General features: G+C 37.8%; 2 protein-coding genes across 2 annotated transcripts; both read right to left on the minus strand.

Annotated features, from left to right (window-relative positions):
• Positions 1-321: 321 nt before the first annotated feature.
• On the minus strand, positions 322-15996 carry LOC122829807 (EMILIN-3). The gene is made up of 6 exons (XM_044114661.1): positions 15391-15996; positions 4193-4315; positions 3045-3295; positions 2642-2955; positions 2197-2547; positions 322-2102 (listed from the first exon to the last, which is right to left on the minus strand). Exons 1-6 carry the CDS (start codon positions 15573-15575, stop codon positions 963-965), a joined length of 2364 nt encoding a protein of 787 aa, XP_043970596.1. The 5' UTR covers positions 15576-15996; the 3' UTR covers positions 322-962.
• Positions 15997-16563: 567 nt separating this feature from the next.
• On the minus strand, positions 16564-20480 carry LOC122829813. The gene is made up of 5 exons (XM_044114673.1): positions 20113-20480; positions 18542-18670; positions 18230-18385; positions 17900-17992; positions 16564-17514 (listed from the first exon to the last, which is right to left on the minus strand). Exons 2-5 carry the CDS (start codon positions 18650-18652, stop codon positions 17209-17211), a joined length of 666 nt encoding a protein of 221 aa, XP_043970608.1. The 5' UTR covers positions 18653-18670; positions 20113-20480; the 3' UTR covers positions 16564-17208.
• Positions 20481-72089: the final 51609 nt, after the last annotated feature.

Consider the following 72089-nt stretch of genomic DNA (forward strand, 5'->3'; position numbering starts at 1 on the left):
CTTCTGTTCTTTGCAGGATGTTAAAGGAAATATTTAATGTAAAGTTTTTTGTTTATCCTTTTCCTTCTGTGTTGCTCAGTTTCACAGTGGAAGTAAAACCCTTTTTTCTGTTTTTTTTTTTTTTTTTTTATGCCAAGGGGAATTTTCCCCGCCAATAGTTTGCCTGAGTCAAAAGAATTTTAACATACACAATGATATGGATGTGTTTGCTTAGGCCAAACATTTGCACTGAGCTCAACGTAGTAGACTGTCTTGACATAATCTTTTGAATAAAAGGGACCCTAAAAGCACCAGAAAAAAGCACCAGTCTTGAAAATTCAGATTTTATTTCATTTTGATTCCAATATCACGTAATGTGCTCTCACTGTCCCCTTATGGTCAATCATGGAACATCTCTGTAATTTAGAGCAATGGGTCTGGAAATATGGGCAACTCTTTAAGCAGATATGTATGTAAGCAATTCTTAAACACATTTAAAACAAAGATGAAAAAAAATTACATAGCACCAAGTTGACATACAGTATTTGTGTTTTAAAAAGACAAGGCTAGTATCCACATGGATGTTGTCAGGTATGCTTGTCAGCAGAAACCTGTAGCAGCATTTTCTCTTTTGTTAGTATTTCTCCATAAAAACATTTTATGCAGTCACTTCATATAAGTTAAAATGATAGCACATACACAATCATAATACTCAAGAGAAATACAAACAAATACCCTACAAAAAACAGTTATGGAAATATTTTTGCCATGTAACAGAATCAGAAAGAAGGTTTTCTTGTTTAGCTGATTTGGAGCCACTGGAAAAAGAAGCTTTTGTGAAATAGCCTTTACCAGGTGCAGTAATTTGCATCTGTGCAAATGCTATTCGAACAAGAGAGGCAGAAACAAAAACATAAGGCACTTGGGCCTAGTCAGAAGCACACATACAGTGAGTCTTTCTTAGAAAAACTGTAGCCTAAATGCTACTGGTCATTGTTTTGTTTGGTGACATTCTTGGATGCAAAGTCTTGAACTTCACCTTTCAGATCATCCTCTGAATGAAAGGTCATTGTACCATTCACCTGGCTCAGAATGGCAACAGAGTGTTTCTCCAGCTCTGCCCTGATTCTTTCCAGGTTCTCTGCAAGTTCCCCAAGGCTGCTGCACTGGCTCTCCACCTGGCTTACTCTGCTGTCAACGACCTTTACCTCTTTCTGCACCTCCATTGCTGTGCTGCGGCAGCCTTGTAGCCCCCCTGACAACTGTCTCTTCAGAGCTCCTAGCTCACTCCGAAGCTCTGCCAATCGCCTCTCGCTTGCTCCAAGTAGGGAAGCCTGATGGCCCATGAGTTTGGTGATTCCTTGCACTTGGTTGACAATTTGATGTTCCCTCTGCTCCCACGAGGAGTTAGCATGGCCCACTTCAGTTGCAATGAAGCTAACAGAGTCCTTCAGTCCCTTCAGAGTGCGGTTCACAGAGTTTATGTTGACCTTTAGCAGGGTGATCTCTCCTTGAACGGAGCCCTCTGATTCCTCCTGAGCAATGCGGAGTAAGAGGTTATTCAAGGTGTTGTTTATGTGGTCCAGCTGGTTAGAATGGGAATCTAAACGGTCTATCATCTTCTTATCCATTCCTTTACATTCCTCATCTGTTAAGGTGTCTGTGATAGCTTCCTCTTGTGGGGTGGACTGGGCACAATTGGAAGTGCAAAGGAGCTCCAGATCTAATAGCTGTTTCTGAATTCCACTCAGGTCTCCTTCTACTCTCCTCCTGACTGAGTCAATTTCTGTCTCCAGTGCGGGAACCACCTGACCCTCCAGTAGAGCAGGAGTTGTAGCATTGCTTAGTTCTTCCACTGCCACAAACACCCTCTCCTCTAGAGTCTTCAACTTGTCTTCAAGCAAGGTTTTGAAGCCATCCAGACCACTGTGAAACCGTTCAACCCCACCAGGTTCACCATTGGTGGCATTCAGTCTTCCTTCCATGTCCACCAGACGCGTCTCGACCAGGGTCTCTATGTGAATGGTTTGGTCAGAAAGGACCGTCTGCAGCTGCCTCTGAGATTCGGTTATGTCTTTTACAGATTCTTCTAGTCGCAACATGCGCTCAGACAAGCTGTTCACCTGTAATTATCAACATATATTTTTACAATTATAATCAAGATTTTTATTATTAGAAAATTTGGGAAACTGTTGACCTTACTAAAGTCACCCATACCTGTCCACAACAGCTGTCAGTCAGAGTTAGACCCTGAATCTGAGCTTGCAAGGTGCCCAATTCCTCCCTAAGGCCAGTTTCTCTGCCGTCCAGAGATTGCTGCATCTGCTCCTGGCCATCCAAATGCTCCTTTTGGCACTGCCGCTGCACCTCCCCAATCTTCTCCTCACAGTGGTTCTCCATGCCAGTAAGACGGCGTTCAAAGCCGTCGAGGATCTCAGCTCTCACACCTGCTAACTTAACATCCAAGATCTCGTCCAGATAAGAGGTTGAGCCTGGACCAGGGATGGGTTTGCCGGTGGCTCCATCCAACAGTTTCTTCAGCTGGCCATCATGACCTATAACCATACCCTAAAGATATTGAAAAATGTATTAAAACATTTTTAATAAAAATCTTAGAAGAACTGTTATGATTGCAAACTTTATATCATATCAGAACAGGTACCTGGATTTCTTCCAAAATGTGAGATTTGGCTCGCAGCTCATCCCTCACTTCAGTCACTCTTCCTGCTAAGTCTCCAAATCCAGTTATGGTTCCTCCTCCTTCCAATCCATCTGGGATCACCCCAAATCCCACTGTTGAGTCCGGTGTTCTTGGAGGGTTGGTCAGCAGGGACACCAGTAATTTGTTGGTTTCTTCACGGAGGGATGTTCGAAGTCGCTCCTCGATGCCAGTCACCACACCATTGAGGGTTTCTAGACCCTGGGTGAGGCGACGTAGGTCCAGCTCCATGCGGTCCAAACGTTCACCTGTCACTCCTAAAAAGTCACATTGTTACTTGAAATTTCAAGAAAAAGATTGATACAAAAGATGTATCTGGACAAGACAATCGTGACTAATTTCTTACCATAGTTAGGTTTTCCTCCAGGGAAGAATTTGCCTGGATCCAGTGGAGTTCCTCCAGGCTTCTGGTCCACTGGAGGTCTTGGTCCATGAGGAAATCCTTTAATACCGGGGCGATGGGGACCTATGATGTCAGGTAGTGATGTGGGCCCATCATGGCAAGCTTCACCAGAGTAACCAGGGCAGCATTTCCATTCGAGTTCTGTCACAGTCTTATACCCCACTTTATATGTTGGCCTGTGAAATGTTCTGTACCTGAATGAATCAAGATAAAAATAGAATGCTTTCTGTCAGTGCAAATAGAGATGATTCAGCTATATAAATATGCTTTTGTTTGTGAAATAATTCAACTTGGAACACAGATTCCAGATGGATAGATGGTGCAGAGAAAAAAAAACTGCAGGAAGTTGTTTTCTATGGGATTAAACATGGATTAAAGGAAGATTAGGAGATTAAGATAAATTGTAGTGTAACTGGTGTGGCATCAGAGGACTGAGTTCAGGTCAATGCCCAACTTTAACATTATCTTGTTTAAAATCAAACTCACTCTCCTCCTTTAACGCACACACTCACAGATTGAACTTTCCTTTTTGAAGATGGAGTTCAGTTGAAATTTTCTGTCAGTGTGTGTTTTAAATACGTATTACATAATATCAGAGAGGATACAGTACCATTTGTTACTAACCCATTGGGTTAAACTCAATTATAACTGTTAACCGACACATGCTCCATAGTTTGGGAATCTCTAATCCACATCTAAACTGGAAAATAATTAAGGACTGATTTCCCTCATTTTCCCTGTAAGCTGTTAATAATAATAATAATAATAATAATAATAATAATAATAATAATAATAATAATAATAATAATAATAATAATAATAATAATAATAATAATAATAATAAAACCTCTGGCACAGATGCGTAAAACCTCCAGCCGTAAAACAATATGTGATTTGGTCACTAGAGGGCAGCACTTGCATGGGTTATGTCAGGGAGCTGCCAGTTGCCTAATGCAGTTTTTCTAAAAACATAAAGTCACAATTGCACACTTTAACCATTACATCCAAGGATTGTCTATTTAGATGGACATTCACTAGTTTAAGATTGTTTTGAAATGCTTGGATTTTGTTAATCAGGTTGGTTGACATACATGACTACAGGGCATTTCTGACCCCAGATGCACTTGGTGGTATATTCGGCCTTCACATAGGTTTCCACTCCATCCTGAAGGATGCAGGTGATGTTCTTCTGGACCATGTAAGCACAGTGGTTTCTGCAGGCATAAAAGAATTATGTCAGTGGGAAATCAGGCCTAGTGAAGAACAAAGACAGGTTAAACGTAAATCACTTTTATTTAAGATCCCAAGCTTTGTTCTCCAAATTGTAATTGTAGATAAGACTCAGGTGCATCGACAGCTGAAGTCACTTTAGCAAATCCACTAATTGAAAAAGCTTTCAAATTAGTGCTACACTACCAGTTCAGAAAATTGGACTGTTTTTGATGTTTCCCCTGTGGAATATTCAATATAATGATCTGAATTCACTTTAACCATTATCTATAGTGCTTGAGTCTTTGCCAGGCCTGTTCAAAGAAAAAAAACTGTGCTGGCATACTGAAAAGTCCTGAGGGACACCATTCAAAATGTTTTGTTTCTCAAAATTGCCAGCTTCACTTTAAACAAGCACATAAATGCTGGAAATCATGTTTACATTTTGCCACTGTGAAACTTCCCCCCTTAGCAGAGGGCTGGAAATGGTTGTACTAGGAAAAAAACATTTGATAAAGACAAAGCTGATTGTGTTCCTCTAGATCCAATTATCTGTTGGGGCTCTCCTTCATGTAAGTATTCCAACTGGGTAATTGTATCTCTCATCCATAACTAAAGCACTGGTTTAAAGACAACTCATTGTATGAGTTGGCAACACTGCACTAAACTACACATCAAAGAATGGTTGAGTCCTTCAGATGAACTCAGAATCCACATAACACATAATAACTTGACTGCAGCTACTTGTTGCATCATGCTGGACTTGGGCCTCCTCTGTCCCCTCGCTCTCTCTTTCTAGCCAGCGCAGCTATAGCAACTGTTAAATTTTTCACTTGGACTCGCTGCAACTTGAGAAGTGAGGATCCAAACTCTTCAGGCTCATATGTGAAGAATTGTTTTTTTGCATTCAGAGGGGAGTATTTAACAGCACATACAGTACTTAGCATCTCCTCCCAGCTGTTTTGGCATAAATAGTCATGTTGGATGCAGCAGGGAGGATCTGAGGAAGGTTGAGTTAACAGGTTCAGGGAGCACAACCAGTTTGGAATCTGTGAGGGAACAGCTCTGCTGCAAAATTTTGACTGCATGAACAGAATGTTTCGTAGTGCCACCACTCTGAAAGTGTTGACATATGTTAATGGGATCAGATGGGGAATGGCAGGCGCCGGAATGAGAGAGCTCCTTTCACACGACCCTGACAACCTGCGCTGATGTGGTACGATGGCAGAGTTCAGACTCACACATGCAGCTGCAGCTGGTTGCTGCAGACAAACAGAAAGCAAGCTGATTTATTTGGCTGAAATGATTCATTAGATGGGGTTTACTGTAAATATGTTGGGTGGAAATTGCACAACAAATGTGATAGCATGTTTGGTTTCTCGTCAGATCCTTCAAGAAACTACTTGACACATGTACATTGGATATGACTGCACTGCTAATAGATTGATTTCATGTTGTTTTCACCCAGGACCACACTTGGAGGCTCTTTTTTACGATCTCTGAGAAATTTTGAACTGATCACTCCCTCCGCTGTCATCTGTTGCTCTGTACGCCTCAGAGGAAACACACACACACACACAGAGCCATTTTTCTTTTTTTCCTTTATCTACTTCTTTTTTTTTTCTTCAGGGTGTTTTACAATGATGCAAAATTTTATATAATCTATATCAGATTTGATATCTGAGGTTTATCTAGAGCATTGAAAATAGTTGCAGTTTGTATTTGAGAGTGTGAATGTTGAGCAAAATTTGCATATGTACTTGTAACAGCTGACAGAAAGCAGCTAAGTGTAATGTAAATAAATCACAGGAGGTGTGTGACCCTGTTCTTACACACATGTATGGAGGGCTGCTGAGCGAAATGAAAAGTGAACATGATCGCCGAGTTGTTTGTCAGGTGCACATCTGGAGGGTAGAGCCCTTGAAACTGACACTCAATCAGCAAAGAAGACATAAGTCCAGAAGAAGAAAGGACAAAACTAGGTTCTCTCATTCCTCGTCACTGTTTCTGTTTTCACAGTTTGAGGTTGTCGGTGTCATTTGGAAGCTTTTCTGTGTAATATTTAATCCTCAATACTCCAAAGTGCTAGGAAACAGTTTGGCTGAGATTGCTGTGCATAGTGGGAATCCAGCTCTGCACTCTGTCGCCATGGTGACACTTGTTGGTGGCAGTTGATCTGGGGATGCTTTTCTTCAGCAGGAAGAGAGAAGCTGGTCAGAATTGATGAAAAGATAGCTGGAGTTAAGTACCAGGAACTCTTGGAATAAAATTTGTTATAGGTCTGAAACTAAAGCAGCGGCTTACTTTCCTTCAGGACAAGAATCATAAATGTATACCCAGAGCGACAATGAAACTGATTCCCGGATTACAATGGACCAATTAAAATCAACATTAATGTATAAAATTGAGAATCAATGGTGGGAGTTACAAATTGCTGACTTACTCCACTCAGTTTGTCCATACTTGAAATATTCCGGAAACAAAAACAAGTGAAACTCTAGCTCTACATTTGCAAGTCACCATTTTTTGTGGGGTAAGAATTATTTTAATAGGATGTAGAATTTTTCTTCTTTCTTTATAGAATTTTTGTAATTTTTATCCCATATTTTCAGAATGAAATACATTCAAGTTTGAGGTTATTATGTGACAAAATGTGAAAAAACAGGAAAAAGAAATAATAATCAGTTGCAATGAAAGTCCTGTTGTTCCACACTGCAGTGTTGGGCACATTAGATCAACTCCTCTGTTGTATCAAAAAATATTTGAGTTCTTACTTGAAGGACAATAATAATATGCCAAAACCTGCACAGTCAACACAAACCCGAATTCAAAAATATGATCCCTGGATATAAAAGCTGAGAGCTGTCTTTAGACTTTGTTATTTTTTCTGCCATGTCTGCTCCAGGGTGGGGAGAAATTTGTTTTGGCTCTTAGTGTGATCTATAGCTGGGAAATGTCCTAATCTGGGAACTTTGGAAAAATAATAAAAAAAAAAATTCAGATCCGTGTGATCTGAGATGGATGTGAAAATCAACAGTGAAAACCAAGATCAGAAAATCTATTCCTAGATTGTCCCGAAAGAACAATTTTGCAAAATAAAGCTCCCCTCTTCAAGCTAATATAAGAGATAGCAAATATAAGAGATACAAAAACAGTCCCAGAACTTCTCTCTTACCCTTAACCTTTTCATGTGTGTTTTAAGGGGATAAGAGACATGACTTCCCTTTCCTGTGAGCCTCCATGCTGAACTATGTCTCAGCAGTCACCCGGAACGAACAGACCAAGCACCAGTTGTGAACAAGCTTTTTAATGATTTTTCCATTTTGAGGAGTCTTCATATAGATCCAAGTGTTGGGAGAATTTAGGAACAAATTTCGAAAACTATATTGTTCACACAAGGTGAGCAGAGATAAAAAATAAATAAAGGTAAATATGTCTCAAAATTGTTATGACTTGATAAAGTGCAGTGCATTGTGAGTTTGTATGAATTACCTAGCAAAGGTGTTTAAAACCCCTCAAAGTTACATTTGACTCATTGCAATTCAATACATAGATGTCATTTTTTGGAATTGTATGTGACCAATGGAAAGAAGCAAAAAGTTGAAGTGGAATCTTAGACTCAGGTTTTTGTGAAATAAAATCTGATATTTTTGGAGGGGAATGTTTTTTTGTTTTTTTTGCACATAAACAGCTTTGCACATAAGATTTAAATCAAATCTCACTTGGAAAAAAGGGCATTCTTGAAGAGAATGTTGCAACCACCAGCTTGTTTGATGGGGGGAGTGATTATGTGAGGGTGATATTCAGTGTCAGTTTTCATGCAGATTTGGTCTCATTTTACCACAGCACTTGTTTTTATACTTTTTCTGTGCCCCTACATCTGCGTTTTTGCATATTCGTATTTGTAACATACTGTGTTATAATTAATTATAAACATTTCTAGAATCTATTTTTTGTTTAGTTTATTTGCTTTCTTTAGAGTTTAGTGACCATTTTTAACAGTTAGATTTATCCAATGTGCTACCAATAATCTTGGTATATGCCCTGTCAGAAAATTCCTCACATAAACATTAAATCTCTTCAGTACTGTCTCCTTGATCTGTCTGTTATGTTCATTGGTCTTCATGATGCTGTTTGTTCACTAATGTTTTCTAACAAAAAACATCAGGCCTTCACAGAACGACTCACATTGAAATGACATAACACGCAGGAGGAAACTGTTTACTAATTAGGTGATTACATCATGCATGCACAACAGGACCAAAGAGCAGAGAGTGAAAGAGGAAGTTCAAACCATGTCTTACATTGACCATAAACGGATCACAAACAGAAGAAAAACAAAATTACTCCAAAAACTGTGAGGAGACACCTGCTGTTTTCCAAAGTATCAATAATTTATCTCTTGTGGATAATAAGACACAAAAACTGCATCGAGATTCTGGTGAAAACTCGCATTACTCTTACTTTTATATGTTAAGGTTCGATTTTAGAAATCCTGACGTAATAAGCTGTTTAAACCCATTAATCCAACTGCATGTTGTTTGGGGTCTGTTTTGTTAAACATGGTCCAATATAGTTCATATTTGACCAAAGACTGGACTAACAAAAGAGTCCAGGTTGGTTGTTTCTTAACCCTGCAGTTTTTAGAGAATGTGTTATTAGAAGCTCCCTTGCTGTCTTCGTGAAATTTGCAAGAAAACACAACCAAACATGTAAGAAAAAACAGATGTCCAGTGTGGGTGTATACCCTTGACATATCACCCAGCTGTAACCTCTCCAACTGAGCCAAACTCTGTAACCTCTGCTGCATACCTTCTCACCTGACTTTAATCTTCAGAAATGTCCTCACTGTCACATCACACAACATTTTTGTTTCACTTTTGCTGACTGAATTTTTTAACCTCCTTTCTTCTCCCTTAGTCAAAAGTTCCAGCAAATAACAGTTTTACAGCATCGTAGGGAAAAAGCAGAATTACCGTCAAAGACTGTCAGAAGAAAATATTACATCTCTACGCTTCTTAGGCTCAACCTAACCCACCATTCGACCTTCCATTCCACATTTCTTTCTCTTTCCTTTTAAAATGTAAAAACTGTTCAATCATCACTGCATACCAATCGTTTGCTGGCCTATGTCACTAATATTGGGTTATTTATCTTTCTGATTGAGATTCAACTTGGCGTCCATGTGTTGCCTCATCATCATCAACCTCTGTTTATTTTGATACTGTGACACTCGGTGGCTCATCTTCCACGCTCTCACCTGCAGGGGTCCCTGACTGTTTGAACCCGGGCCACCGCTGTCGGCTCAGACAGATTTACGACTGGTCGGGGGCTGATAGGAACCCATGCAATCTTTTATAAGGCCTTCAGCAGCTGTGTCTATAGGCTAACGGATCTCCTCCAGGCCCCATCTCTTTTCATAAATGCTTTTAATGATGCCAGCTGGCATATCTTCAAGCTCTATGGTCTGGTTGACTGAGGCTTCTCCTGGCTAATGATGGAGGTCAAAGATACTCCCAGCTCTAAAACCTTGGGGGATCCATCTGACATTCGGAGGAAAATGTCAGCCAAGTCACCTTCCATTATTACACCTCAAAAATATGTGATTTTTATTTCAATTCCCAACTCTTGTAATTGCTAATAGAGGTATTACATGTTAACGATCAGCTCATGGATTTGTTGAACAGCATAATCCTTCTCTACTTCTTTTAGGCAGGTTTTTCTGTTGTTGTTGAGCAGGAAGAGGCAAAGATGCTTAAGTTAGAAAAAAAAAAGTCTGCTTCACTTATCCCTAGGCATTTCCCAGAGCACATAATCTGCTTTACTTTTTATGCCTGTGGAAGAAAAATGTGTTTAAACAGTGTTATTAGATTAGTTAGACTCACTGCAGCTACTGTGTGGGACATAAGCTTCTCAGTCACTGAATAAAAAAATGCTTGAAAACAGGAGCAGGGTACACACCATAGCTGTAGGACAGAACTGAGCCTTTCATTCAAAACAAAATATGAATCTCAATTAATTGATTTTTGCCTTTTCATTCATCAACTCTGCACAAAGTTTGACATTTTAAGAAACAGAGCTCAGTTTTCCTGTTGCTGTAATTAAAATAGATAAACAGAACTATAACGCAATCCCTTAAAGGGGAGAAACAAATCATTCAGTTTTACCATGCTTATAAAACAGATTTGTACTTGTTTTTTTTGTTGTTGTTGTTTTTGACAGTTGGCCTCTGGCTACTTACTTAATGTGGATACCATGTGTGCAGAAGTGATCACAGTAACCAAATATCTAAACCCAACGCCAAAAATAATTACATCTTAATTTCAAGGTTAATCAGCTAAATCTTCAGAAACAATATCCTCTGGCGTATTTGCAACTTATACATTGGCAAGAAGAACCAGCTGTTGTGAATGGGAAATGGATTGAGAAATTTAGAGAATAAAGTTGTTTCTATTCTGTAAGGATGTTACGTAAGTAAGATGTGAAGATTCATAGAATGATTAATTTGCCCACTTTTTTAGGAGAAAATGTACTAATTTTTGTTTGAACAAAAATTAGTACATTTTAAATTGAACACTTTTCTATCATACCTCACCTGCCTTCTTTGGACCTTTGTTAGGTTAAAATGCAGTTCTAATTTTATCCTTTTATAGTGCTATATAATTAAATCCAGTTGATCAAATAATGGCAATAGTGTACCGTCTGTCTAAGGAAGTCCAGCCAATTGCATTCACATTGCTGGAAAGTGAATGCAAGTCATTCATTCCCAAATGAATGACTCCTATTAACAGGTAGGAACTGGATCTGAAAGGCTCTCTGCTGCAGTTTTCTTCATCAAACAAAAGTGTCCTAAACAACTGGTCTCACTATGGCAATATGACTTGATACTTCAAAGAAAAGGTAATGGATGTTATCCGTGTTTTTTCTACCTTTCATCCGTTGTGCTGTAGTAATAGAAAATTAAAACCAACTCTTACACAAATCTTGCAATCCAGATGGGACCTCCTGAGAGTAAACCTGACTATGTAAATATCAGATGCAGCTGCTGAAACCACACAAAAGCCTCAACTAGAGTAAAAGGGGAAGTAGAGTTATTTCTTCTGTTATCAAATCAAAGCTATTCAGACCATTTGAATCATCTTACGTTCAATAAGAGGTAAAACACAGAATTAAACATTGCCTCTGTTTCTTTGGTACGCTGAAAGCCTTTAAGTTGCACCAGATAAAGCTTGAAGTTTGATTAATAACTCGGTAAAAGGGAGCTTGGGACTTTACTGCCCAGTCTTTGTAATTCTTAGCAGGAGCCTGGCTCAATTCCCGTCCTCCACTGGGCACTCAACCCAGGCTTACAAGAGCAACCCACAACCTCTAACCTCTATCAGCTTCCTGACCTTTGCCCCTTGATCTCTGTCATATACATCACCCAAAAACCCGCAAATATAACTCAAATCTGATCAGTGGTTACATGTGACACCCAACAACTGCCAGGTTCGAGATGATATAGGGAAGACCTTTTTTTTTTTTTTTCAAATGACTTGTTTGTTGCTTCTGTATTTAGTTATTCTTCCACTGTGTTACAGTAGAGAGGATGAGAATCTTCACATGCAATTGTTTTTGTGTCTCTGTTTTAATAAAACGAAACTTTAAAACTGAAGGAGAAGAATACCCTAACATTTGCTGTAAAGTCAGGGACAGATACAGCGTCTAAGCCGTCTAAGACGTCACTGTCAGAGGCTTTCAGGACCATAAATTGTCTCACAGCAGCAAGTGGTTGCATTGAATGAAAGAAATGACTGTGAAATCAAATCACTCGCTTTGCTGCCAAAACATAGATGATAATTGAAAGTGACGACAAACCAAGCTGAGGACTCCCAAATATTTCAGCAGCAGGAATGTGTGTCATAAAATGTGACTGTGTGCACAGCAAGAAACAGAAAAGGTTTGACCATCAATACAAATCCACAGACATTATTAAATATTTACGCACCTGGATATAACATTGTGTACAAGTTACAGAACAAGTGTTATTATTAAGCCTCTATTTCCACTGAGCAGTCAGGTCGACAACAACTGAACTCACCTAACACAAGTGTCGGCCGGACACTTACACGTCCTCAGGCGCTGTTGCTCCAACAAGGACATCAGCTCTCAGTAAGCATCATTGTTAAACTCACGGGCATAAATGTTAAGAAATAATACCTACTGGTACTCCAAAATATATAGAGAGTTATCTACAGAACAACAAGCATGTGGTATGTAGGTAGGTAATGTAATTTATGTAGCACATTTTCAGCAACAAGGCAATTCAAAGTGCTGGTAAATGAGTTTATATGCAGAATCAGGCATGAAATAGTTTCCAAGATAGAAATAGATTTGGCACCATTATGAGCTCCTTAATGGATGCTTCTGTCTTCTGACACTGGCATGCTGCAGATGTGTGGAGTGATGCTAAAAACACCCGAAGGACAGAGAGTCAAAACTGTACGGATTGTCAAATTAAAATTTTTGATTAATAAACGCTGACGTAAGGCTGATTAAAAATTAATGTTTTTTCATGTCAATTCAGCCTTTATTGAGCCAACGTCAAAACTAAGTGCTTGCTATTTACGTTGGAAACTCGTACTGAACGGCAGCTTCCTATGAGCTGATGAAAGGCGAGATGCAGAGCTCACAGGAAAGTCCTGAGAATGGTCAGAGTGAAGCAAGAATCTTGCTTTCTTTATATGTTTGTTAAACCCTACCCATTCGCTGTTTTGCAAGTTGTCACTGGAGCTTTGGTAGCTCTAATAATAACATGTTATATTCAGAGGTGTGTGAGCCCTGTCACTTTATTAAAACTTGCACTCAATGCAGAGAGGCTGAAGGTTGGACCCCACCAAAATAAAAAGCTGAATGCTTGCACGTGTTAGTAATTTGGAGTATGCTGGTGTGATGCTGCTCAAATGCTCCCTTGACAGAGCTTTTGTTTGGATAACTCCATCAGCAATGTGTTCGCTCACTTTTCCCAATTAATAATAATAATAATACGAACATGATGGCTATTTTTTTTCTTTTGAAACATGCATTATACTAATTTAAAGGGTTTTATGTACATTCAATTTCAAGTTAATGTGAGGAGCAAATCCAGTTTTGCTTTTACAAAAACAAAATAAATAGAACGACTAAGAAGGTTCTGTTTCAATGTTATAGCCATTCATAACTTACCTGCAGTTGATCATATTCTTTGGACATTCATTTAGTATAAATCTAGTTGATGCTGGCAGCTGAAGCTTATGGGTTGTGTGAGAAAGGTCAAAACCAAAGCAGAGTTGGTGTTTCCATGAACAGTTCATGGAAACACTATTTTGTGTACCTTAAAACCATCTTTATGTATGTTTGCTGTGATTATTCATATTATTTAGTTACTACTGTTTGAAAATGCTTTACATGTTCAGGTTGATAATTAATAGTGCACTACCTCATAACGCCATCCTTCCATCCGTCCGTTGTCTATACATGGTTAATCTAGCAGAGTTGGATAGAGGTTAAGGGGGAGGGGCAGTGACGGCTAGTGTCTCTGGCAGTCATTGGGCAAAAAGTGGGGTGCAGGTTGCCAGGTTCTAAATAATCACACAATACATGTATTTATATATTTTAAGGTTCATAAAATAGTACTTGCACAAACTACTGCAGCAATTCGTACGGTAAAAATTGTTTTGAGATTGTAGAAGTTTGCTTTGGTCTTGGCTTCTCTCACAGAACATGTTAGCTTTAGCCCCCAGCAACAACTAATAGAGATACTAATGGAAGGCACAAGGACAGTGATATAATGTGTTAAAAAGCAGAACATCCCTTTAAAAATCCTTAAATAACTTTTTAATGCAAGTTGAACTGTCCCTCTTTATTTTTTTTTATGCAACCTCAAAATTTGGCTTACTTCTCATTTCGCACATTTGTATAGTGCACATCCCAAAAGAAGAAAACAGAACAACCATCTTCACATCAACATTAATTTGGCTGCTTCTGAGGTTATTAGCCCAATAAAGTTCTGTACTGTGAGCCTTTAAACAGCATCTCACCAAACTGAAGTAGTTTTAAGATAGTTGTTTTAAGTTCTTCTCAGTTTTGATTCTTTTTCAGTCAAGCTGTTAACTTCAACCTTGGAGACCAATTAGTCTGGATATATACCAAATGAAGAACACAAGAGAGTTCTCTTCTGCAGGTATAATATTAACTGCTTTGACCTTTTTACAGAAGATTGCTTCCCAAATCCTGAGCTTTTCCTTTACTGGTACAGGATGAGGAGAGGAATATTTAATGTAGGAGAGCCAATAAAGTAAGGCTGGGTGATCAGCGGTCTCCTGGGGCATTTTGAGTGGAGCAGCAGGTAGGTGGGGAGCTGTCCAAAGATATAACAGTTCTGATGGGAAGCCAAGCACAAAAAGAGGAGAAAAAGAGGAGGGGGAGGAGAAAAAGGAAAAAAGAAAAAGAAAAAAAAACAAAACAATGTCTGCAAGTCAGGCAGTCACCGCTATCTACACAAACATATATGCAAACTTTAATTAACCTCACAGGTGATGTCTATTTAATATCATCCCATAGGTAGCTGTGTTTATTCAGCTTGTTTACTATTCATTAGAAATGACTGAGTAATAGCACCTCATATATTTGTGTGGCTAGGGAGATAATTCATCAGAGGAAACAAACAATAATCCCACATTGTTATTGTTTTAGTATTGACTGGAAATCCTTTGTGCCACTCCCTTCTGGCAGCAAGCACCCAGCTGCGCTGTCAGGCTCTTTCTCTTCACTGCCAGGGACCCCATCATTCATGCTGCTGCATCATAAACACCATAATGATGGCATTGTTTCTGAGCACGGCGAGCATGTTGTTGCTCTTTACCCTCTGCCACGGATTGTGTTTAGGTCTGAGCCACAGAAATGTCAATTAAACCCTAACTAGAGCCAGTGATTCTGCAACTCTCTGGTGACATGGCTCTGTCGGTGGATGTTCAGCATGGGCTGGCTCCAGCTTGTAGTTTAGGCTCATGTTTAAACATCTGGTAGGAGGAAAACATTATTAACTGTAATCGACACTTACTTGTGGCGGGTCATAGGCTTGTTTGGTGAATACTGAGGATTGAGTCCAGCTTTGTAGAGGTTGTATCGGTTTCCATAGAACGGGTTGATGTGGCCTCCATACAACGTCCCTTTGCTGTTCACCACTGACAGCATCACTCCCAAGAGAAAGATCTGTGCTGAAAGCTGGCACAGTTTGCTCCACATTGTTGTGATTAAAAAAAAAAAAAAAAAAAGAAGCCTGATCAGTCCCAGAGTCTCAAAAAAGCAAGTGCCTGGTGATGCAGACAGGTTAAAAAAGTGGCAGCTTTAGTTCCACATAACTGTATATAAAGTCATCTTTTGCTACAAGTGGAGTCTTGTTTTCTTTAGTGGACCCTGAAGGACTCATGGAGCCCAAACTGCTATAGCATCCTGTCCCGTGTGCACTTAAAATTTTTCAAGTAACGCCAAAAAGGTCTGAGCACACCGAACATGCAAGTCAGAAAGGCATAGAGGATGAAGAGGGGAGGGGAGGGGAAAAAGGCAAGGAAAACAACCCAAAGGTGATCGGGAGGAGGGGAGAGGAGGAAGAGAGCAGAAAACAGAAGAAGATAAGGGAAGAAAGCATCTAAGATTTAAACTCCATATACACTGAAAGAAAAAAGCTGTTCATTTTACTTAATTTTATTGTGTACATCGGTCCCACACAATGCAAATAAGTAGAACCGACATATTTTCCCTCTTTCCCTCAAATACTTAAAGCTCGTCAAATCAACATATTTTATTTACATGAGATTACTTGAAAATATTAAGTTGAAACTACAAACATTTTATCTCTTACCATAATGTAAATATATTATGTATAATCAATAACTTTTTTTATGTCTCAGCAACACTATTGTAATGAATAACACCAGCTTATTTTTCATTGCCAGTATTACTCAATGAAATTGTGTTGGGCGAACACAATTCTATCATGTTAATGGAACACGTTACAGCTTTAAATCCTACTTAATTTTTTCAAGTTCTCTATATGCTGTTCTACTGTAAAAAATTAAAGACTGATATTTGACAAGAAAGACAAAGAAAGCGAGTGCTACTGAACAAATTAGTTTTATTTGAAAGAAAATTTAAATCACACCATTTTGTACTTAACATTTTAAATTGAAGAGACATAATTTTTTTAAATTTAGTAAATATAATTTTTATGAACATGAAGGAAAACCTGAGACATATTTCTATAAAAGATGTACAAGATTATGAAAAGTATGTCAAATTTCTACAAACTGTTTTTGAACATGTATTCAAATGACATTAATTAATGCTGCAGTACATAGCTTTACAGACTTTTTAACCTTTTTGTTAAAATTATCACTATGTTATGTCAATATGAGACAAAGCTAAACTTTTTACACCAATTATCTGTCACATGTCTTACTGATTACTATTTAATACCATAGTGATAGTCTAAACAAATGTGTAAAAACAAGAACATTTTTTTTACAAGGGAAACACTACAGCTTAAAAGTTTATCTTTAAGATATTAATATGAAAGACAAAATGATTTAGAAAAGTATGTCAAATTTCTAAAACAATTCTGAACATGTAATTTGCATGACAATAAATCAGTGTAATGTAACTTTTATAGCAAATTTCTTTAACATATTTGTAACACTAAGTAGCAGTAGTGTTATAAGTAGCACTACAAACTGGAACGTAAAAGCTGCTGAAGCCCAGTCTTTCAGGTGAACGTTCCTCATTAAAAAAATACATTTGTGTCCTCCAATAAATAATACAACAAGAAATACAAAAACTGAACATGAGAACATTACCAAATTAAACATGAGAAAATCTCTATTCACTCATAGAGGTGGTTTTTAAGGGACAATACCTTGTTTGACAGTTTACCTCCATCCAGTTCCATTACTATTTTCTGTAATACCTTGAAAGTGTAGCGGAGGTCAGCAGGGTAGGCGAGCTTCATTGCATATATCAGTCCAAAAAGCATTGCAACAGCTGTTGGCACACTATCCAAATTGGACAACACTCTGATGCCTTCAAGAACGACCCCGATGTCTTCATCTGCTGAAGAACAGTCTTTAAGATGAAAAACACCGATGGTGGTGGCTCCAATACCCTCTTCAATATTAGCTTCATCCACACCCTATATGAAGAAATGACAAATTAATCTCTTTCTCTAGACCTAGCTGTATCTAGTTCTTGATATATAGATATAGTTAACATAACATAGAGAAAGAAATAGATATATAGATAGATTTATATAGATCAACAGTTTTAGAGATAGATTTAGAGAAATAGATAGTTTTAGATAGATAGATATCTAGTCCTTTCTCTACAGATATCTCTAAGTATACCTACATGTAGATATAGACAGATCTATGTGTCTATTCATGTAAAGATAGATCTATCTCTAGATATCTAGAGACATCTAAGTCTATATAGATACAACTATATGCAGATCTAAATCTATTTCTATATTTAGATTGATTTATCTATCACTAGGTGTAAATACACATTAAGATACATACCACATATTTATGGATGAGCTTGGCTGGATCTTCTCCCATATATATGCAGACTCCCTTAATGACACACTCCCATGCAACATCAACATCTTCACACTGAAGGAAATTCAGTATGAAAAAATTAGAATTTTTTTCAAGCCTTGTGCTTCACAATGAAGTTTAATAATGTACTTTACCCAAATGTTTTTTATGGTGAAGAGATAGAAACTAATAAAGTTAAAAGTAAAGTTTTAAATGAAAATAAGCAAGAGTAAAAGTCCAAGTTGACAACATTTAAAACAAGAAAAATGTAATTTTCTATATTATTAGTTGTGTTATGGCTACATCACTTACATCATCCATTTGTGCAACAATTTGTCTAAGCTTTTGTCCGAGCTGTCCTCCTCTTCTTTTGAAGAGCTTCCTCAGGTTGTCACAGTGGAGATCCAGTTGAGAGAAGAACTTTGAATGAAGCGGTATGGTCGTAATTCTCTTAAACTCAGCATTTATCTGAAAAAATGAGCACAAAGGAATGATTTTCAAATTATAAACATCTGGAAGAAGGCCACAATCACTTGTGTTGCCAAAGTGAACAGTGAAGTAAATGTGCCTAGACATCTTAGATCAACACAGTATCCAAAAAAACATGTATGAGACAGGTCATACCTCTCTGCATGGACAATGCAGGTATGTACATGGGAAGTGGCAATGATGTCCAAAATGTGGATGTTTTAATTTGTAGTGATGCAAAAGCTTGGACCCCTTACAACTCCACATTACCAGCACCACCTAAACCTGTAACACACAAAGATAACCTTGAGTGAGATAACTGAAAATCCAGCAGGTAACTTCACATATAAAAAAAGACAAAAAAAATCTAAGCTCTTCACCAGATTACCAAAACTCAATGTCCTGACAAATATCTGCCATCAGCATAAAATTCATGGGTGCTAAAGTTTGGAAGGCACATTTGAAACTTAAATTTGTTTTTTTATACTAAATCATCTTGGCTTACAAAAATGAATTAAAAAAGCAATTCCTATCTGGGAGCCATAATTAATTTACATCTGTTCTACAACCCAAATTTGTAAACACTTTACATTGAGTCTTCCCTTAAGCTATTGAAAAAAGGGTGAGCTCTCAGACGCCGCCGCCGCTGGAGGGGCTGACACTTGCGGAGCGGCCAGAGACAGCGAGCCAGAGACGACTGTTGGGGTCACAGTAACAACATCTACATGACAAACATTCTACCTGTCATTAATAAGCATGTCACATTCACAAAACAGTACTGATCCGATGCAAGTGGTTCATAAATCTGTCAAAAATGTTCCTAGCACACTATTTTTCGAATATTTCTATACTTTTTTTTTTTTAAGAAAAAAAAAAAGTGTTACCATATATTGCAGTTATCAGTAGATATTTACAAAGGACACTTTGCATAAGTCTTGAGAATTTGGAAAACATTCGGATTTTTACTCATACCGAATACTGTGCTCCAGCACTGCGCTGGACCATTGCGCCCCCAGCGAACTGTGCTGGATGGCCTTGGCATCCATACAGCGGCGCTGATGCAGTCGAACCATTACGTTAGCAAATTGAAATATGAAGATGGAGGGGATCATTAATGTTGCGCAGTGCACCACAGATAAGGGAAAATAACCCAGAAACCCGTCGAAGTACTCAAAATCCCTCATATTCTTATTTTGTCGTTCTGTCAGCGACGCTACATGCAGAATTGTTACCATAATAACGAATATCGGTTCTGTTAGTGTATCATGTTTCCACAAGGGTATAATCCCAGAAGAGGTGGCTCATTTGCTTAACAGTGCTAATATGAAAGAACAAAAAACATGCATTTTCTATACGAACAGAACATTGAGAAGCCAGTCGGTTCGAAATCGTCACAGTAGCCATGAGGGAAATAAAGTAACGGACACTTCTCCTGGTGGCATTTCACTGCTTGGAAACTATTGAAACCACCTCGTTGATCTATCCCAAGCACACAAATTAAAAATATGATCGGTAACAACCGTCTTCTGTGGACAACTTTGATGGACTACAGCATACTGTTCTGTACTGCTGTATTTAGCTACAGCTATTAGCTATACTAATAAGAATAGCTAGCAAAATGAAAACCAAAGAACATGCAGATAGTTTAACAATGAGCTATTATACAAGACAATAATCATGTGGAAACATTCTGAACTACAAAAAATATATATATTTAGATCACTTACCTAATCGATATTCCTCTAAAGATTTGTCTTAAACGTTCTTGTCGCTGAGGAGTCGGAAGAAACTGGGCGGCAATCGCGATATCTTTACAAATATCTTGTTTGGCTTCTGATTGGTTAACATTAAAAAGACCGCTCTTATTATTGTCCAATCATATTTGAGAGTGTCTTTTGATATATTGCATCATTTCCGGTGATGATAAAACATGATTACAATGGTTTTAGTAATGTAATATAATTACGTTAAACCAACGTAAAGAAAATGTGTAGTTTCATTATTGTTGATAATTAAGTAAATGATTCTTTATTCAATCGTGTAAATACAAGAGACATGATTGTCTTGTGTAGTATTAACTTATTTTGTTTGTGCAAAATGAAAGACCCCTCAATTCTCATTTTTTCAGTGTACACACGTGCAAGATTCTTCAAGACCTGCTGAAAACGCTCGACCCTCCCGGCAATCGGCTCTCTGCACGAGTGAGGGTGCGTGTGTGAGTACAAGAAGCAGCGTGGTGCTCTGCAGCCTCAAAAGGGGCAGGCAGACAGCCGATATTTGCATATCCCACCCTAACTCACTCTGTGTGCTGAGGGAACAGAGTGGCAGCGTCATTTGGTCATTGCTTTTATTGTTTGTTTTCTTACATCAATACAAATAAAATTCACATTAAAAGATGTATTTTTTTTGTTGCCCACTGCCCTGTTTTTCTGTCTTGTATATTTTCCCCTCCTTAATTTCTTAAAGATTTTGTGCCTTTGCCCATTTTGTCCCTCCTTCTCCATCTCTTACAGTAGCAGCTGTGCATGAAATATATCCCAATGTGCAACACCATGTGTGTTACTGAGACACTGCAGAGCTGGACACAATAGACCTCCTCTTTGCTTCACTGCAGTCATTAAATATCCTAAAAAAGATCTTCTGTCAACTTGCACACCCGGCCACCTGCATGTGCTAAACTGCCTTTCTGTTTGATTTTCAAATTCAGGCTTTACTGCCCTCTGTACCTCTCAGTTTTCAGGGGAAACCTATTAGATTTTAGGTGCTAATGTTTGCTCAAAGAGGCTTTGTGGCTCTAAAAATTTTAGAAAAATGACCCAGGATAAAATTTCTGCAATCCAAGCAATGCAGTAAAAAGATAAGGGTTCTTTACAACCCTCAACGAGGTGTTTTGGTGCAGAAATTGAAGCTGAAACTTTAACTTAAATCAACAGAGGATTGAAGACCGGATGCTTGGAGCTCAAGGAAAACTTTACACTGCCTTGAAAAAATATTAATACTCATTTAACTGTTTCACATTTTCTCATGAAACAGCTCTGGTCTTTTACAAGGTTTCGTAATTTGTTACAAAGGAAAATGTCAAAGTGTGGCCTCCATATTCACACAATCTTAGCTTGATGTCCATACATAAAATACAGTGTAAGTGATTTAGAATTAACCTAAAACGTACAGAAAGCTTTAAAAAGCTACTCCGCTTGTAAAAACCTTGAGACTGGGGCAGAGGTTCACCTTGCCTCCTTTTCCTTCTATTTCACAATTATTCTCTACTTTTTGCTGGTCTATCACTTACAATCCTAAACAATACTTTGGGATTTTTATTGTGATTTAAAGACATTCAAAGAAGCTAATACTCAGATCAGATTTGAAGCAACATTTCAAGCCTCACAACTGAATTATGAAAGGATGTTCAAATGAAAAATACTGTCAATGCCACATAGAGAGGACAGACATGGAACAAGTGACCTTCTAATCTTCTAGTTGAACGGATGCTTGGCGACATCCTTCTCACCTTTGTGCTGACTAGGCATCATTGAACTTCGTCTATTTACTCTTCATTTGCAGGTTGATGTGAAAGAGAAAACCGCAGTTGTAGTTTGCAAGAGACATCACACAAGTGGTCAACTTCCTGACCACTGAACAAAAGCCATTCAAACTCCACCAGGGATTGAGGATTCAGGCTTTATAATTGCTAAAAGGCTCAATAAAAATGAACTCAGAGCCTTGAACAGAAGGTTTGATTGATAGTCCCTTCAGATTCCTTCATGCTATTCCAAAGTATGCCTTGCAGTGTGAAATCATGTCCTGGTTTCTTTTATCAGCGCAAAAGAAAACTGTTCAAAACCTGGCCGTTCTGGCAAGCAGTGGTGTACCGAAATACTGCTTTTCAAAGAAAAGGAGGGAAGGATTTTACAGAGATCTGAGCAAACAGACAGTCCAGATGGGTGAGAGAAGGCCGTAATTTATCTATATGTGCAGTATCTGTTTATCAGATGTTACATTTAGTTTAAGTTTAAATCAATATGGGGAATTTTTAAGATGATTATTACTTTATTTGACAAAACTGAAAGTGGATGCAAATATCCTTTACTCTTATAATGCTGAACATATACAATTGTTAAGCTTAGAAATAAAACAGACTTGGTAACAATCCATCCATCCGTTTTCTAACACCCTTGTCCCCAGTGGGGTCGGGAGGTGCTGGTGCCCGTCTCCAGCTAAAGTTCCAGGCGAGAGGCAGGGTACACCTTGGACAGGTCACCAGTCTGTCGCAGTTGGTAACTATTCATCTGGATTTTCTTTTCACAATGGTTTTGTTTTTCTGTTTTGTTTTGTATCCCAGTACATAATGAGTATCCTGTGTGCTACATCTGTGAGTAGTTTTATTAAAATATCCTCATCTGCTCTACATAACCTGATTTTAAATATCGGAACAGACACATTAAACCTTTCTGGAGGCTTTGGTCATTTGTTATTGGAGGACATATTCAAGTGTCAGTTAAACAGTGACAACAGAAGTCCAGATTGTGTTTTATTTGTCATAAGTTGTGACATTTTATTCTCTTTGTCACACAGTGTTTCTCAATAAGGCAGGCATCCTGTTCTGCAGTCTTTGCACACAGTTCTGCAGGGATGAGAGACAAATTTAATGAGTCAAATTTGGCAAAACACGACACAACACAATTAGTTTCATTTGTCTGGCCTTTAAATGAACTGTTCCCAACATTTGCCAACAGTTTTTTTTATATTGTTTTTTTTTTTTTTTTTTACAGTGCAAACAATAGATTTGTACTAATAGATAACATCTGAGTGAAGGAGACGTACAGAACATAAAGAAAAAGCAGTTCATTTACTCAGCAATTGGTAGATTTTTAAACAATTTTCAGACTCGGAAAGCAACTTTGTTTCATAAGGAGTCCAACTCAATTCAGGTGAGCAGTCCAAATCATAACAAACGAAAGTGAGGTAAATACAAGTTGTTTTGCTATTTGGCCATATTTGTGAATTAAAGTCACTCTCAGTTCTTTTTCTAACAAAAAATGCTAAAGAAAATGTGACATTAAATCAGACTTTCATCTGTAACAGTTCAAAAGCCTTTGACATCATAGTTCCTTGATAAACAAATAGTGATTGTTCTTTATATATTTGCCAGAGTTTTTTTTTTTCTTGCTGTTGTTCTTTTAATACAAGTTGAGATGGCAAAATAATAGTTGAGCAGTGTGTGTTTTCAGACCTAAACCTGAAAGTTATTTTGTAACCAAGGAGATGTGGCCTAAAACTCAGCACTGTTCAAATCATGTGATCTGTTCAAGTGCATTCAATGCCCTGATTACAGTTCTGTAAAAAATGGGACACCCTAAAATGTCATATGTTGATATGACTATTTGCTGTCAGTTATTGCGACATTAATAAATTCTTGTGAAGCTTAAGACTTTGTTTAAAATGTTAAAAAAACATTTTCTTGTAAGAAGTCAATTACTATCCTCCACCACCACTACCATTCACTCCCAATTACAATGTGAGAACTTCACAGAACATGTTTTATATTTAAAGTGGCTGAAATGACGCATAGTTATATAATATCAGGTGAAAAAGGTTTATAACATTATTCAGCATTTAGGAGGAGGTTTGTCCTGTCTAAAGCTCAGACATTTACAGTGCTGTGCTTCTGACTGTTGAAGCGAGAGTGGATATAATATTGAGACTAAACAAGCTCAGGCATTTAGAGAGAAGATTCGAGCAGCTTAAGAGTCTGGAAAGGGGGTGAGCAGTTAAAAACCAGCCTCTTGTCCTACGCTTTTTGCTTTGTACAATCGTTTCTCTCAGCTATTGAGAAACAATTATTTTCTGGAGGTGTGGACTCTGTCTAAGTTTTAAATGTTACCCAATTGCAAAAGTTTGCCTTAATGCTCCTGTTTGACAATATGAAGCTTACCGGAAATTTCCATCTCCCACTGCAAAGAGAGAAGAGCCAGGCCGAAAGAGGCGGCTGTTCATGTCAATTCAATATTTGAAATTGTGGCCAACATGGACTCAGAGGCTTCGTTCACTTCCTCCACTGCCATTGCTACACCTATGAGCAGACTACAATTCAAGAACAAATTTCTTTGGGTAAATGAAAATAAGAGTGTATTATTTGCACATTAGAATCGAGGACATGTTTGGTATGAATCAAATAGAACAACCCAGAAACAGGACAACCAAAAGTGCCATGGTTTGAGGATTCTTTGCTGGACAGCTCAACATTATAAAATCCACTATGTATTTGATAATATATCTGAGGGAGCATGAAGGAAATATCCATCCATCCATCCATTTTCTATACACCCTTTGTCCCTAATGGGGTCGGGAGGGTTGCTGGTGCCTATCTCCAACTACGTTCCGGGCGAGAGGCGGGGTTCACCCTGGACAGGTCGCCAGTCTGTCGCAGGGCAACACAGAGACATACAGGACACACAACCATTCACACACACACTCTCACACACCTAGGGAGAATATAGAGAAACCAATTAACCTGACAGTCATGTTTTTTGGACTGTGGGAGGAAGCCGGAGAACCCGGAGAGAACCCACGCATGCACAGGGAGAACATGCAAACTCCATGCAGAAAGACCCCGGGCCGGGAATCGAACCCAGGACCTTCTTGCTGCAAGGCAACAGCTCTACCAACTGCGCCACTGTGCAGCCCTTGAAGGAAATATAAGATCTGTATATAAAAAAAGAAAAGATGGAAGCTGAAGTAGTACTAGAACCTGCAACATGACAAAAAACATATCTGCAGTGGTACAGTTGGTGGCTCGGTCACCTTGCAGCAAGAAGGTCCTGGATTTGAATCCTGACCTGGGGTTCTGCATGGAGTTTGCTTGTTTTCCTCTTACATGTGTGGCTTCTCTGTGGGTCCTCCAATCTCCTCCTATAGTCCAAAAACATGATCGATAAGTTATTCAGTCTCTCTAAATTCTCTCTAAGTGTGAGTGTGTGCATTATTCTGCATCCTGAAATGTGGAAACAGGAAGAAAAACAACAACCATAGTAGACGATCATGAGGAGTAAGTTGCTAATTCACTGGCTCCAGTTAGACAACAGCTTTAAAATCACAATATGTGCTCTACCATTATCATCCATGCTTATTTCCACCCAGCATGCTCGCTACATGTGATGTTACTTGTCCTCTACTGCACATTTTATGTTGTTTGCAGTTCAGACTGAAGACCACAAACAGCCTAGACAGCATAGCCTTAGTCAGTACCTTACAGTGTGACTTTCCAACAGTGACTGTCAAATACAGGGGGCATTTTCACTGTTTTCACAGGGGTCAACCAGGTCTTCCTGTGACGGAAACTATTTCTGTTTCCACAATAGGACCTTGAGGATATGAAGTCATAAAGAGGCAGGTGTGGGAATGGAGCGACATTTCACAAAGTTCACACAGACACACACTTATTCCCCCTCTGTGTTCTTGTTCTTCTTAGGTATGTACTGATATTCACTGCCAGGGAAGGTCTTCAAACAAGAAGAGGCCATCTGTTCCTGGAAAAGAGCAGCAACACCCCAGTTAGAAGTTAGTAAGAATCAGACGAACAATCTTGTCAGTGTGAAATGGAGTTGGATTGCAAACTTTGAAATGTACTCAACAAATGATGAATAAGCCGGTTGTTAGTGCATGTGCTCATCTTTTACTACCAGAAAGCTAAAGGTCAATTGTTCCCAAACCTAGTCCTCAAGTACCCTTGTTCTGCATGTTTTAAGTGCTTCCAACATCCTTACTCAACCTAATAGGTGATTAACATTTGATAACTGCAGAAGAAGTCATTTGAATCAGATGTGCTGGAACAGAGATACACCTACCATGCAGGGCACAGGTACTTAAGGGCCAGGTTTGGGAACAACTGCCACAGGTCCCACTGTAATGTCTCCCTACTTCAACAACCTATCGCATGCCACTCATTTATAAAACAATCCAGGGACATGTTGTGTCAAAGTTCTTTTTTTCAGATTTTTCCATTACATAACCTATTGCTGCAGCATGCTCGATATCAGAACAGTTTATTTGCTGTATGATGATGCTCATCCTCTCAAGAGATCAAACTTACATTTTGCATTGGTTAAAAATAGATTATTTGTAATAAAGGTCATTCACTGATAATTATAGAAAAAAAAGTAGAACGATTTGCAGTTTTCTGCCAAAAGTCCAGATCATTTTTCATTTTCATTGAATCTCTGGCAGCAGATGAAGCTTCTTTTTTTTCCTCCTGTAGCTTGTTTGACAAGTGCCTTTTGATATATTATAACATTTCTATGCTTGTTAGTTATGATGAGGTGAGATTTGAATACTAATATTTATGCTGGCTGGCAAAGTTGATCCTGTGTAAGCTTCATCATAATGATGTCGGGAGGTCCGCTGCTCTTGCTTCCAGTATAAACTAATGTTGTGCACCGGAAAATTACAATGTAAACATAACTATAACTCGTAGCAGCCCAATCGATATGGTTTTGTGTAATCAAGCTCTCAAATGCTTAATTTCAAATTAACATGCAAAGATCAAGGGATTATTTTTCTTCAAACACTGTACCTGTGGCCAAGTATTTTGTCTTGCAAGTAAAGCAAAGAGGCGCATAAGATAAATACAGAAAGTTCATCAGGCCTGCTGCATCAGGTTATAATTAACAGTTGGTTGATGATTTGTACGTATTGATTCTTCTTCACTGAAAGCTCAGAAGAGGAAAAAGCCATCTTAATGTCCAGTTTAATAAGAAAGATTTAATTTAGTTGGCGAGTTGCAGCTGAGAGCAACGAGCTCAGAGCACTGACTCAAAATATGAGCTGCAGATCCACTGAGCAGACTCTCGCAATGCCAATTTATTCGTTTCATCCTTGCCTGTTTTCATCAGATGGAAACATCTGACTGCTTGAATGACTCTTTTCTTTCTCTTCATCAGAGTTTCCTGCAGTTTCACTGGAAGAGGAAACGTCAGTTTGGGAGGGAATGGCATCTAGACTGCTGCAAACACAGCAAGCATTGTGCACAAAAACATTTGTACTGTAAAAATGTTCATCAGATGAATGCAGTGTGCTCAATGAAGCAGAAATACTTTATTAAATTAAGATCATTTTTGCGTCATGAAGGATTTTTACTTCATGACTTTAGGTCTTTTAGTGGTATTTGTCAGGTGGCCTTTTCTTGGAAAAAATACTGTCACAACCTGTTCCTTAAATTAATTATGTCATGTTATAACCATAAATGCCAATGTATTTGATACGTTTATTAGGTAATAGGCCAACACAAAGTTGAAAGTAAATTGTGTTTGTACCCAGTTTCCCTCAGTTCTTTTCTGAATCACCTTTAGCTGCATTTATTTGGGTTACATATTTTCAGTTATCTCTTTAGCAGCTTGGTACATCTAGAAAACAAAATATTTTTTCATTTGTCTCTGCAAAACAGCTCAAGTCAGTCCGTCTGATGTATAATATCTTCAAAGGTTGATTTCCAGGACTTCTAGAACCTCCTCATTGGATTTAAGCCTGGACTTAAATGGACCATAAAACAAAACTCTTTCATCTAAACCAGAATACTGATGCTCTGCCTGTTTGTTTAGGAATATTGTTCTGCCTGGAGTAAAACTTCTGCCCAGCAACGCTCAAGTCTTTTGCGGACTCCAACAGCTTTTCTTGCATTAATCTAATATTGAGCCCCTTCCATCTTCATCATTTTTGATGAGTTTTCTTGTCTTTGCAAAATAGCAAAGCATAGTTCTTCTACCAGCATATTTCACTGGTTAGGCTGAAGGAAGGGGGATGGATGAGGGCCATACATAACATTTTGTACTTTGCACATTGGCCAAAATGTTCAGTTTTAATCTTGTCTGACCACAGCACCTTTTGCCACGTTTGTTGCTGTATCTGCTGCATGGCTTGTGGCAAGCTATAAACAGAATTTCTAATGGCTTTCTTTCACAAATGTTTTCTTCTCCATGCAATGTTTGTGGTGTGAATTGTTAATGGCTGTCCTGTCTGCATTTCTTCCTACACGAGGTGTCAATCTCTGCAGGTTCCCCAGAGTTTCCATGGTCCCTGATGGCTGTTTCTGTTTATTCTGGTTTAGCTGGATGGTTGTGTCTTACAGCATAGTAATAAATCCAGCAGTGCTTTGTTCATTGTGTATTTTCTTCATAACCTCATCTTGCTTCAAACATCTTTACAACTTAATCTCTGATCTGTCTCATGTGTTCCTGGCTCTGCTTGCGGTTTGTTGTTCAATGCTCTCTAACAATACTGAGGTTTAATTTCTCAAATGTGGACGTGTTTAACCAATTAAGTGACTCCTGGTTGCTTGCATTTGTTATTATAATATCAAAGGGCAGAATATGAATGCGTGCAACATTGCAATCTTACAGGACGTTTTGGAAGCAGTATTTTGTGTGCTATTATATTTCAAGTGTGATACATTCAAATTCAATAGTAAATTTATGCTCTATTGGTGGCCGAGATACTAAAACTTATAAGAGTTAGTAAATTACTAAAGACTACATTTAAAAATATACTGTATACAAATAAAGGGACAACAGGACTATAAACAAATTGTGTGAAATATCTCATAAATGTAAGCACTGCAAATAAATTCTAAGACTAAAACCTGTCTCACAAACATTTGTTGCACCTGGCCCGTCCCTGAAACAACACCTGATAGTGCCAAATTTCTGCATTTAACAGGACCTGTTGTAAACACTGTCCCTCAGCTGGTTTGTGTGTTTTAAGCACCCTGAAACGTTTACCAGAGGGCAGCACACAATGTCCTACGTGGGTGCGTGTGCGTTTGTGTGTGTGTGTGTGTGCTGTCTCTCAGAAGGCTGTGCGCCCTCCTAAAACAGCAGGTGCTGTAGAGGTCCTTGAGGGAGGTTAGAGGGTGGCCAGTGATCTCCTGAGCAGCATTATGACCCCTCTGTTGTTCCTTTTTGTGTGCCATGGTGCATCTGGAAAACCACACAGAGATGCAATAAGTCAGAGAGGAAAAAGAAGCATCACATAAATATGAGTTAATCATGAAAGTTATCACAATTTGCAGAAAGAGTATGGCAATTACATGTTTTCTTTTAAAATGTCCAGCCCTATATATATATATATATATATATATATATATATATATATATATATATATATATATATATATATATATATATATATATATATATATATATATATATATATATATATATATATATATATATATATATATATATATATGGTTCTTTTACCCTCAGGCTGGTATGAAAGTCTGCATTTAGACCACATCTGGTTTACATCACAGCCAGACCACCAGAACCTGAATCTGTCATGCGACAATCACAATTTTTTCTATCGCTGTTTTCAAATGACATCATGCATCATGCAGAGCTTTCTTTCGGTAAAAATCACAGAAGCATAAATTTGCACATCACTAAACAAGCAAACCCAAATTCCCTGTAATCCCTGTTGTTTGAAAACAATAACACACAACTCTACTCTTCAGGAAAAAAAAATTAAAAATGCATATGGAGATGCAAGCAGGCGTTTCGGTGGTGTCTGCATGTGAGTGCGCATGCAAACATTTTAATTGCTGGCTTTGTGTTTTATTATAAATGCTTGTGGGGGTCAGTGGTCTGCAGAAAGTATGAGGTGTGTTGAGATGAACGCAAACTCACAATGAGCCCCTTGTTTCCACTGCAATGTGTTCTCAGTTGTAAAGCAATTAAAGACTAGTTTACTGGCAGGGGCTGCTCTTTGCTCCGTGCGCGTGACGCAATCCTCCTGGTTTGCCCAGCTGTACACTTACTGATGGCACACACACTAGCACATTCACTTGTGTGGAGTGAGCAATCATGCACACGTGAACATACGCACATCGGTAAGCTCTCAGCCAGAGTTGCCAGAAGGAAAACACTTCACATCAGCACCAACACAAGGGATACACTGTATGAGGTTCTCCCTTCAGCAACATTACAATAAATTCAGATGAGTGACAGAAACATCATGCAAACTTACAGTCATTAACATGCTGGCTTAGCAAATCACAGATGTTAAAGCATTTAAGCCTAATGAGCCTTAGGAGGTGATAGTATTAACTATTTTGTAAGCAAAAAATAATAATGAACTTTCATTTTGTAGTTTTCTACGACTTTTCCACAATATGTAAACATGTCATTTGCAAGTGAAAAACATTGAAAAAGTACTGAAATTATTATTATTTAAAAAAAAAATGCAGCCCATAAATTCTCATTTACAGTTTGAAGCCATTTAAGTTTAAGTCTGTAATAGCCTCACAATCTGTCGGAACGCCCAGACTTTTTCCTTTTGACAGCGTGAATCTAGTGTATTTCAAAACTTTATGAACTCCTTGACCTTTTTCTCATTTTGTTCAATTCTAACCATAAACTTTAATTTAACTTAATGCAATTTTATGTTACAATTTTATGTCTCTCTTGGCTATGCACATCTAGAGATACAAATGTTTTCCCTGTCTACTTTGCAAAATGCCCCAACGTGAGATAAATTTGATGGATGGAATCATGCATGAATACATTACGCTTCACTGCAGCTCTGGCGGTGATGGTTCTACTGGAAACCTGTAGAAACCTTTTGCAGGTTTTTGATCAAGAATTCTACTGTATCAAGAATTCTTCCAATTAACTCTGGAAAGTTTCCTTGTCCCTTAACAAAAGCATCCCCACAGTATGATGCTGCCACCTTCATGTTTCAATGCAACGACCAACTCCGCTTGAAAAATCTTGTTTACCCACTGCCAACGAGATTTCTTATGATTTTCTTTTTGCCTCTCTCCCACAAACAGCATACTTGTAGAGTGCAAAACTAACGGCTCTCTTTGTGACGTATTCTCACACCCGAGTTGTGGATCTCTGCAGCTCCTCCAGACATACCAAGGACCTCTTGGCTTCATATGTTCCTAATCCTCTCCTTCCTGATCCTGTTGCTTTAGGTGGTGGATTGTCATGTCTTATAAAGTTTGCGGTCGGTGGTCATTTACGAACCATGCAGATCCCTCGGGTCGTCTGGAAACACTCAGTGTTCCCGGGTTCAGAGCTGAACAAGCGGAGGCAGCTTTTAGTTTCTAAGTTCTTCAGCTCTGGAACTAACTCTCTGAAAACCTAAGACTCACAGATACCTCTGCAGAAACTGTTGCTAAGCATTATTGTTTGCTGCAAATCGACCTGAGCTTTAATATTTTTCTTTCTTTTATGTGACGTGTTGTTCGTGTATTGTGTATTTTGTGTGTGTGTTTTTTTTAATTTTTATTTATTTTTTGTTTATAATACAGAAACATTGCTTTGCCTTGTCGCTTGATTGTTTTATGAGCAAAAACATAGCATATTTAAATTTTGCAGCTATAGGCACCGCGTAGGCACACGTTTGTTTTTGTTTATTTGTCTTCTGGGCTTGGCTAATGCTTCCATTTGCAGTTATGCCATAATTTGTATTCAGATGATAGACTGAACAACGTTTTTTGAGGTTTTCATAGCATAACATAACATTTTATAACCTAACCCTGAGTGCATTGGTTCATTTGGGTTCTCTTGCTTCCTGCCTCTGTCCAGAAACATGCTTGTTAGATTAACTACCCTCAGTTCGTGGTTGTGTTGCCCTGTGATTGGTACAGAATGTACCCTGCCTCTCGGTTATTGACCACCGACCGTCAAGCAGTCCAGCATGAATTGGTCAAATGTAAAAAAAATGAAATAAAATGGATGGATGGATTCTGAATCATTTTTGACATTCCACAAAAAAAACCCATCAGTTCTTTGTTCTGGAAATGGAATCTATGATAAAAATGTATATCTTATTTTTCTGAGATTAAATATGACAAATTTGAATGTATTTATTATTCTCTGCCCCTAAAGAATTAACCAGTGAGGCAAATTGTTGAGTGTTAGCATATTGTGTGGTCAAACATTATTGCTTCTCAGTCAGGCGTTTTCTACGGCTCACACTGGTATGAGCTGTACAGATTGTGTGTTTTCACAGAGGGACCACAACACCCGTCTGATGTGTCTCATGTTAGCACTGCATAGCAATGGGAGCCGTCATAACTCTCTCCATGTGTGTCAGACACGATCTTTACCTTTTTTTTTTTTTTTTTATCCCCCTGGCTCCTTCTGAAATCTCTCCAACTGCAAAACAGAGATGATGAGGAAGGATTACTGTTATTCAAACAAGGTTCCCCTCACTCAGGGTCAGTGGGTTTGGGATTCTTACTGTGGTTTTGAGTGGGGTGTTGGAGTGGGAACAGTGTGGAATGAGGACTAGTGTTGGTCCATCACTTAAAATGGTCTCGCTAAAATAAATCAATCAAATAAATTGGCCCCACTTCCTGTTCCCCTTTCCTTTTCGGTGGTGGAAGCTGCTTTGCAATTTGTCGGTTCTCTTTCCTGTAGTTTGGGGTTAAAAACAACATAAATGGGCCACTCTGTCTTAAAACGTTGTGGAGATACTCCATGTGCTGTCCTTTTGTCAGCTGGCTTTTATATGTTCACCATATTCACACTGGGATGTTTGAATAGTGTCAACTCTTAATGAGGCCATAAACTCAGAATAATAAATCTCCTTTTCGCTTTCCAAATTTTTTGACTGTTATTTTCCCATCTGTAAACCAATGCTGGATCTAAATATTGAGTCCTGAACTGCTTTCTATCCCAGCACTGTTTTTACATATAGAGTTTCAGTTTGTTTGTTTCCACATATTCCAGCCGATTCCCCTCCCTTTCTTGCTTCAGCACCCCATCATAATGCAGGAATTTATTTCTTGCAGAAGAGCAAAGAAGCTATGGGGTTTCAGCTTAACTCACTTGGTGTAACATTAGCTGTTCAGATGGAATCACCCCCAAAACCACAACCAATAATCAGTCAGTAAAAGATGAAACACAACTTTTAACTTTTCAACAGATTGTCAGATGGCTTCATTATGATTGATTTGTAATCTTTTTGTGGAAAGAAATGTCAGGAAAATAAACCAATCTCCAAACATTCCAAAAAAATACTAAAGGCCTCAAAAGCATTAAAACAAGCCAAAAACAACACACAAAAAACTTTAATCAGATATTGCTCCATATGGAAAAGAATCTGCAAGTGGAGGCAAATTCAAAACAATCACCAACATTCCCAGGTCTGGTTGTTCAAGTTCACCATGAAAGCAGATGGCAAAAGTCTCCAAATGCCACAAAATATAATCATGGGACCTGCAGAGTCTGCATGAGTTTAACTTTTGACTGACCCACCGCAGGGTCTTGCTGCTGTCAGGCTTTAACTCTGTAACTAAATTTATTGTGAAGAAGATCAAGACTATAAAACTATTTCAAAATCCAGGCTGATTTTCTTGGTTATACAAAGAAATCAGCCGGTTTCACACAACACCACTCCTGAGAAGAGGGATGCTTTTGTTCATAAAATGCATCACTTTTAGACGGTGGGTGACCTGAAAACATTGCAATGTGATAATGTAAGCTCTTACTCGCCTCTGTTTTCCAACTCAAATTATTTTGTTGTGATTAGTCAGATATTTTTGAGAAAGCACGGTGACTTTACACCCTGTGTCTGTTTGTTTATGATTAGTTCTTCCGCTCTTCCAGAGCTGATCAGACCAGAGCTTTGCAATGGTTCACTGAGTGTATCGCAAGTTTTCTGGTTATTTTCTGTCTCTTAGATAATGCCTATACTTCGTATTCTGTTCCTGCAGCTCAGTGCAAGCAACCTCTGATGTATGGAGGAAATTTTATTTGAAGAAAAGAAATTTAATTCACTTTTTGTGGCTGAATGATAAAAGTGTGTGATCCTTGACTGTTTTATTGTTGCCTGTCATTGTTCTTCATGCTCATTATCCAAAGAATAATCAACAAATCCCTTCAAACATCTTAAATTCTTTCTAACAAGTCTGACCAACTCAAAAGGACAACTAAACACAAGTATGTTGGACTAAGTCATCCCCTCTACATGACCCTTTATTTCCCTTTTCCAGCTGACTTGCAACACTCCTGTATGTTTTACATCATTCCCAATTACGTGTTCCAAATGGATCCGTCCTAGTTTTTTTTTTTTTTTTTTTATACTTGTATGATAGCTCCAGCTATCCATCCCACTAATGAGAAAGTTTTATACATGTTACATTGGCTTACAATGCTCCAAAATTCAGATTTGAAGGTCAAACTGACTGAGGCCCAGCAGTTTGACTTGTAGTTTCTCTGTCAAAGGTCTCCTCTCGAATGGATGATGGGAACAGGATCTTAAAGAGTTTGGATTTGTTCCTGTCAGAGATGGTATTTCAGATGCTGTTATGTAGTAAAAAAGAAGCCTGTTGAGAGCTGTCATCTTGACCTTTTTAGTGTTTTGACAAAGCTCATGTGCAAGATTTGCATAATAGATTTGTAATGTGAATCATCTGTTTCTCTAGTATCATAAACAGTCCTAGATTCTGTGGGAGATTTTCCCGTCTTTCCAAAGTCAATACCAACTAAAGGGAAAGCAACTGCTACAAATTAAAATGATTTAATAACTCTCTAGGTCACTCATTTTCTATTTTCCTTTGACCACTTGAAGCTCATGTGACAATCTGAGACCATTCCAGTTATCTTTGACCAGAAGGAAGGCAACTGCTTGTCATGTCAACATCCATCACATGGCTTTATAGAAGTAACTTAGAGTGAAATTGGAGTCCAAGAGCATTAGCTCACATTTCGTGTCTTGTGACATAACCTTTCATTTTTATAACCTATAAACTTAGGTCACAGGCAAAGATAGTGCATGGATGTGAAATGAAAGGAAAATAAAAGATGGTTTAAATTATTAACAGTAACAGCCTCAATAATAATATAAGTGAAATGGAAGTGAAGTGGAAAAGGTTTGTATTTACACCCCCACCTGTCTGAAAAGAAAAATGAAATAAAATGCAACTATTTACCTTCAGAAGTCAAGTCACTTTACAAATGACATATAACGCATACGGTTTACTCAATTAATTATCCAAAATAAATTTAAAAGTTTCTGTTTAATTTTATTTAATTATATCGAGTCATTGACTTGCAGCAATAGTTCATCTGTAAAATACTGACTTGGAGAGGGTGAATATTTATGCAATCACTTACTTTATATGTTTTTATTAAGTTGTCCTTATTTTGTAGAAATCAGTTTTTGCTTTGTCATGAAATATCAACCAAATTTGTTGTTGGTCATGATTTATTTCTAAAACATTCATTTCAAAACATTCAGGCAGGTAGAGGGAGTACTTTTCAGGCATTGTAAACTCAGCTGTTCTGGTGTTTGCTGGAAAACATTACGAAACAAACAGCAACATGATGACCAAGAACCTCAGCATCATGTTTGATGCTGCGTCAGGTAATAAATGATATCCCAACCGATGAGCATCAAATAGAGCATTGTTCATCCATCATCAGAAAAAGGAAAAGCATAAGAAACACCTAGCAACCAACCAAGATACTACACCAGTATGGCTTTCTTTGGAGAAGTGGTAGCTCAGAAAATGGAAAATTATTAATTAAAAAAAAAAGCCAAAAAAGTCAGTTTTGCTACAGGCCATGTAGAGGACACAAGAAACATATTCAAAATATTTTGTGTGGCTGAAAACTACAATAGCGACAAATGGTGTTTCTATACAGCATTGACTCAGGAGCATTTTGAAGTTTTTGGCGAAACATTTTGTAAACCATCCATCAGGTTCCCCTGTTCCATAATTTGCACTTCTTTGTGTTGGTCTACCAACTGAATTTTTTAACTGGAACAGGATAAAATGTGAATGAATGAATGGATATGATTACTTCCGCAAGGAATTATTGGCTAACATTGCATCCTGCCTGTGGTCGCTGAAGCTCCTGTAATATTTCTTTGCAGGGGAAGAGAGGAGACTGGATAGAGGATATTTTTATGCTTCAGGATTCTCTGAACTGCTTAATGCAGGTTTGTGGTCTATGAAGACCTTAGATGGAAAGTTGCATCTTGGAAATAAAGTCTATAGCACTCTATTGACCTAAGGGTCCTAACCACAACCTCATTTTTCTGTGCTGGTTTTCTTCTTCTCCCTTCCACTATCATTAGATCTTTGTTGCTGTTAACCCTGATTAAAAAAACAGACCCTTGCGATGTTCTGTAACCTTTCAGTAAGTTTAGATTAATAAACCAAAAGCATTCAAACAACCGCTTGTATTAAACGATTAATACAAGCTGTTAACATGTATGCATGAAACGATTTACGAACTTAAGAAAGGTCTATTGTATCTACTCTGTAAATCACTGTTTTTCTGAACGCGTGTTGAGCTTGTGATTTATAAACATCGCTTTGGGGTGAAAATGACTGAGGAAAACAGGAGCTTTTGGCAGGAAATGCGTGCCAAGAAGGACCTTTTATTTTTGCAATAAGTACTGTGATGAAGGCTTTTATTAGTTTGGCTCAATTGACAAAATGTTCTGGGTTATTTTCCCCAGAAACACACACATGCAAGCATTTGTTAGATGATTCTTTCAATATTCATACATTTTATCAATCTCTTTTACATGCAGACAGTTTTGACTGCCAATATTTTTAATGTGTTTTTTTTTTTTTTGGGGTGTGTGTGTGTGTGTCAAATAAGGCATCAGCATGAATATCTCATCACATATCCGTCTCCAATGTTATTTAACCTGGAGTTGAGCTCAGTCAACAGAGCTTTTGAGTTTAAACTTGGGTTAATTTCCTGTGAGCTGAGCAGAGCGGACATAGTAATACAAGACTCATCTGGGCAGCAGTTGAATGCGATGGATGCCAATAGCCTCTGGCCTGAATACCTGAGTGAACAGAGAAAGGGCAAAAAAAAGGCAGAAAACAGCAGCATCAAACAGAATGCTACCATTTGACAGTATTATGATGAATTAAATAGAAACTAGATATTACAATCAATCCTGAGAAGCTAGTATGATTTACTAATGATTCTTTATCTAAAGTTTTAACTAAAATGCTTTTTTTTTTTTCATTTTAGGAAACTGTTTTGTGGAGTATTTTAAAAATAGTTAGTACTTTATCTGCATTAGTCAGAGTGTAGAGCAGCTTTAGTTTTTGGAATCCTGAATAAGATTTCATGGGAAGCTAAAAACAAATCTTACTCTGCTCTACATCTTTACATATTATAACTTTTGCATGACACTGTTTTTTTTTTTTTTTTTTTTTTTTTTAATCTTACCGTCAATATTCTGCTCTGATACATAAAACTGTACTTGTCATAATCCTTTTTTGATTTTGTTTGTTCATTACTTAATATTTATTTATTTATTTATTTAATAAAAGCTAAAGTTTATACTTGGATTCTAGTCATTTACATCTGTTTCTCTTATATCAGTGTTACTCATTTCCTTTTTGTTCTTTGTGTCTCATTCAGTGTCCTTAATAAGACCTGAACCCCTTCATAAACAGAAAAACATTTGAAGGCGGCTACTGTTGTTTCTGATGATCAGAAACATTTAAATGAGACAAGAAAGTGAAAACATGATAAATCTGGACGTTGTGGAGAATTATTCTTCTCCATGCTACGTTCTTGATGTATGAGACTGAAGAAGAGTCAGCGAGTTGAATTCATGAATTCCATTTATTGATACCAAAATACAGTTGGACCAATTCTCAAGCTACCTTTACGAGCTGCCAGAACAGAATGGCATCAAACAGCAGTTTGTTATTCCCTCTGTAGCCTCTGTCTAAGCTACTCCTTAGTTGGCGTTCTTTAATGTGTCATTTCCTTCAGCCTCAGCTTTGCCCGTGTGTGCTATGTGAGTGCATGTGTATATATGAGCATGCAAGTGGCTAAAAGAGGTAGAGGAAAACACAGAATTATTTATTCTCAATATTGTGAAAATACTTTTATTTGTTGCTGTATGAGCCATCCTCGGCACACAAAAGGATATTTGACAAACTGAGTGACAGCATGGATATTGTGTCTGATTTAAAGGTGGCAGAGTGTGTGCTCAAATTATGTTTTTGATTTCAATTCTTCTAGATGGTGTAAATTCACTCTCGATTGCATCCTATTCTGAGAGGCTTTTAGTTAGTTAAGTTTTTAGTTAACAAGCAAAAAAAAAGACATTTATCATGCAAAAGTAATATTTTCAAAAATGTTTATTTCTCTTTCACTTTCAGAACTGGGGCTGCTCTAGCTGATACATTTTTATACGTAAGATAGAGACTGATCTAAAAAAAAATGTTTAGAATAACATAGACTAATAGTATTGCTGTTGGCGATCCATGCAGGCAAGGGTGGGACTTTATTTTAATGTGCAGATCAAAATAAAGTCTGCGGTACGCCCCAGTAATACGGAGTGACATAAACATAGGAAGCCGGATTTAAATGTTATCATATTTTGAGTTTTAAAAGTCTAAATAAATTGTTAAACAGTAAACCTTTTTTAAGATTAACACGAAACTGTATATTATTGTTAAATCAAGGTAGAATTAAAGTCTCTAATTGAGACTTTCTTTTTTTTTTCCAGCAGGGGGTCTTTTTGTGGGCTCTAGTGTCCCTTATATGACAGTAGGCTGACAGGAAGGGGGGAAGACATGTGGCAAATGCCTGCCAGCTGCAGGAATCGAACCCGCGACACCCTCGCCGAGGACTGAAGGCCTCCAAATGTGGGTTGCGCTATCCCCTACGCCACCACAGCACGCCCTCTAATTGAGACTTAATGCAAAATCATATGAGACCCATGAGGACCGGTTCTCCTAAGAGATCCAAGCCAAACGAGTTGAATCTTTGAATAGCGCCATCCTTCCCATCACTACCTAGTGTATTTAATGGATCACATGTGCCACAGTCTAATTTGCAACTTGCTCCAGTCACTCTTAACTCCCTGGGGCCAGGTCTAGTAAAAAGCCTTCTATAAATAAGGCAAACTGCAGGTCATAAATCTCAGAGCGCTGGATTTCTCTTCATTGTGGCATCTGGCATCATTCGTCACATATGCGGTGAGCAATTAGGTATAAAAGAAAATCAGGAAACCCAGTTGAGGCCACGCTGGCTGGTGCCTCCAACCATAACTATGTTAAACCTTCCCGCAAAGAGGCCTCGTTACAGATGGGTGGTGAGAGAAAGCATGAAAAGGCATGACGCAAAAAAAGACTCAAATGGGCTCTTTTTAAATGATGTCATTGTTCCTAGAGATAATGCGGTTCTAGCTAAAGAGATTCTGTTTACGTCGGACAAGAAGCATACAAGCGTTTCAGATTTAAATTCAGAGTGCAATCAGAAGTCCTGTATAGCTGCTGCAATCTGGGGATACTTTCTGTGGTTTTGGACCTCCAAACAAACAGCAGCATGCTGTAAGTCACAGATCAAACAGTATAAACCCTCACACAGAAGGAGGGCATTAACATGCTAGCATGAAGCTGAACAGTAGATTAAAGGGCTAATTTTTTGCATCGTTGTGGAACCTTTCCTGACTTGGCTTCTCAGAAGTTGTAGTTTTTCTCTGTGCTTGTTCAACCATGCTAATCTCATAATTATTACACTATTCAGAACAAAAAAGAAATTAATCATTTCCATCCACGTAAAACCGCATCTCTTCCTGAGGGCAGTCAGTATGCAAAAAGAAAGTAAAATAAAGTTTTTAAAGTCTTTTACTAGTTTATTTTCCTTTTTTTGTGAAGAATGAAGTCGTTGTAGAACAAAAAGGATACTTAATATTAAAATATATTTTACTGATATTTGAATATTTGTGGGCAGCCATTTTCTAGTCTTGCATGCTGGACTTAGATCTAGATTCGACTCAACCATTCCAACACATAGATGCAGTACTTTTCAGTTCTGACAAGAGAATTCTTGTTGCAAATTGCAAATGGGATTTCTTATAGCTTTCTTTCATCAAGCCCATTTTCTTGCTTCTCTTTCATGAAAAAATGTTTTCAAGTTCAGAACAAATTTCCTGGACCCTCTTAACCCAGTATTTAAGGTAAACAGTTATATCTTGGCAGGTTTGCAGTTGTGTGGGGATCTTATTTTTAGATAATGAATCATGCTCTCAGAACAAAGCTTGTGTATTTCTTTGTTAACCTCTCTTTGCTTGCACTTCCTCACATGACAGACCCTTTTCTGATGTGCTCTTTGGTCTCCATTGTGTGATTTGCAAACTAATATTTTCTAAAGAACCTCTGAGGCAATTACAGACCAGCTGTATTTACACATGTATTGTGGGGTATCAAAAAAAAATGGGGCTACATACGAATGCATATCAGAGTTTTGGGATTTTTATTTGCTAAAACCAGGTATCTGAAATTTGGAAACCAGGTAAAAAATTACATTTCTGAACCTGAGTGTAGGCCAGAGATGGCCAAGTCCAGTTCCCAACGGCGGGTGCCTGACAAGTACAGTATGTCTTCCAATACATCTGATTTAAAGGGTTGGGTCTTTTTTCTTCTCAGGCGTTTGCTAAACAATCCTCCCTTTAAATCTGATGTTTTCAAGTAGGAATACATATAAAACACGCATGGGTGCAGACCTTGAGAACCAGAAAGAGCCTTACGCAGCTCTAGCCTAAAGATCATCTTAACCCCAAAATGAACCCAACTGCAACATCGGTTATATTCCACAATTATCCCAACGTATTCGTTTCTACCACGCAAGGATAAAAAATTGCAGAGCTACGCACTTAACCATCAACACAGAAACAACCCTTTACATCTTATACAGAGAGAAAATGTTATTTTTCTAGGAAGTTCAAAGTCAAGGGAAACAGCAGCAGCATGTGCAACAATAAATGTTGAAGCATGTTAATCCTGCACAGATTTAACCACATACCATTAGAGTTTCACACTAATATAAAACATAACCAGGTAGACCTCATGGAGTTCTTGAACATTTTTATTTGGATTATTTTAGCTGATTATATGAGTATGACTTATCAGATCAAACATCTTAAAGTTACTAGACCTGATCTTCGCAGCTCAGACTTCAATGTTTAGGAAAAAGTGGATTTAGATCTGCTGGGAATAAAAGCATAAGGAAATTATTTCTCTTTTATGAACGCTTTTTTCTGTAATGTTCAGAAAATGACTAAACCGTTTCCCTGAATGGGATCTTGGATTCCAAGTGAAAATGTTTCTTTGAATGCAAATTAGAATGAAGGAGTGAGTTTGTATGGGTTGAGAGAAAGGTGAGGTTAGCGATGCACTTCAAGCTATCAGGACCCAAATTCTCATTCTGCTCCAAACAATCGTTCTCCACAGCCTTATGTTCCCTCCTGCCTCTATTTCAACCTTCTTTCACCTCTTTCAGTAAATATGCCATTCATGCCTTCTCTTTCTCCTACACTCTGGATTAAATGAAAATGAAACTAAGTGATTTATTACGCAACCTGTTGATTGATTCAGTACATCAAAAACATTTTAGAGAGCATTTTCCTTAAAATGGTGGTCAGTAAAACCTACATCAACTTTTTTGTCTGTATAATTTTGGTAATAATTTGTTGGTGAACATTTAGTGCAAACTGTCGCAGTTACAAATACAAAACTCTGGCCTTATGCAAACCCAAAATCTTACTCTTATCCCATAGTGATCCTAAGATGTTAATGCTATTGAGTCTGTGAAGTATCTTGCTGTTTTGACTGACTGTTGGAGAAACAACTCCTCACTTTTGCTCTCAGGACTTTGACAATCCATTGCACTCACAGCAAAAATAAATCTAAGCTTTCATTTTAGGTGCATAACTTAGTGTTTAACTGTCTCTATCTGTAAATTTATCAGCACATATTGCATGTCTTATTTATAAAAATGACAATAAATCCTTTTAAAACTATAGTCAAACTTGATGTATAGATCTGACTCTCGATTTTTCAAGGTCCGACCAATAAGTGTGGCGTCTGCAAGACAGATTTAAAGTTCAAATGTCATATCCTCTCTGGACTGCTCTGACCTTTGACTTGTATCTGTTAGACAGCTGTTGCTGGGCAGACATTATTTTGAGTGCTTTTTTTTCTTCCATGAGGAATAACTGGGAAAATTTGTATTTTCTCCCTTGCAAATTGTGTGTGTTCACAAAGCAAAGGAAGAATGTCATGAACACTAGCTCACATGGTGACCCAGTGCCCTGACATTTCACTCTGAGTGATGGTAACCATACACACATCTCTAAGAGCCAGAAGTCCTCCTGCCTTACAAAAAAAAAAAAGAATATAATGAACTTAATTTAGGCGAAGCACAATGCAGCTTCTGTTGTTACAGTGAAACTTACCCCTTTCTGTCCCCAGTACACTTTTGCAAAATCATTAACAGATGTCCAAAAAGAGTTCTTCAGCCAATTTATCACAGGCACACACTCTACCTCATAATGTGATGTAGTTTCCGTAGACCCCGTGCCCTGCCATTCCTCTCCGCTCATGTGCTGAAGACTGCAGGCCACAAACATGCACACACTCGGTGAAACACCCCCCCCAAAAAACATGAGCTTTAGAAGGAAACTTGCTCACTCATTTATTCTCACTGCTGTCATCTGTTTCTAGCTTCTGTTAGAGATTCATCCCTTTTCAAAACAATATTTACTAAAAGCACATACGGTGTCATTTTGTGTTTTGTAGAGCTGTAGGAATGTCACAAAACATTATTTTTTGTTTTACAAATAAAAATTTGGAGTGTTGTGTTTTTTTTTATTCCTTCCCTCAGGACAAGATATTGAAGAACCACAAATGACCACAAGCCTTTTGGGGGGTACATTTGAATATAGAAGTGCAAGTAGAAAGACATTTACACTTTTTTCTCACTTTCTGAAGTTAAATCAGACCAAACATCTCTTGTTTTACTTCAATCAGAATTACTAAGATTATTTGCTAAATGTTAGAAATTCTACTGAGATTTTTTTTTTTTTTAGAGAATTTGTTTGTAATTTTCTTTAAATTCAGAAGGTTACACACATTTTGCCAGTATCAAAATGTGTGTAAACATTTTGATACTGTCATTGGGTTTCAAACGTGGGTCAAACCATTCGTTCATTTTCTTTATCTATTCTGAGATCACCACAGAGTAACATCAACAGGTTGGACCAGGTTTTATTTTGGGTTGTCAGAGCAATGAAGACTACAAATACATATACATGCCACACTTTTAAGATGTTTATTTGTAAAAATTAAAAAGGTTTCTGTTTTGTTTCTAGATTATACACTACTTTGTGCGTCTCTGTCGCATGCAGTCTCAGTATTATGCAGTTTGTGTGTGTAACAGGACAAAATATGGAAAGGTTCAAGAAGCATGAGAAGCACTGTGTAACTTCACTCTTGTGTCTAGCCTTTTTAAAGCACTTCCTTAAGGGAAATATTTGATCTATTAATTGAAAATAACAGGGAATGAAAGCACAAGAAAAGAAAATGCATGAAGTCTACAGTAAGGTTTTTGTCTCTTCATTGCATCTGTGAAAACAAATTAAACTCGTTTGTGTCCATCGAGGCAGAAACCTTCAATGGTAATGGCACCACAACCTTCAGAGCCATCATCAGCTGCAGCAGATAATTATCGCCTTTTATTGTTGCTCAGAGGTTTGACGAGATTTCTACAAAGTGTTAAGGAAGTGAAAAGGCATGTGTTTGGCAGTCAGTTAAACAAAAGGAGGTCAAATTCTGAGGAATAAAAAAAAAACAAGACTGTAGACTACTGAGAGACACAATGCACTCAGGAATTTACAGTTGCTCTCATAAACCCAATGAAAAGCAGACCTCTGAAACAACAGGCATAGTCGCCCAAAAACAAATACTGCACAAAGAAACAAAAACAAAAACAAAAAAATCAGGGAAAACTTACATTCTGGACAAATATTGAGAGGGATTGTTTTTTTAGGGTGCATTGATTATGAAACACTGAATCGTAAACAAGTGCCGATTGGTCAATGGAATCTGACTGGCAGCGCTGTCGAAACCCCACCACTGCCTGGCTGCAAACAGAGCAGCCGGGTTTAATTAAGCAGCATGTGGGTCTCAGAATGAAGTGATAATATCTATTAGGGTTTACTGGATTAGTCTCGGTTACAAGCGAACTCTAGGAACGCGGAGAGAGTGTGGTTACTCTAGTCAATCAGTGCAAGTCCACAAGGCATTAATCTGCTATCAGATCCAGTGGTTGGTGAGTCACCGGTAGCGATCGGAGCAGAAAATGCAGTGGCTCTGTTTGGACCAGGGCTAATGGAGCGCTGCCATGCACTACCTCATAACCGGGCTTTGGCTTTGTTACGCTGGCACTTGGCTAATTCTGTGTTTGCATGCATGCATGAGAGAGGGAGAAAAAGAAAATGGATACAAGACCGAGCCAAAGCGGCTGTAATAGTGCTTTGGCTGCTTTAAATGATCCTCCGATTCATTTGGTTCTGACGCTATATATCGGAGAGCGTGCACAGAAAAAAAAAAAGAAAAAAAAGAAAATGCTTGGGCTCAAATGTGCATTCACAAATACAACAAATAAAAGTGGAAGCAATCTGCAACATGGACAAAAGAATTTTGTGGCTTTTGAGCCCTGTGACTGAATGACTACAACCAATCCTGAGTGAAGAGAGCAAAAGAGGCTCATTACAAAGACAGATGGATACTCTTTGCTTATTTTTCTTTTACTTGTTGGGGCATTTGGTTGGTGTTTACTATTAGCATAGAGGGTCAACATTCAGACCCTGACTGTGAGACTTTTCTCACAGCAGAATGCACAACAAAACCAGGAGTCTGCTAGTCTGCACATGGAGGTTGCAAAGCAATGCCAAACTGGGGCCCTGGGGTCAATTAATCTGTCCTCTGTCCATGTGTGACGAGCAGGACAAAAGTTGGCAAATGTCCACATTTAATAATCATCCTACATGTCGCATGGAAACAGAAATGTGGCGATGAATAAAGGGCAACTAAAATTCCAGATTTTTTACTATCATTTTTACAAATATTTTAAATCCAAAGGGTTTCTGGTACAGATTGCATTTTGATTTTAGTATGTTTTTTTTTGTTTTTTTTCATTTTCTAATATCTGTTAGAATTTGAACATTTCAAAAGATATCCTTGAACTTGTCACTGCTCCCACATTTGCATGTCTTTCCACATTGTTCGGTAATGAACAAAAATTTGTTGGCACCTCTGGTAATATTTATATGTTACTGCAGTATAATTTCACTTTTTTTCTCCTAGTCCAATTGAAGCACATCCTTTAATTTAAGAACATGAGCATAAAAATATCTCATGTTAAGAAACAATTGTATGCATGCAGACAGTTTCTTCTGCTTGTTATGGAGTCTTGATGATCCCAAGATGCTGCACTGCAGCTGAACTTTAATTTCTTCCTCTCTCCTACAACCTTCCACACTGTTCCTATTGGCAAGATAAATATGAGTGGTTCAAAAAATTACGTCTATGTCATTCCATTCCAAGGTTTTTTTGAGATCATCTTAGAAATGTTAACTGTATTACATTATTTTAAAGTTATTACTGAGGGCGCAAAGAACTGTACTCTCAGTGATTTCTTCACCTAAAGGTTTTTTTTTCATACAGGATTTTGTTTTAGTATCAACTTAAAAGCTTTATTGTATGTTAAAACTTTTTACAGATATTTATTAAGGGTGGAAAAAATGTAACGTTTGCATAGCATCACGAGTGGCTTAGATGGAAGTCTGAATCACATTGATACTCTCTTTGAGACAAATCTTCTCTGCTAAAAGTTCAAAATGTTCTTCATCTGTTGTAGTAACTCCTAATTTTATTTCAAATTGTGGACCAGACATGCTTGGTTCTTGGGGGCTCCAGATCAAATGTTGACACCGCTTTAAAAGAACACTTTTTTTTTTCCAGTTTCTTAATGGAAAGTTCCAATATTATTATTAAAAATAAAATAGATGTTTATACAATGATGCCTTATCAAAACTCAACAAAAGAGTCTGTTGATAAGAGCTTGGCTGCACTCATATTCAGCAGTAAATGAGGCAGAAAAGCAGTTGGACTAAATTATACCAACTAAACTCTCAGCCACTTATGTTTTTCATATCATGGCATGACACTCTGAACTTCTCATTCCTAAATGAAATACATTCCTTCCCCCAACTCCCTGGTTGGACTTCTTGGCTTCCATTCAAGTTTTCTTCTGCTTTCTCAGCTCCACTGTCTTGTCTCAGCAGCATTTGTAAAATAGCTGAAGACAGATAAATTATGGCCATTTAGAAAAGATGATAGTTTGAGTTGGAAAAGTTCTTCAAACGATGCACCTCATCAAAATAAAGATTGCTCATGTTACTGAGTGAAGATAGTTAGTTTACTTTTAATTTTTTCGCTAAAAAAAAAAAGAAAAATGCAACATCTGTTCTTCTTCCAATGATTATAATGACTAATCAGTTCAATTACTTATTATCCAAAAAGATAAATGTCACACATGTCCACCAGCAAAATGGATAAGGCAATTTTGTGAACCCAAGACTCTCAGACTGACATGGAGCTGTTGTGATCATACCGACAGTATATTTATACACATATGTTAGGAATGTTCCAGCCAAAGTATCAAAACTACCGAAACTCAAAACTTGAGAAAAATATAAAGCTGTTTTTTGATCAAGTTTTTAAGAAATGGTCAGCATTTCAACATCAAACTGGAGAGATTTTAACGTCTAATTCATTTCTGCTGCTGATGGTTAGGTGGTATCCAAGCGGTCAAGGATCCCAGCGGTTTGCTCTCTTTCAGCAATGCCAGCTGGATGCTGCTGAGCCCTTGGAGCCGATGGGACAAAAGACATCTGAGCCAAGCGATTGGAGAGCAGCGTTTCTGGCACAACTGGCCTAATATGTGACAAAAGCGTCATGTTTCAGAACATCTGCTGGATTAGGAACATCTTTGAAAGAAGTAGCCAAGGACAAAGCCCATTGTGACCAAAGACTTTGGCACTGTTTTCGTGCAGAAAAAGCAAAGGGAGGGGGGTGGAAATGTGTGAAATGAAGGAGAAAAGAAGATGAGGTGAATGCGTGACTCAAATGAAGTCACAGTGGATACAAAGTGAATGTACTCCATCGTGACAGGTCTTCTGATAAATCCCAAATCACTTTGAAGTCTAATCCGGGTCTTCAAGACTGGATCCAACACCGGCATCAGTTGCACCTCACTGTTCCTACTTGGAATGCAAAAGGCCCTCAAATCGTACATCTTTCTGTCTTTGAATAGAATAAAAACATGATTTATCTAAAATAGATCTAAGCCACAGAAGTCCAAATAAACTTTATATCAGCATTATTGTCAAAGCAATCAAAGCAAAGGTATTTCTATGGGATTTTGGGCAGACGGGGTGATTGGTGATTTATTAGAGTTTTAAGAGCATGTAGGTAGAATGTCTTACAATTAAATTAGTAATGCAAGAGCCTGAAATGTTCAATATTGTCACATAGAACACTTTTCATATAATATGGATGATTCTTAATGTACTTTTGTGGGTGCATCTGCAAAGTATGAAGTGAGGCGTGAAAATGATTTGGGTGCACCGTCGACTTCTGATGCACCAAGTTGCCAACAAGGGTCCAGAAAAGGCAACAAAGTCTCAGTAGATTTAAATTGTAATAAAATATAAAGCAGTTTTGTGTCCAATTTGAACGCAGTTGGCTTTGATATTGTTGTCAACACTCAAAAATAAGTGTTCACATCTGTAGACCAGAGACCAGCAAAAAAAAAATTTTTTAAATGACATCACAAAGAAAGGGAGGCAGACACGTTTACATTTCCTAACCCGGTGAAGATACTGAGGAAGAACTTAAAAGGAGAAACACTCACGTGTAAACTGTTGTCTTGTTCTATCTACTGGGATTTATTATCACACTCTGATAACTGAAATAAACATGGTAAAAACACCGATATCGAGTCAGCTGAAAAAAAATTCAGCAACAACCTCTACTTTCTGCTCACTCTTTTGTGTTTTTGCCTTTATTTTGTCAACTCTGTTTAGCTCTGTTACTAGCTCGGCATTAGTTTTTGGTTCAGGGATTTGTGTCTGAGAAATTCCCAGAAATTGTATAAAACTATCAATTTACTTGGTTGAAATTTTTTTTTTCCTTTTGTTAAACTCTCTGCTCTTGCGCTCTGTTAGCTTTATATAGTGATCAAATTCATGTGTAATTGAATATGATGTCTGTTTCTGTTAACAGGACAAACGTTTACTGCAACAGCAGAAAGACATCTGTCATTCCATGACTGAAAGACAAATGTAAGCCAAGTCCTGCTCTACTAGACCTTTTCCTCTATTAAACAAACATTTAGTGAACATTTCTCAAGTCAGTTGAGGAAAAGACAAACACAATTTCACCTTAACAAGGCTCAGATCAAGTGGAAAGTCCTAGAGTTTCACAGTTCTTGGAAGAGCAGAGTAATCATTCCTGGAGATCAGGAGCGGTACAAAAGAATCTGTATCCTCACAGATAAGCCTCAGGTCCACTCCCATCATATTCTGACCCTAACCCTTACAAAGTTTCACAAATGCCAGCAGCCTGTTTTCTGAAACATCTGAACTTTTGCATCAGAAAATGGTACATGCAAGTGGAAAAAATGTGCCCAAATGCAACACTTCGAAAATATTCTTTGATACGTTTCCTGTTAAACTCAACATTTCTGTAAAACTCTTTGTGATGGGACTCATCACATCCTCATAATAATGTTTTTACAGATTTATTGTGGTGCAATTAAACTATCACAAGTAAAACCCGATCTCTGTATGGCTCACCAGAATAAAGTCAACTACTCTAGTAACACTTGCTGGAAGGAATGTGTGGAAGCATCAGAATATAAAATGCTGATCCGAAATGGAGCAGAAATTACAACATGTCTCAGTGCTGCCAGATCTTTAGTGTTAAGTATCAGAGTTTTTGTCCCAAGTGGACATTCCCCACTGTGGGGAATAAATGATATGCACACAACATAGACTGCTTGTGAATCTTTGGCCATAAAGATGCTCTGCTGGGTCTCCAAATTACAAACTTTTATATTCTCTGCGATCAAGTTACTGCCAAAAAAAGAGAAAAAAAAAAGCCCCTCAGCATTAAAACTTGACTTGGTAACTAAAAGTAATATAAATTACTGTCCAAAATTGTTACTTTGTTATCTTGTCAAAAGATTTTAGCCCCCTCAAAACTACATTTTGAAATATTGACACAAATTTATGTCCTACTCTATTTTTTAAAATGGTACCTGACAGTCAAATTCCTCGTAATACCTCTTGTGCACCAGCAGGTGGCCATTATGCCAGCATCATCTGCAGCAAAAAGATCCTATATATGGCTAAAGTAGAGTTAAACTTATACTTCAACCAAAACTATTGCATTAGCAAAGAGTTCAAGTCTGAATGTTTACACCTCAAAATAGGTTTTTCACGCATTTAAGTTTTTCTATTCAAAATCTAAATTTACTAGCAATAAAAACGTGCACATGCAGCAAGTCATATCTTTTTGCACTTTGCATTGCTCTCACAAAAAAAAAAAAAACTTTGTAATTACTATGATATACACTGAGGACACCAATCAACATATACACACACACTCTCACCAACTCACAAGAGTAAATTGGTCTTGCTGTTGTGGTCTTTGGTAAGTGAACAATGAAAAAGGACAAGATTTCTCAAAAACCAATCTGAAACTTATTAAGTTGTAAAATTATCCATCTGATTGGATTTAACATCACAGAACAAAGTAGTGCAGTATAAATCACAGAGAGATGATAGCATTAGGTCCTTCCTCTAAAAGAGTGTAAGAAATTTAATGAGGACCGCACATGCTCTGTTAGGTCAAAGAAAGAGCATCCCAATGTGACTATCAGAGGGTCCTGCCTTCTTTCTCATGAGAACTAATCATACAGCTGCTAATCAACACCTGAAGTGTGCAGAACGACAACTAAGGCTCTAACTCTGGAACCAGGGACGAAGCATTTGACTGTCCAGTGGGCTGGTATGCAGACCCACATCAGAACAGGCAAAAACACAAACACCATCTTGAAAGTGGACAGCTGCAATCACTGCAGTGTTTGTTTTTGTGCGGACGGCCTGGTTCCAATGGGCTGATTTTCAAAGCCGTCTCCAATCCATTTGATATGCTGAACCCAAGAACCTGGAGTCCAGACAAAGAGCTCTTTCACACATGCGACTCCTGATTACAGCTCCATGTGATCTCAGGAATCCTTACATCACAACACTTTCTCTGGCTGCCACCTCCCAGCTTCCTTTGCTCTCAAATAATACTGCATGAGAAACCTGATAGTTCCAGTGACATGCATGCACTCCAAACCTGGCAGGATTATGCAACAGACTTATTTTATATAGGTTTACCAGTTTAAAACATCTCCCAAGACTTCTAAGGTGCATACAGGAGGCCAAATGAGAGCAAAATAAAACTGTATGGCTTATAGTGTGGAGCAACAGGCTTTGTGTCTCCAAAAAAAAGAAAAAAAAAATACTTTGGAATTTAGGGTGGACTGTAAATCATCAATTTGTCAAATTTCCAAACCACATGTTGTCTGGTCATTGTAACTATGACACTGGATACTCTGGTAGTCCAGAAAGCAAAGTAACAAACATTTACCAAGTTAAAGCAAAACCATTATCAAAACTATTAAAGTCTGGCACTGCATTATTAAACAATTTCATAATAAACTAGTTTATCTTTCTAATGTTTCTGTTGGAAACCAACACTTTAATGGAGATGTTTGGGTTTTTACTACAAAACACATTTTTCACAATCTGCACATAACTGCAAAAACTAAAAAGAAAAACATTGTATTTAAAGTTTATTCAAATTTTCTACATTCAAACAGAATTATAAATTTACAGTCAATTTTAAAGGCTTAGGCTTTAAAGAACCTTAAAAAAGCACTAAAAGGTGCAAATTGATATATAATATACAGTAATTTATGGCAACCTTAAGAATGAAACAATTTCATTCAAATTATAAGCTTCAAACATTCTGCAAGCTATAGTTCAGTTCGCCGTCACTATGTTGAAATAAAGCCAACATCTTTATTTTACATAATGTATTTTACTTATATAAGTATTATTAGTTCTCAAATCATCCATTTCCAAAATAATTCAGATCAAAACCATTCAAAAGAATTTGGATGCTTCTTCAGTGTAAATCTTTTATCCATAAACATTCAACTCTATAGCATACACATCCAAGTCTGCTAAAAATAAAGGCATGCCTTTATTTTTAACAGCAGATTGTAACTATAGCATTCAGTATGCACGCTGCAACATGCTTTAAACTTTCTACCCTTACTCTATCATACATTATATAGAGTGTGGGGAATTTTTACAAGGTAATTTAATGGCCTGGGCGGGGAAATTCTGCCCAGAGACCTCATAAAATATGGGATTGTTTAATTTTGTTCTCACCGGGAATATTCCAGTGAGGAATTTTCAAACAGAAAACCTACAATCAAGCCAGTGTTACTTCATTGTTCTTTAAACACAATGAGGATTATCTTTGCTTGTTTAGGATATTCAATAAGATAAAATATTTCAAACATGTTAGTGGTCTCTTAGGGTTTGAAAGTTCTCTATCAGCTGCGTGAAAAAAATGCATGTAAAGCTTGTGACACGGTAAGCAGATATAAAACTCAAAACTGGCTTTTGAAATGTGAAAAATAAATCCGATGAACACAAGGAGAGCCATATTATTAGCTATTGTCTCTTTTTTAATCAATTTGCAAGTGTGCCTTGTCTAACTCTTTAGGAAAAAATGCAGAGTTAGAAAAGTTGACTGTATTAGCTTTACCTCATCTGGGAACTGACTGAACAAAATTTAGTTTAAACATTTCTCCAGAACCAAATTTGTGACTTCAGACGCTGACATTGGACTAAACGACTTCCTCTTCCAGTCTCTAATTCATTCCAAAGGTATTCTATCAGGTTTAGATGTTTAGATCACAACTCAGTGCTGAAAGCAAAGTTGTTCTACACAAAACTTGGTCATCCATGTTGTCATGGACCTTGCATTGTGCAACGATTCACGGCCATATTTGAGCTGAAGGGGTTGTCTCCACCCTGTTCCTACAAAGATGGGAGCATTAAACTGTCTAAATGGCAGTGCTGCCGGAGATGAAACCAACTCCTGACAAACAGACTTACACTGCAATCCATTCTGCACCAAACAGTTGACAAGATGCAGCAAGGCAAGAGTCTGTCTGCTGGCAACTGCGAAGCCCAGAGCTATCCACTGGATTGTCAGACAGAGAAGCATTATTCATCTCTCCAGAAAACTCATCAGTACTGCTCAAATGTCCAGTGGTGACATGCTTCACACTGCTGCTTTCCACACGTGTAATGTAAGGCTTGGATGCAGCTGCTCGGTCATGGAGACCAGTTGCATTAAACTGTCTGTGCACTGATCTTTAGCTAATCTGAAGGCTACATAAAGCCTGGTGGTCTGTAGCTATTGACTCATCAGGAAGTTGACGACCACTGTGCACAAAGCAAACATCTGCTGGACATGCTCTGTGATTTTACATGGCTCACCACTTCCACAGTTGCTTCTATTTTGTTTAAAAACAACTAAAAGTTGATTGCGAAATATTTTAGTAGCGAGAAAGTTTTATGACTGGACTAATTGCACAGATGGCCTCTTATCATGGTGACAAGCTGGAATCTGCTGAAACAAAGCAAAGCAGTCCACACTCCGCAGTGTTGGACTTTATACATCTGTGATCACAGAAGTGATTGGAGTGCCTGATTTTAATGATTTTAGAAGTGAGTGAATACCTCTGGCAATATGCCGTTTGTTGATTTTGCCTTTAATAAGCATTAATATCTTGATTTCACTGTTTTGTCTTGGCAGCTCTGGCTTTTAGCCATTAGGTATTATGTAGAGAATCAGTGAGTGCAGCTCTGACTATACAGTTATGTAAGCTGTGCTGGCTAAATGTACCGGAGCTACTTTACTCCAAGCATTTGAGGTCTGCAGCCAAGTATTTTACAGAAGCACAACAGGTTCAAATAATAACAGCTGGACATGGCAGTTCAGACTGAAGCAAGGCAGCAGCTAAAGTTTGCACATTCACCACATCAATTCACGTCTTCACCTGCCACTTCCAGACCAAGCAGCTGCAGCTGCGCCTCACAAGGGGCTGCTGAAAACTAGCAGACAGAGGCAGAAATGAGCGCAGACGTATCATAGGAAATGCCACATCATCATCATCATCATCATCATCATCATCATCATCATCATCTTTCCAGAGTATGTTCACAGGGCTGAACTTCACTGACTGCATGTTTTTCAAATCGAAAAAGAAAATATACAAAGTTCTATTAGTTCCATTACAGAGAATGAATAATTAAATATCACCATTGAAAGTATTAAAATACATTAAAACATTTAATAACAAAAATAGTACCGAGTAAAAACTAACTGGTTAAAGGCATAGCAACTATTCACACTGAAGGAAATCTGTAGTGATTTACAGAAACTCAAAGGCAAACGTTAAAATAATAAAAACCTTTAAGCTTTACTTAAAACTTATGAATTTATGAAGCACTTAAAAGCATTGCATAAAAATAGCTATTGTTAAGATACTAATTTAATTATTATTCACATACGTTCATCAATCACTCATAAACAGCCATTAAACTGTCGATAAGGACAAAGGCTGATTCTCGACCCTGATTAGGTAAGGAACTACAACTTCGGGTTTATTTCATTGCAACGAAATGTCAATGTTTTTCAGTACATTGACTTCTATTTCATCTTATAATGTTAGTTCTTCTTATTTTTCAAATGTAAATGACTGAAATACTCTTGTATCACAACTTGCCAGCTCACCGAATCACAAAAAGGTTTTAAGCTGTTGGAATAGAATCAATAGGTTGCATATGTTTATTTCAGTGTCTAATACATTCAAATACATTTAGTTTTGTGTCATCTCATATTAAGTATTGAAACAAAACATGCTTACTACAGTTTCAATTAAACTTGCTTGGCAAAGCCAGAAGTTACAGAAACACTAAAGGATATGGCTTTAAACAGGTCTGCTTTACATATAAATAATGGCAGAAAACATGCATTCCTCCCTTTTTAGATGCACATTTGCATGTCATTAGCAGCTCGCCTGTGTTGCCATCTCTGGGTCTGAAGCTGATATGTGAAAAGTAATAGCAGGGCCATCTGGTTTGTAAAGGACTAAGACAATTTCTCATGTTTAAAGACCTCGAAAATTCCCAGGGAAAACTACCATGGCCAAACTGACATGAACACAGTCATAGCTGACTGTAGCCAACTCCATGATTCAGGGGGTGAGGTATGCATTGCTGTAAAATTGCACCGATCAGAAAATCCACAGAGAAAACTTAAAAGCCATAGCATAAATTGCAACAAGCAGGTATTCTTTTGCTGTTTCCGTTGGCAAGAAAGGATCATAGTTTTAACAAGCCTTGTAACTTTGTCACTCATCCAATCTTAGTTCCATTGAAAAATTGAGTTCTTTTTTGTAAAATAGAAGAAATCTAGGTAAAAAAAAAAGACATCTCTTATTAATCTTTTCCTTTCCACAGTGTCTTTTTGCATGCCAGGAAAAGTCGTGCCTCCCAATCATTTGTGAGCAGTTATTTACTACAACGGAGCTTTAAAAGGAAAGAAAAAACCGGACAAAACGGGAATGCTTTACAACTACTTTAATGCTTTTTGACATCACACACTTCTTTCACCTTCAGGACCTACATGTGTGCTACTCTGATGGAAAAAAGCTGTCAGACAGGAACTTTTGTAGGACAGCAGTAAGAAATAAAATAACATTATGTCAAAACATTTAATGAAATGTGCATTAGAAATCATTCCCAAAGGAACAATTTGAAGGTGTGTTCAGCGCCGTGATATATGGTTCCAGACAAAGGCACTTGGGACAGAGGTTACCTGTGTGTGTATGTCAGCATGTTTGCAGGAGTTTTGCACCTCAGAGTGGAGATCTGGATGAGGAGTGACAGTGAGGGAGGGGGAGTTGTGTAGGCAGGTGGTCTCATGTTTCTAGGGCTGCTACAGACACTGCGGCTACTACGATAAAACACAGCAAACATTAAAAGACTTCCAAGCTCTGCTTTCTGCCAGTTGTAAATAGAAAATGACTGTAAAGGTAGTTTGCAGAAACAGGAAAGAATATATCTTGGACAGGTGAACGAACAATAGCTGGTTTGTGTTTTGTGGTTATTGCAGAATCAGATGGAACCATTTGATAATGTCCACTGCTAAGTGCTGTCTCAAAAATACTGTACAGTTATGCAAACGCAGTGTGTGGACTGCAATATGTTCTCCATTTCTAAAAGACGCTTGGCAGATATTGTAACAGATACAGCTTATTTGCTGTAGCGTGTTCTGTGTTTAAGTTGTTCACAGTTGAAGCAGATAAGCCAGATCTCTATTGTGTGACAGACCGGCAGAACTCATAAAGTTTTACTGGCACCTCCGTTTTATTTCAGCTCTCGTCCTTTGCTTTAAGCCAGCTGAGAGCTTGCCCGGCCAGCCGGCGTGAGACATCTGGGATGTGTAGCTCTCGTGAGAAAATGAGGAAAGGGGCAGCTGGAACCCATTAGAGCCCAGGAGATCAACAGATCTGCTCTGTTTGGATGATGTCTGACCTGTCCTGAGCTCCACGCTAATCTGTACAGCAAAGAGCAGGTAATGAGGGGTCGCAACAAAGAGGCAGAAAACCTCATCTAGCCATACAGACGAGCTCAAAACTGTTCTCCTCTTCTGTTAAAATCCAATGATAAAATGCTTCAAAACTTTTCTCATTATCCTGTTGAGTTCAAATGAAAACATGGAGGGAAAGTAACATATTTTCATAAGTTTGCACACCCTTAACTAATACTTTATGGAAGCATGTTAATTTTATCATTCTTGGTCCCACATTCTGACTTGGCAATGTTTAACAGTGTAGTTGTCTTGCAAGATGAAAGCTTCATCCCACCATGTTAACCATCATTCTACGTATGATTATGAAGCTCTGGTATAACGATTTTTGTGCAGTTAGTTTGATTAGAAATGTTCCACATAAACTCAGTCTGTATTTACCTTGGAAAAGTTTTCCAAATCCATCAAAGTTATATGTTTCCTGCCTCAAACTTTTCCACTTTATGCCTGACCTGTCTGCTGAGGTTCTTGGCTTTCTGGACACTGCTTGTTGATTGATGCTCTCTGATAATCTGAGGCCTTCATTTGACATTCTCAGTGGTGGACTCACCTTACTACATCGGAGAGTTCTGAAGACAACTAGATGCAAAATTAAAAATTTTAGACTTTACCATTTTGCACTACCCTGTGCTTGTTAATACATTAACTTCCAATAAGACATAGCAAAATGTGTGGATGTAATGTGACAAAATGCAAAAATGCTGGAAGGCATATGAACTCTCTTGCAAATCCCTTTTCACTTAGAGGCATTTGGTCCCATTTATCTTAGACATATATACAAAGAGAAGGATTAATTTCATTTCTCAGCATAAATTAAGGTTTTATTCATAAATGCAAAGGCAACATTATTAAAAGACCAGAGACATGGTTTTCTTTTATTTTCGAAGGGTAGGGAGGAATTAAAGTGTCTTAATTCTCTCAGCGATCAGCTGAAGGATACTAGACTGTGAAAATTAAACATTGGGATTCAGCCAGTCAATTAGTCTAATCCCAGCAGCTTTCCTCCTAAGCTTCACCCAAACAGACTCAACATCTGTGGACAGGTTAAACCAGGTGTGGCCTGTCTGAGGCCTGGGAAGCCCTGGGTTATCCGTGAAGCCTAATGGAAGGGGACAGATGTGTGCAGTGCAGGACGCTAACACTAACATGGCCTGACACCTGGAGCCTCCAGTGATGATGGTGGTATTTGGACATGTCTGTGCCCTTTTAGCCCTTTTTGAGTGACCTTTTCAGATGGAAAATTAAATTAGTGAGAAAAAAAATTGGCAAGGTTTTATTTAGGTTTGGACAAACATCTTCCCCTTGGCTAAAATTGGTCATTGTTACAACATATGTCGGAACACAAAAGTTAACATAATTATATTGATTCTGAACAAACGTTTTGACCATGTCTGACTGTAACAAAAAGGCACCATCATCAACCCTTATAATAATCTTTTGAGGAAATAAAGGCAGTAAGAAATGTGTTCAATGATTTTCAGTGTTTTTGCAGGAACAATGTCATCACTGCTTCCAAAGATCAGGATTCAAAAACCTGTGATCTTTATGCACACTAGAAAAGACAACTTCTCCCTAAGATTTCTACTATGTACTAAACATTTTTTACACTTAATTTCAAATGCAATATTTCACAAATCTAATTTTTCAAGGTGCAGCCTTACAGGGTGTATGAAAGATGACACAGCAATCCCAAACAAACGTGACTGACTCTGATCTTTCCATCCCTGCTCTGAATTTACAGCTAGTTTGGTGTTTCTCATTTCATCCCTCATACTGTACTGCGTTTCATGTCTCGCCAACTCTCAGAAATTCTTTTACTCACATAATGCTCCCATATGCTTGGTAGATTCCTCAAATAAATGGAAATATCAGCACATTTAAAGCCGTAGGATAATCTCTGCAATTTGGTAAACAGACTAAGCTGTTAGTCTGTTAACAGGAGTATTGTTTTATGCCTGATGATTTGTTTTGTGATTAAAGTTTTAACAGGGGAGACATGGGAGCGGTTCACCACCCAGGGTGGAATTACATCAGGGGCGGCTGAATAACATTAATTTTTCATGTTACAAAAATGTGTTATTGGTAGTTGTTTTGATCTGTGTACTTAACATACAGATTCATCTCCAATGGTTACATAGTTATTTCTAAGTTTTGCCAGGAAAAGCTCCCAAGAACTGAACTGCTGCCATGGGAAACACCCAAGCAGATGTTTAAAACCGAAACCAATTTCAACAAATATGCTCTCCGTTGAAAAATGGGGGAAACAACCCTAGCATAACAGCGAATCATGGAACTTATTCATTGAACTTTTCAGAAAGATTTCACGTTCCCTCATTTGCATAGATGCACATCCTCTGAGGAAGTCAACTTTGCTCCATTCGGTCACTTTGAGCCAATCTGTTTCCTGCAGCTTCGCAGTCACTGCAGGGAGCCCAGGAATCCTGGAATGCAGGAATTCCAAATGGGTTTCTTTTGCTTCCAGTGTTTTCCTATTCACTCTGCTCTTGTCTTTGTGTGTCATAGATCAGAGGACTCTTTTTGACTGCATCCAATTCATCGTTGCTGAAATATCAAAGTCACATGTTAAGATATGTCCTGTGGGGTTGTTGTTGGTCTCAATGTCACACAACTCAGTGACTCACAAACAACCTATGACATGCTAAGGTGTTTTGTTTTTTTGTTTTTTTGAAAATTGTGCACATCTAAAGCCATTTTCTATGATCCACGAATGCAATTTGACAAGTTGGATTCCTAAGCAAATAGAGCTGACCTTTAAGACATGAGAAACTCTCAGCCTGCCTGCTGGACCACCAAGTTTCCAGTCAGTTTGACTTCTGACCAAATTGTTTTGAGTGAGTTTAGCCTTTCTTTGTTTCACACCTGCAGGTTTCAATACATGTCTAAAATTTTTATTTTATTGTTTTGCTTGAGTTATTTATTTGTTCTTTCTTTTTTTTTTCCGCTTTGGGTTTTAAATAAACCAGCGTCTATGACAAAAAATGGCAACAATTACAAGGTCTTTTGGTTTCCATAATGCTTCGAAGGTGTATTAACTTCCTGGGTATGCACAAATTCTTGATACAAAATATAAAGATGCACTTTCTGCACTCTAGCAAAGCTTCTCAACTTGAGGAAATATCTAAGTGCGGAAGCATTGACAGTATGAACACATTCCAATGTTTTGTTAAGGTCTCTTGGTGTCATAAACCAACACAGTTGCTCCCTTCAAACATTCAGTTTCCAGTGTGGTGCGGAGCAGCCCGGATGAGAATCAATTCGGGCTGGCTCAAGACCTTATTCTTGTCTCAAGACCTTATTCTTGTCTTGAGCCAGAGAAAGGCCAGCATGCCTTGTCCGGATCAGGAAAGAGGTCCTGCTCCAAGGAGAGGAGTTTAAATGTCTCGGGGTCTTGTTTATGAATGAGGGAAAAATGGAGCGGGAGATTGACAGGCGGACTGGTGTTGCGTCTGCAGCGGAGCAGGCACTGTATGGCTCTATTGTGGTGAAAAGAGAGCTGATAGTCTGGGCAACTGGTGTAAAATGTCTTTGGTAACCAGCTTTGGGGAATGACACAAAGAACAAGATCGCAAATATACGTGGCCAAAATGAGTTTCCTACTCAAAGTGTTTGGGTTCTCCTTTAGAGATTGGGTGAGAAGCTCAGCCATCCAGGAGGGACTCAGAGTAACTCTTGTTCAATGCTGGATAACATCAGTTTAGTATTTTTGTTGAAAACGTTTCCCAAATAAATGAAGAGCAAAAGTAGATGGACCTAAATCACAGAAGGAAGGTAGTCACAGAGTCATCTCGAATTTGCCTTTAAGACCCCTTTACAGACCTTCTGTAAAATTGAGCCATATCAAAAATATTTAAGTAAGATATTAAAGTCTAGTTTCTACCAGTAAATATTATTGCTTTCTTCACTACAGTTACCTGTGAATGACCTATTAAAGATAAAACTGCAATGAGGGACACTTTGGATGTTGTGAAAGATTAAAAATGTTACCACAACTATGTGGGGAGGCTTCATCTATTCACAGCTATAAATTCTTGTTATGCTAGGCCCTATAGATTCCACATAGAATGATGAATTTCCATTGGTAGTATTGTTTGAAGCAAAGTTCAAATAAACTGAGATGTGCTCTGTTATGTTTTAGAGGAGAGCTGACATGACCTTAGTTTTGTTGGCAACCAGCCCCATTCTCCAAGGAACTGCATTTTGGTTGAACTTCATTCTGTCCAGAGGTTAAAACACTAGGCCTTTGTGTGTTCAAACAATCCCTCATAGTGCAGATCTCTTAACGGGGCGTGTATGTGACAAAGCCACCACCCATTGTCTAATCACAAAACTGTCACAGACTAAATTTACAGCACAGCTCCAGCTTTTAAATATGAGTTCATGTGGACTCGACAAATCATGAAAAATATGTTAATGAAAAAATTATCATTATTTCCTGGATGTAAAACTTTGGCCTACCGTCCAAGAGGAGAGACATAAAGCAAAAGCTTCAGCATATATAAAAATGTTTTTCTTCCGATCACATAATTTGCTTCTACCAATTTCTGTGTGGCATTAAATAAAAGAAAAACTGAAGACATAAGCAACCTTAATAGCTAGCAGAAGCAGGCACAGCAGCCATTTAAATGAAATAAATATAAGCTTTATTAAGCAACAGATTCATTATTTCATTAAATGGAAAAATGAGCATCATAAAAGTCTGTGAGTCTGCGTAAACAACATTACATACTCAGGATATTGGTGTCATTGGTTAAAAGCAAAATGCATTATCAGAAATACATAAGAGTTTGATCCTGGGCAATTATGGCCACTGAACAACTGCAGTTTGGTTTGATTTTGCTTAAGTCCAATTCACTCTGAGCATAGAGTTCTTTGACTTACATGACTGAGTACTGCAGCAGATTGCATTTGCAAGTTCAATTTCTGAATAGATAAATAGCCATGGTTGAAGTCGGAGACAGTGGCTAAATTGTGGTCAAACTTTAGTCACATGCCTTTCTGTCTATTTTCTTCTTCCCACATCATTTTTTTAATCTCACTCAACATCTATGCCAAGGATTTCTAGGTAATTTACTTCACATCTGCGTGTTTAGATCAGAATAACCGCTGTCAGATGACACCAAAATCACAACCAACACGATTCCTGTATTGTGAGTCTCTTGGCTCATCTGATGTACAAGGAAGCCCAATGAAAGAAACCCCCTCTTAACAGTAATGCATCTGCACGATCCTAAAACGCTGGCAAGCACCCTTTAGTCTGTATGAGGCCATAATTTGTTGTGGTCTGTATGACTTCAGCTGTGCTTGCAACTCCTTGGACATTGCTGCCCTGCTTGTGCTGATCTAAGTACATCTGCTGGCCAGGCTGTTATATAAACTTCACAAGCGCATATTTGGAACAAAATTTTATAAAAGTCTCTCTGGTCTTGTTTTCAGATGAACAAAACTCCACCTTACACAGGCCGCTGACCAAACACAATATTTTCCCCTTTCTTTCAGCATGTTAGGAGAGATAAGCACCCATATGATTTAATGGAATAAGAACATTATGAAAGCAACATATAAAGTATTTTATCATGTGAATTTTTTTCTCAGAGAAAAAAAAAACTAACTTGTCATTGCAGAAATAATATTAAGATCATAAAAAGTTTAAATGGTTTATTTTCTTCTTCTGTAGGCTTCTTCATTAGGAAGAAAACAACACAATATTTCCAGGTACAAAGTGCTTCAGAGCGGCACATTCACAAAGAAAAAAGACAAAGCCTTTTTCTGTCACCATAGCATCAAATTAGTTTAAATCAGATCAGAAAGACAGCAAAGTTCTTTCTTCAATACTGAAGAAATTTTGCAGGCCGAGCTGAAAACATTTGTGAGCCAGTTGGCCTGCACCTTGTTAGGAAGAATGGACTAACATTTTTAAACTATTGTGAAAAGGCTGTGGAAGTAAATACTGAAAATAAAGAAATGTGGTTCTACTTACTGATCTAAAATGGAAAAAAAAAACTTAATGCTACACACATTTATTGTTTTCAGATCCCAAAATTTTACATATTACACAACGAAGAAGTAAAGAGAATAAATTGATTATGGGTAAAGAAATGTCAGTAGGAATTGGCAAAGGGACAAATTCACCAATATCCATGACCATTGATGCAGTTGCAGGTGCACAACCTGCAATCACAATTACCCATTTTTCTATAAATTTTGACCAAATACCCTATATGCAGAGCTTCACAAATAGCCATTGTACTCAATTAAAAAATAAAGGGTTTAAGGAGAAAAAGACCTTATTCCACACGTTGTTTTTTAATGAACAAGCTTTGCACCTTCATAGTGTTGTCATATCTCTAGAAGCTCAAGAGTTAAACCTTGACTGTCAAAAATCTTTTTCATCTAGATTTCACTTTTAAAAAGTGTTTCTATTTTCCCGAACAGCTGAACAATTTTATGCTCTTTCATTTCTCAGCCAAGCACATTAACATTCAGCAAGCTTTTTTCCCATAACAAACTCATATTTTCTCCATAATGAGGTAAGGTCGTTAAAAATTTTCCTAATACTATAAACATGATTTACAAGATAGGTTGAATGTTTAAATGTGTAATTTGTATAGTTTTAAACCCCAACATGGTAAACATTCTAACTACTGATGAAAATGTGCAGGGTTTCTGAATCTGATTCTGGTCATACTGTAAATATGTTATAAATACATGCTCAGACTCAGTTTGCTTACTGTTGACTCCTAGAGTCATAAAGTCATAGTTGCTTACAATACTGAACGCTGTTTTACAGCCTATTTTATAACAAAGCCCCTTCAGCACCAAAGTAAAAGAATAACTGAGGGTAGAAAATAGTTTTGGTGCCAGGTATTGTAACCACAAACAGATGTGTCAGGACTGGAAATCATTTCAACTTCACCAATCAGACGTCATAAAGCCCAGTCCTCCCCTGACACCTTCGTTTTAATTGAAGATTGCTGCTGAAATAAGATATAAATCCCTGGTTTACTATTTTTGTTATGAGTGAGACTTTTGTCTTTGAATTGCCTTTGTCTTGCACCACATAATATCGCAGAGCACAGGCAGTATTTGAGCATTAAAATGCCTCACTTAACAGAGGAAATGATTTAACTTGTAAATGAGAATTGCCATAATCTCTGTGTTTAAGGAATTCAAATAAATACTGTAAAGCAAAGTCTAACTGATCCCCTCAGACATAAGGCTGTGGGGGGCCCAGCCATTAGATTAGCACTGACAAACTTTGCCAAAACAAGGCAATTTATGTGTTTTTTTTTTTGTTAGTGTGTCCTACATTCAGAGGCAAGAACAACTTTTAGAAACACAGAAATGGTCATATAAAATAGCTTAACACAAATGAGTGCTTTCTGTTCAGACATTTAATTCTGTATCTAGTTGATTGAGTAAAAGAGAGAATAACAACCTAATGGAAAGAAGATTGAGCCGGTCGGAAAATGCCGAGGAGCTGAAGGCAGCAACAAAATAAGTGCTCACTGGAGGCTGGTGTGCAGAGGTCTGGAGACCGTTTGCTTCTTTTAATAATGCTGGAATCAGCGCCGCAACAGTAAATACAGAGAGAGCTGCAATCAATCAGCACTGCTGGGAGCACACCCGACCAAACTGCCTCAGAGGGTTGAGTGGAAATGATTGTCAGGCCAGATTCTATGTGATCACATCCCCATTGCATCTAGGTCACTACTTAAATGGATGCCGCTGAGCTGTTTGACTGTATCCAAAAGGAAACATTGAGTAAGGCTACAGTGCACGAAGTTGGCAAACTAAAATATGGTGCAGATTATTGTAAAATACATCCAAAAGAAGATCAACATTTTTCACAGGGATTTGGGAGAAAGATCGTCCCTATACTGAACAAAGCTATGAGAAAGGGATTTCTTATTATTGTTGTTGTTCTGGGCCTTCCAACGATGCCGATATCTATTTTGTAAAAGTATTAAAATATCCCAAATTAATGTTTATGAGATTGTGTTAATCTACTTTGACTTTGTTCTGTTAATATATAAGACAATTTAACTTAAGATTAATTTTTGTGTTGTGGCCTATTTTACATAATTTCAGTAATATTTGCGTTTGTTTTCCATGCACACACCTTGCTTATGCCTATCATTATGTGTTACGCATATGGCCATCAAGCAGGCAGTGAACTGAGCAAAAATGAACAGCCAGAGATGCCTTTCATTAAACATCAAAGCATGTGTATCATTACCCAAACTGAGCGCTTCACTGAGCCACTTGGTGCATTCCCTGCTTTATTAGATGAGTTTCAGCTAATTTAACTGTAACCAATTGTGTGTTATTGTTCACACTAATTAATGCTTAAGAGGAGCATGACCCCCCACTATTCACCCCCCACTGAGCTCACTTCAAGATCCAAGAAGAGGGTACCCAGAGGTCAGAGCTGACCAGGGTTGAAACAAATAAGGACAAAAAACCGTTGGCCCACTTTGCTGCACATAGTCACCTTATCAATCTCACCCACAAAAGATTACCCTCCCAGTACAAATGGGCAAAGTACTATTACTAGTACATCTAAAAAGAATGAGAATATTGTGCAATATTTCTTGTCAGTCAATTCATAAATCAAAATGGTCATTTTATACAGATTAATTTAAACTAAGTAAAATATTTCTTGCTTAAAATTGCAAATTGTTGTTTGTGATTTTAATGATTGCGGCCTACAAAGAAAACCCAAACCTCAGTGTGTCAGAAAATTTTAATTGACAATTTGGCATCTGAATAGTACAGTATCTATGCACTCAATACCTGGTTGGGCCTCCTCTTGCATGAATCACTGCATCAATGCACAGTGCCATGGAGGCGATCACCCTGTCGTTTTGCTGATGTGTAATGGAAGCCCAGATTTCTTTGATAGCTGCCTTGTTGGGTCTGGTCTCTCATCTTCATTTTGAGAAGCTCTCAGATTTTCTATGGGTCCCAGGTTTCCTGCTTAATCGAGAAAAGGAACACAATGGTCACTGAACCAGCTTTTGGTTTCTTTGGCAGTGTGGGCAGGTGCCAAGTCCTACTGGCAAATAAAATCAGCACTTATATCTCGACACAGCAGAGTGAAGCATAAAGAGATCCAGATTTCAATGTTAAATGGCTGCATTGACTTTGAACTTCAGAAAACACAGTGAACCATCACCAGCAGATGACATGGCACCCCAATCTTCACACTGGACTTCAAGCAAAGTGGATCACAGGGATTGCAATGTTTCTACTTCATGTGTAGCATTCATCTGTGTGCAGTGGCTCTTCTGGAATAGATTTTATTTGACAATCTTCTCAAAGTTTTTACTGTTGTTTTCAACAACCTTTTCTTTCTGCACGTTTCCCTTCAACTCAATTTTCCGTTCATATGCTCTTCCACATGATTGTGTAGCCCACAGACTCAGAGCGAGAGACCGTTTAAACCTTGAGAGGTGTTTAGAGTTAATTAGCTGGTTAGTGTGTGACACCATGAGTTTTCAATAAGGATTTTTTCACTGGATCCTAATATTCTGAGACACTGAATTTAGAGTTTTTATTATCTGTAAGCCATAATCTTCAACATGACAAGAAACAAAGACTTGGGATGCATCACTCTACGTGTGATGATTCCAATAAAGATATAAATTTGACTTTTGGAGATAACCAACAAGAAATGTTGCACTTTTACACTATATTCTAACTGTTAGAGTTGTATTAGTATTTATGATTTTCAGGAACAGGCGTACATTACATTCCTGGTGTGTCCCTGTGACCTCTGCATGCGCCTCAACTGTTGAGTGCAAAAGTATGCAGGGAATCCCACCGTTAGCACAGTCAGGCATCTGCTGCTGAGCAAGAGAAATCAGCAGTCAAGGGGTAAAGATGACAATTCACACCCTGAATGTTTGTTTAACCTGGGATCATTTATGAAAGTATTTCAAGCAGGAAGAGGGATCCATGGGTTCACTGATTTTCTTCTCTCCATCTCAGACGCAGGCTTGAGGAAACAAATAAAGATTTACCTAATGAGGTTGAAGACTTTAGTTTCCCCCCCTTAGAGGTGCTGCTTTGGCCTCCAGCACTTTCTCAGCGTCAGAATTTGACCCAAATCTTTCCTGTCTGGATCACAAGGAGAAGGAAGAGGGCTTATCATTTCACAGATAATAATCTAATTTCACGGCGTCTGGCACCAAGTCAGAACACAGGAGAAGCACGGGCAGATCAAAAAGCTAGCGGTCCAGTCACATGCCGCTGTGTGTGCTCATGTGTGATAAGAGTCTCTGCTCTGCTTAGGTAATGAGAAATTTATCTCTCGCTGGAATGAAATTGTCAAAAACAGTCAAAACCATAAAGTCAGTCTGTGTGTGTTAATGCAAATCAATGGGTTGTAAAGATATTCAGAAAACGTCCTACAGGGATCTAAGAATGAAAGTGGTGTAATAATTTTATTTCAATTATTCCACATAATGAGTGAAAATATTCTTATCTATCATAGCACTGGGACCAGTAAGGCGGTGGTTCATTTGTCACTCTTGTTCATGACATATCCAGTACTTTCTGTTTGGGTTTAGATTAAGGACAACACATGTCCAGACTGCTTTGACCTGGTACCTGAGGTTACACAAGATATTATTATAAAAGCACTAATTGGTTGCCCATCCATTTATTTTCTACACTTGCCAAGTATTAAGAAGATGGGGCGCATTTGTGATGCTGATTTAAATTAATAGAGAGCTGAAAAAGACTTATTAAAACGTATTAAATTCATTCTTTTTATCTCAACTGCATGAATCTGTAAATGGTTTTCCTGGACAAAAAACTCATCAGGTCTCCTCTTGTCCACTGAAAATTGTGAATTGAAAGGTAATGACTCTCGGGGGGGAATTAGTTTACACTTTTATTTCTTCTTCATGTGCACCACTGTCTGGCTTTGTTAAGATGCTTCAACTCCTCAGGGAGCGCTACATTTTACAACCTTTTGCTGGTTTTGCCATCGCTTTAAAGTATACCTTTATTATGCTGGCCAATTTGTAGGAAACACAGTGAATTACAAGTTTATTTGAAAGCTTGACAGCACTGATCACATGTACTCAGAATGTGATTGTTGCTGTGTTCATATAAGTACAGATTGAATAATTATGCTGTTTAACCTTCTGTCGTCACTCCAGAAGAATGTTGAAGTGGCACAGTAAAATCTATACAAACTATTGTAATGGATAGTACACATACCAAACACACAGCAGCTGCTGCTGGTCCCTCCGCTCCTCTCACCCCATTGTGCTGCACTTTATCAAAGCCTTGAAAAATCCAAAGCATGCATCTCTGTGCATATATTACTTTCAACGGAGCCCACAAGTCTCACTCTTAGGTTTCACACACAGCAGAGAGAGAGACTGTTGCCATAATACAGTTTGGAATGTAATTATACTTGATTGGTGGGTCAGTGTCAATAAATCAATATTGAACTGTTCGGATTAAGGGCTGCAAGCTGAGGCGTGTTAGCTAGAGGAGCTACAAGACAGGCCCAGAGAGGTTTTTAGGCTGACTCTCCCGTCTGACCTGGTAATCCTCCTCATGGCAGAGCATAAGCCAAACAAATCTCATTTTAATAAAGACAGGAATTCTCCTACACAATGAACACGTTGAACATTTTTTCAGCTGTCTGAAGGAATTAGTGTACATTGTTTTTGTTTTTTTCCTAGGGCATGAAAACCTGCTGTGTATTGATTTAAAGTAGACAGAATATTTATAGTGACAAATGATGAGGGATGTTAACATCGGTGCTTTAGGCATTTGGATAAATAGTCAGCAGAAAGTACTCCTTATGAGAGCTGGGTTGGCCACCTTTTGCCATCAGAACTGCCCACAGGCTTTATAGCATAGATTCAAGAAGATGTCTGAAATAATTTCTCTGAAATTTTAATTCATATTGACTTTATAACATCATCAGATTCATCGACTGCACATCCATGAAGTGAATCTCTCTTGAGTTGGACCAGATTTACAGAAACGTCTCCATTACCACATTTGTTATGTCCTGTGTGTTTTAGATATTTCTTCTTCAGCACACCTCATTTAATTGTTTTAGCATGTTAAACAATTTTCTGATTTTATTTGTATTATTTTTGGACCAACTGAAATAACGCAAGATATAAAATTGCTTTATTTCAAATCATACAAAAGAATGATTTGAGGTGAAAGCACTGAATTGAAGAACTTGTTTTTCAAAGGTCTCTCAGTTATTTTGTGAATCATTTTATTCTTAATAGCATGCCTTGCATTTTCTGGAAATTGAAATGATTTCTAACTGATATTATCAATGTTGAGTAACATTTAACAAGATTAAATGTTTACTAGCACGATAAAAACGAAAAAATCAATTAGCAACCATTAAGAGTCCATGCATCTGTCAAGGTTGGCTGAAAAAAAAATTATTTTGAATGTCCATTTGTTATGAAAGAAAGACAAATAACTCAAAAGAAAGTGGAAAACATGATAACATCAGTGATGAACAGAACGTCAACAGGAAGGCAAAGTAACAAACTGTGGTCTAAAACGCTATAAAAATGGCAAACAAAGTTATATTTTATGACACATAGCAACATAAAAACAGACAAAAATGATCAAAAAAGTTTGCAATGTTCAAGATTTAGAAATAAGCTGCGTGTTTGTGGGCTAGTTAAATTGTAAAAAAGTCTGCTGGTGATTCTGTATAATAAGCTCATTTGTTGTGACACAACTGGCAATCTCTGTCAGGAAAAAGTTGCTTCTATCTATGATCATGCTCTGATTCATGCACTGACATCTGTAACATCAGTTTCCCATTTTCACTGGATTGATTATAAAATTTGAATCTCATAGATTTATTGATTTTAAATAAATTCAACATTCTGCTGTGCTTGGTGCTAATTAATTTGAAAATGTTGGCATTTTTCTTTATGCAGAAAATACTTATAGTAGCTGGCAAATTATTTTGAATATTATACTGTCTGAATATGATTTAAGTTCCAGTCACAAGCATTTTCAGTAATTTTCTTCAGGGATTTTGGTGGCTTTCTTTGGTAGTTCAACTCTTCTTTTCTTACTTTTGCATTTGGTTAGAAGAGGGATAAAAAAAAACACCTTTCTGTACTTTTCTGATTATAATTTTGTAAGAATAGGGAGTAGTTTATTTTGGTATCATTAGTTTACATATCCATTGAAATGCTACAATAATACAATATGTTGGCTAAAAATGTTGGGATACACAGAACTTTCTAAACCAGAATGCTATTTTTTGCATCAACAATTGTTAAAAAAACAGAGCAGTTCACTAAAAAACTAAATGCAGCAACCGTTTAATTCCCATGACTGTGTCCTTGACCCTTAGCCCTGATCCCATAACCCCAAACTCCCGGTAGCTAACCAGCACATTAATCATAGGAAAGTCGTCACAACAGAGGAGGACCAAGCTTTTCTTTTAAGCTGTGCTGTTCTTATCAATTTCCTTTTTCATTTAATTCCGTTCAGATTTTTCCTCCTGCTGTTTGGTCAAATTAACCCCAGACTCTAATATATTTGAAGCCAAAGTATTTGATTTTGTGATCAGAGGGAAAAGTAAGAACATCTTGTCTCTTTTTCAATTAATCTCAGACACAGAGGATTTTAATTACATGTGTTTCTTCTGGGTTATTGATTCATTCTTGATAAGAAACACTTTCCCTGCCTTGGGGGTGATTTTTCTAACTATTTACAGAATGACTTTAATCCAATGTGCTGAGATCTCAACAGATCATGCTTTAATACACAGGTAGTGAGGGACACCTAATGCAACAAAACCATGTTAAACAAATTTGTAAAGGTGTGTGTTTGTGCAGATCCTCACTTAGCAAGACACTAGAATAAAACTATGTTCGTAAATCCCTCACATATAGCTAATAAACTAGTAATTAATGAAACTTCAAATGCTGTATAAACCATCAATGGGGAGTTATTTGTTTAAGACATGACAATTAAGGTAAAACTGAGCTCTGGGATGCTAACAGTGCACATAAGTTCTGTTAATAATGGGTTATGCATGGTTTATAGTTAATCAGTGTTACCACCAGCATAATTAATTACATGGCGCCTCATGGTAGTCTTATTGTAAAAAGGCACAGCCAGTGTTGTACCAAAAGAATTTCTTCTGAAACCAGTCAGTCTAAACCTTAAAGATAAATCTTAGCTGTAGAAAAAGCATGCAGGCCTCACTCCAACTGAATTACTCTGTATGGTATTATGTTAATGTATTTCCCCACGGCATACAAATCCCAGTCACCAGCCCCTTTGACTCATAAAAAGTGTTGTTCTTTTCTTCTTTCCCTTAAAACAAACCCATTTTCAATGTCCTTGTCTGAGCCTTGAGGTCCCTCCCGGGCGTGTGAAATATCTGTGTGAAAAGCTGGACTCTAAATGGTTTGGGTGTGACGGCCACTGATTTGCCAATCATTTCATTGCTTTCAAGAGAATGACAAGACCGTCAGAAAGGAAAGAGGGAGTGGGGAGCTGCTTTTCACTGCAGAGCAAAGAAACAAATACATGCATACTCAGGGACTGAAAGAGAGACACGACAGATTTTATTCTGACGTTCTAGAAAGGTTTTCTCCAGAGGTGGCAAAGGCTGTGTGAAAATGTGCAAGTTTTTATTTAATTAAAACCAAGCTATCAAGAAAGGGATCCAATTAATTCACCAAATGTTTATTCATATTTTTTTGAATACACATCAAATTGCTAGACTCTTATGATATTTGTTTTCTTTTGTTTACTTTTATTTTTTTTGCAAAATGTAATATATACAATATGTATAATATTGGTAAATATCCATTATTGGCCAAAATAGTAATATTAGTATTGGACATTGATATAGACTCAAATTTTTATATCATCGTATCCCTAGTTATCAGTCTACACAATGATTGTTCAGGCTGCAACATAACCACAACATACATACATTGGGTATTAAAAAGTTATATATATATAATTTAGATTATTATCACTCTTATATGGTTTTGCAAAAATAATTTAGAATTTCTATTAGCTCAAAGCTGAAACCATCAAAAGCTTGATATATATACATGTTCCATTTTCCTTTTAGATTTCCCGAATCGGTTTAATATTTAAATCTATTTAACACTTTTCCAGGGTTTTTCAGACTATACATGATGAACATTCTTTCCTTCTTGCATGAGTCTGTACACCCATGCATATACATTTAGAACATATAATAAAGCACTTCATGCTTAATACTGAAACTGGTCTGAAGCCAAATCACACCAACAAAACAGAACTGTAGCAAAAGAAAACAAATTAGGCATAATTTACTGGACATTTTTGTATGAATGCACAAAACCAGATCCTCTTATGACATTTTACTCCATGAGCGGGAATTAGGGGCCTGACTTTCATTAGCCAGCTGTTGATCAATAGTAACTGGGACATGGAGACAGCCCGCAGCAAAAATTAGGAACTGATCCAAAGTATGTTCACTGCCATTAAGTGTTTATAGGTCAAGCAGCAAGGGTCAAAGAACTAAACACCCGCAGCAGACAAAGTAACCCGGTGTGTAAAAGAGAAGTCTTCATGTTGTGATGTGCAAAAGGCAAGATTCTGCTCTGCAGCTGTAAATGACATCATGGCAATTCAGCAGCTTCTGCAAGTTGTTTGCAGCATGGGTTGAGTAACTGAAACTGCCTAATTAGCTGACAAACCACAATTATACCACACCTAAAACAATGCTGGGTTGTCGATCGACTAAAAGGAACTTTGTTTCAACATTTCTTGCAGCTTTGTTTGTAATCTCAGACTTTTCAAGTCCCAAATTGAAAATGTTGTGGATCCATGGAATTCTCCTCAATGACCTATCGTTGCTTTAGTCGCTGTGCAAAACATATTAGATCCACATGCATTTTCTTGGGGGTTTTTTCAGTCACATTACTATTTGGAGAACATTCAATCAGCCCGAGGCACAACTACCAAACCAAAAGGTTTTGTCGAAACATCTTATTCCCACCAGTTAGATCCAATGTCTCC

This window comes from Gambusia affinis, linkage group LG01 (assembly GCF_019740435.1).
Source record: "Gambusia affinis linkage group LG01, SWU_Gaff_1.0, whole genome shotgun sequence".
NCBI classification, from domain to species: Eukaryota; Metazoa; Chordata; class Actinopteri; order Cyprinodontiformes; family Poeciliidae; genus Gambusia; species Gambusia affinis.

Bases quoted from the DNA above. Each gene is read 5' to 3' on its own strand.
- LOC122829807 (XM_044114661.1), bottom strand. From the start codon at position 15,575: ATGTGGAGCAAACTGTGCCAGCTTTCAGCACAGATCTTTCTCTTGGGA. The intron at 4,316-15,390 runs GTAAGTGTCGAT...TTATGCCTGCAG, and splicing joins AAGCCTATGACCCGCCACAA to AAACCACTGTGCTTACATGG. The intron at 2,548-2,641 runs GTACCTGTTCTG...CAATATCTTTAG, and splicing joins ACATTTTGGAAGAAATCCAG to GGTATGGTTATAGGTCATGA.
- LOC122829813 (XM_044114673.1), bottom strand. From the start codon at position 18,652: ATGTGGAGTTGTAAGGGGTCCAAGCTTTTGCATCACTACAAATTAAAA. The intron at 18,386-18,541 runs GTATGACCTGTC...TCATTTTTTCAG, and splicing joins TGCATTGTCCATGCAGAGAG to ATAAATGCTGAGTTTAAGAG. The intron at 17,515-17,899 runs GTATGTATCTTA...TTCTTCATATAG, and splicing joins AGCTCATCCATAAATATGTG to GGTGTGGATGAAGCTAATAT.